The following is a 60,948-nucleotide window of genomic DNA, read 5'->3' on the forward strand; positions in this document are numbered from 1 at the left end:
GTGCAGCCATTGGCTGGCGCTGCTGTCAATCACATCCAATGACACAGTGTGCCGGGGGGCGGGGCCAAGTGATACAGCGAGCGGCTATAGCCGCTTGCTGTATCACAGGAGCACCCCCGCAAGACTACACACCATGCGAACTCACTCGCATGAATGTGTGAAGTTCTTGCGGGGAGGGCCAGAGACAGCCGCCGAGGGACCCCAGAAGACGTGGATTGGGGCCACTCTATGCAAAACGAGCTGCACAGTGGAGGTAAGTATAACGTGTGTGTGTTTAGGTGCGTTTTTGATGCCTTTTACCATATTCTAGTACTGTTCGAAACTGACTGCACTGGAGTGAACTATGTCATTGAAAATCATATAATCTACTATTTATTCGTTTTTGATGCAGAAAAAAAACACACTGCACTGCATGAGGTGTGAACTGGTCATTAGCTTTTTCCTTGTTTTATAAACAAAAATCTAGTTTGTTTAATGGAACCCCTTATCCTACAAGCAGGGCCACCATCAGGGAGGTACAGGGATTACACCTGCAAGGGGCTTGATGGTTCCCAGGGGCCCGGCTGGCCCCCCTCCCATTTTTTTTCCGCATTACACCTGTAAGGGGCCCGATGGTCCCCAGGGCCCCCACCCCCTGCTTATTATCTCGCATCAGGAGAGAAGAGATTACACTTGTTTTTCATCAGCTCACCCCCCCCCCCCTGGTTCTCTGCTCCAGGGGGGCCCTGCCTAAAGCTGTGTAAGGGGCCCCAAAATGTTTGATGGCTGCCTTGCCTACAAGTCAATGTTTTCCCCAGGGGTAATAGGACTCATGAGGTACTGGATATTAAGTAATGCAGACTTGCAGTATTTGTTGTTGTTGTTTTGTTTTTTTTCAAATATATGTGAATCATTGTACATTAATAGAGTTGTGTATTTCAGTTCTAAATATTAAAAAAATGTGAATTGTGGTTTAAGCACCTTCCATAGATGCCTCTGGGAAGTCACTTCTGAATGCTATAACCTCAGCACAAGATGTACCTGACTAGGTGACAAGCCGTCACTCAATTTTTCATTACAGCTGTAGAGAAGATGGTAGAATATTACAAGTTAATTTCCTTCATTTACCTGACTGGTCCTTTCTGGTTAATATACTGATATGCTGTTCTATTTAATCTTTATATATTGTATTACATGTCACGAGATATAGAAATTTTGTTTCAGTGGTAATTTATAATTACATGGTCTCTTTCTGTTCCTTACTGGGCACACTTTAAATGTACGATCTCTACAGTGGGGATCAAAAGTTTGGGCACCCCAGGTAAAAATTTGAATAATAATGTGCATAACAAAGCCAAGGAAAGATGGAAAAATCTCCAAAAGGCATCAAATTACAGATTAGACATTCTTATAATATGTCAAAAAAAGTTAGATTTTATTTCCATCATTTACACTTTCAAAATTACAGAAAACAAAAAAATGGCGTCTGCAAAAGTTTGGGCACCTTGCAGAATTTATAGCATGCACTGCCCCCTTTGCAAAGCTGAGACCTGCCAGTGTCATGGATTGTTTATCAATCATCATCTGGGAAGACCAGGTGATGTCAATCTCATAAGTTTTAAATGCCCAGACTCATCTGACCTTGCCCAACAATCAGCACCATGGGTTCTTCTAAGCAGTTGTCTAGAAAACTGAAACTGAAAACAGTTGACGCTCAAAAAGCTGGAGAAGGCTATAAGAAGATAGCAAAGCGTTTTCAGATGTCAATATCCTCCGTTCGGGAATGTAATTAAGAAATGGCAGTCATCAGGAACAGTGAAAGTTAAAGCAAGATCTGGAAGACCAAGAAAAATATCAGACAGAACAGCTCGCAGGATTGTCAGAAAAGCAATTCAAAACCCACGTTTGACTGCACGATCCCTCCAGAAAGATCTGGCAGACACTGGAGTTGTGGTACACTATTCCACTATAAAGAGATACTTGTACAAATATGTCTTCATGGAAGAGTCATCAGAAGAAAACCTCTTCTACGTCCTCACCACAAAAATCAGCGTTTGAACTTTGCAAATGAACATATAGACAAGCCTGATGCATTTTGGAAACAAGTTCTGTGGACCGATGAGGTTAAAATATAACTTTTTGGCCGGAATGAGCAAAGGTACATTTGGAGAGTAAAGGGCACAGAATTTAATGAAAAGAACCTCTGTCCAACTGTTAAGCATGGGGGTGGATCAATCATGCTTTGGGGTTGTATTGCAGCCAGTGGCACAGGGCCCCTGACAGCGGCCCTGCTCACAAGGCTCCCTTCATATACTTGTAAAACATTTTGTTTCTACTCACATTACACTTGGTGGAGATAAGAAGGCAGCATCTTTGGGGCAGTGTTTTTTTGCTTTTAATCCACATGGAATGTGTGCTTATATACAACTGAAGTGACTAGAATTGATATCTTCCCTACTCCTGAGGAAGGCGCTAAAACAGACCCTGATGTATCTGCTGTGACAGGTCAAGACCATGAAATAGCAGTCTAGGCCAGATTTTGGAGAAAACAGGAACACTAATGGCACAGGTATGTACTAGTATTTTTATTAGAGACATGATTAGAGCTCAGTGTCCCAACCTCCTGGGAGACAGTGTGTGATGTAAAGGAACAGACAGGTGCATGTCTGCACCATGCTGTCCAGGATAGGACAGGCCAAGGCCCAAGCCTGAGAGAGAGTCTATAAGAGACAGAGCAGCAGAAAGCTGCAAGGAAAAACACAGAGCTGAAAGAGGTACAGCATTGGTGAACGAGCACAGGGAAGTGTGTTAAATGATCTGGAGGACCAAGGCATGAGGCCTGAGCAGTAGAGCTGCATAGAGAGCCACGAGGCAGAATGTTGGTATTTTGTTGTATTGATGGTGAGAACCCCCTGCATGGGAAGATATTTATTTGTGAATGTTTACTTACTTTTTTTAAAAGTGGGCAGGAAAAGCCCTGAAACATACTTCTGGCGTGGAGTAAACCCTCTGTTTTGCACTACCACTGCAAAACCCCCAACTTGTCAAAGTGCCCTAAAACAATACTTCTTTCAACCAAAAAAGATTATTCAGATATTCATATGATATCATAAAAATTGCTATTAATCAGTTACTGTATAATAATCAATAGTCATATAAGTCGATTATAACCATAATCTAATAAAATATTTATTTTGCTAAACTGGTTTATTTTGGAATCAGTTTATAGTTCTAGCTGCTAATATTGGTTCAAGTTGCTCCTTGAACGATCATTTGATCTTTGGGACATTTAAGCATGTGTGGGAACAAGAAGATCCATTGATGGTTTCCACAGAGAAAAGGGACCACACCATATACTGCACATTTATCACATCCACATGCCACCCAAAGCAATCAGAGGATTCTAGTGAGTCTTGGTGCTCCAGCACATTAGAAGCTTTCCTTACTGAAATGAAAATGGACTCCTTTGGGATCGGATGATGTATGTAAACGACACATACTATTGAGGATTTTGGAAAGAGACCTTGGGCCACAGAAGAACACTCCAATGTTGTCACTGATAGAGAAAAAAAAAGTGTGGATTTAATTGTATAATTACTGTTACTAAAAAGTTAGCTACAGATAAATTGTACTGTTGTTTTGTCAATTAACTAATAAGGACAAAGTTGAGAAACGTGCATATTAACTGTATATTACTGTCATTTTTGTAATTCTTTGCTTAAAACAAATTATTTCAATCCCGAATTTGGCCAAAACAATTAAACGATTCAAATCATGTTTTGTTTATCACAGATGCCTTTTACTGCCAATAATATAACTATTGAATCCTAATTATTCACAAATACATGCCTATAAATTCCATTATTTTCCTGAATTTGAAAGAAACCTGGCTCAAAAAAAATAATAATTATTTTTTTACTTGTGTTCTGAATATATCCATATCTATGCCCCACAGTATGTGTGGAAGATCCCGTACTCTTCAGCATCGGGTCACTGTAGGTTTGATTTTCCTAAAAACAAGAGAGTGCAACATCTGGTACAGCTCTGCATAGAAAACAATCAGCTTACAGGTTGTTTTTTTGTCAAACTTAATTAAACAAGTTGAAATTAGAAGCTAATTGGCTTCCATGCACCAGATTTTACACTTGCCAGTTTTTATAAATCTCCCCCTCTGTGTACTATATGTACTTGTTTTATGTTCACCTTTGCAAGCACACATACATACGGTATTTCATAATATGTATAGGTAATAGTATGGTAATAATATATATATCAAACATCTTTCCAATGCTGTTAGAACCTTAAATTACCTCCAAAGGTTTATGCCCTTTGTGTTTCAACTTTGGAAAAATGTAAAAAGCAGTTCATCTGTTAAATATATCAGAAATTGTTACAGTTGTGTTACATGAGCATGTAGATACTAAATTATACCCTGTGCATGTGCCATAACTATAGAGGATAGTGCAAAATGGGCTATTAGGTGAAAACATATTGTATTTTAAAACTAGTTAGTTTCACATCAAGAATGAGTAACATTGAATGTTTTAATTTCTCCCAAATTTCAATCTAAAAAATTTGAATATCAGGAGACACTAGACAAAAGTTGTCTTGGTGGCTTCAAGAATGCTGTACCAAAATCTTTTGTTTAGTCTTGGATAGAACGGTGAAGGGTTAGACCCTCTGTCCAGTTTGTATTGCTGTCTCCCCATTGGGGAGATTTAACACCCATTGCCCACACTCTGATCGAAATTTGGTCAATCGGTGTATGTTCAGCTTAACCTCCCTGGCGGTCTTCCCGAGACTGACACGGGGTTAGATTTTCTTGCTACTATCGGTAACCCCGTGTCAGTCACGGGCTTGCCTCGCTAGATCCACAGGCACTTTTTACTTACCTTGTCCCTGGATCCAGCGATGCCACCGCGCTGTGTGAGCGAGCGGGACCTCGCTCGATTCACATAGTGCCTCCGTGTGACGCCGATCTCCGTTCCCTGCGACGTTACGACGCACGGGGACGGAGAACGGCGCCAAATTCAAAAACGTAAACAAACACTATACACACAGTATACTGTAATCTTATAGATTACAGTACTGTATGTAAAAAAAACACACCCCCCCTGTCCCTAGTGGTCTGCCCAGTGTCCTGCATGTCATTTTATATAATAAAAACCTTTTTTTCTCCCTGCAAACTGTAGATTGTCCATAGCAACCAAAAGTGTCCCTTTATGTCAAAAATAGTTTTAGATCAGCTAAAAAACAGCGATAATAAATTATAATCACTTGCAGAATTGTGCGATAGCGATTTGTGGGGAAATTCGTCATAAAAAAATAAAAGTAATGACAGCGACAATTCTGCAACTGAGCAAATTTCAGTGATTTTGATTTGATTACATTATTGAATAATTTTTATTATAATTATATTATTATTTGTTATAATTATTTATAATTATTTATTATATTATAATTTATAATTTTGTTTTTAAAAAAATGTAATACACGGGATGCCTATTAGAATCTTGTTTGGTCAGATTTAAGTGAGTTATTTCTAAAAATTACAGACCTACAATATAAAACGCCAAATTTCCTTGCAAATAATGGTACCGCTTTTAGCATGTTTTTTCTGAAAGAATCATACCGCCAGGGAGGTTAAGAGAAGAATTCCCCTTACTTTGGGATTTCCATTAACTTCCTGTTGTGTTTCTGGGGCAGAAAGTGAGGAAAATCTCCCCAATGTTAAAGACAATGTTAAAGACAGCAACACACATTCTGGCAGGAGTTCTAAATGTTCTCTAATCTATCCAAAACAAAAAAAAAATGGCTATACATACACTTTAAAGTGGTTGTAAACCCAAAAAAAAAAAAAACCTGCAAGACAAAGGCTAGCTAGCTAGACTAGCTCATTATGTATTACTTACCGTATATACTCGAGTATAAGCCGATGACTTTGGCACATGCAGGGGAATATCTCCTAAATCGTGCAGGTTTAGGAGATATCCAGGATAGCTACAGGTAAGCCTTAATGTAGGCTTACCTGTAGCATAAAGTGTGTTGTAAGGGTTTACAAGTGACTTTTTTCCCTGTACAGTGGAACCTCAGTTTAAGAGTAACTTGGTTTGAGAGCGTTTTGATTTGCGAGCAACGTTTTTTTTTAATTCTGACTCGGTTTGCAAGTGTTGACTCGCAAGACGAGCAGAATTCAAGCTAAATAGGCCTGCAGTACCTCATTTGGCCTGAGGTACGGGGGCGCAGGAGCCGAGAAAAGCCTAACATTGGCCTGCAGTACCTCATTTAGCCTAAGGTACGGGAGCGCAGGAAACAAGCCGAAGTGTCTTTGGGCCTTTTCGCTCCCCCACCTCTGGCCACATTCGGCATTGCATCCCATTGAAGTCAATGCAGAACAAATTATTTTTGTTTCTATTGACTTCAATGGGAAAACTTGCTTTGATATGCGAGTACTTTGGATTATGAGCATACTCCTGGAATGGATTATGCTCGTAATCCAAGGTTCAACTGTATTTTCTTAAACTACACATCTAGTTACATTTATTTGTTTTGTTACATTTTGTGTCCTCTAAATGTATGCAAAGTACTACACTGTGACAATGATCGTGCCAATGAAAAAATAATTATATACAGTATGTACATAAAAATGTATATTTGTATACAGTAAGTATATAAAAATTAGATATATGGTTTACCTTGGATGCTTGTCTGCTATAGACCTGAATTCTTTATGCCAGTTGGGCCTTCCATAATTAGTTTTATGTCTTAAGCCAGTAATCACATCTAGTTCACTATCATAGTGAAGAGCTATATGCTTAACCTAAAATAGATATATGATAACAACAGAACTTTCAATTCAAAATACTTTAATAAGGAACTAAAATATTGTGTGCACACATTGCAGAAAATGAAACTTTCCAATTGCTGACCATATACAGAAATATAATAGATGGTAAAGACTAGTAATTAATGTATGTTACAAGGGCAAGGGAATGCAGGAGGTACAAACATAACATTTAGAAATGTGGTATACAGATTCATGCCAGGGCCATAGGGAATTCTTGTTCTAATAACTCAATTTTATTTTTTATTTTATTTTTTTCTTAATAGGTCAGTTTTTTGCCAGTTAAACATGAGCATGTACAATATAAAATGTCTGCTTGAGGCACATGTCCTATGTTCTTGCAGACTGCATGCAAACAAAGAATGGTCTCCTAGGTTGGCAGGCTGGCCAAAAGATGGGTAGTCTTGTGGGGAGGTGCAGGCGTGCAGCATGGTGCAGGCGGCAGTAAAGAGTCCAGTTGCAGTAACAGTAAAGTCCGATAAAGCACAACTGCTCAGCGGGAAGAGAACTCAACTTGGTGCACTCACAGAATGTTTCATTGAAGAGTATACAAATAGGTCGCAGGTGCACTGACAGGATCTGTCTTGAGGGGTGGAATGCATCCTGGCTGGTCCGTACCCAAACGGAGGGGCTTTAACGAAGGATAGCCTTCCCTGCTTTTTCCGTCTGGAACCTCTCCCTCCTACTAATTACTGTCCCTGACAGACAGATGACCTGTCCCTACACTGCCCATATGCAAAATGCGTCCCAAGCCTGAAAACTAGGATCTTAAATAAACTCTGCTTGACCCAAAATGTCCGCCAGAGTCACATGGGTGCCATAATCCTCTTGCCTTCCTCTCCCTCTGCAATGCCACTGTAGTTAAGTGCCACTGGCAGTGGAAAATGTAGAATGCACCTGCCTACAGTGTAATGAGTGAGAAAGCAGTAGACTAGTAAGATCACCTGTGGTTTTTGCCAGAGTGAAAGAAGTCAAAATTTAAGTAGTGTCAGCTTTGTTGACAAGTTACAAAATTGAAGGATGTGCCAATTCTGCAAATAGACTGGAAGCATTGATTCAAAAAAAGGAGGGGAAGGAAAAGGATGAGGAAAAGAGGAAAAGGTAGAAAAAAGAAGAAAAAAGGAAAGGGAAAAGGGAAGAAGGAGAAAGAGTGAAAAAAAGAAAAAGGGGAGGAAAGAAAAATAGAAGAAATGGGAAAGAAACGTAAGGAGAGCACTCACATGGGCCACATCTGTAAGGTATAAAAGAAGGGAAACAATATCTAACGAGTGGACCATCAATGTCCACTCGTTAGATATTGTTTCCCTTCTTTTAGACTGGAAGCATGGTACAGGAGTGCAAGATGCAGAATGCTATCATTACTTCTCATGCTGCGTTGCGTACACACGATCATTTTTCGGGTTGTAAAAAAACAAGTTTGTTAAAAATGTAATTTAAAACAATCGTGTGTGGGCTTCAGAGCATTTTTCGAGTTCTGAAAAACAGTCAAAACTTTTTTCGAACATGCTCTATTTTTTCACGTCGTTTTAAACGTTGTCGTTTTTCGGGTTGTAAAAAATGGTCGTGCGTGGGTTTTAACGACGTGAAAAATCCGCGCATGCTCAGAAGCAAGTTATGAGATGGGAGCGCTTGTTCTGGTAAAACTACCGTTCGTAATGGAGCAAGCACATTCATCACGCTGTAACAGACAGGAAAGCGCGAATCGTCTTTTACTAACACAAAATCAGCAAAAGCAGCCCCAAGGGTGGCGCCATCCGCATGGAACTTCCCCTTTATAGTGCCGTCGTACGTTTTGTACGTCACCGCGCTTTGCTAGAGCAATTTTGGTCACAATCTGGAAATTGTATTTTGTAAAATGCATTAATTGTTTTTTGGTAAGTTTTAAAGGTTTGAATTGGGCTTTAAAGGGCTCATAAAGGTTGTTGTTTTTTTGTGTGTTATTTTTTCTCTTTTGTTGTAATTTGTGTTATGTTGCTTTAAATTTTTTATCTTTTTAATGTATGCACAATAAAGGTAAATAACATTACACTATATAGAAAAAAAGAAAAATACAAAAAAATTATTTCTGCCCTTTTCTTTTATTATTTGATTCCATTTTGTGTATTTTTTTAATTCATTTTTTTCCACAAAAAGAAATTGACAATGACACAAATGTTTTACCTGATTATCATCCCAGCCTGTGAGAAAAAGATGATAACTAAGGAAATTTAATTTGCCTTGTTCTGACATTTGCTCCTCTAAAGACTGAAGTAGGTCAGCAAACCATTCAAAAGCATGAGTATCACGACAAAGCCAATAAAAATACACCTAAAAATTAAAGAACAAGTATCATTCACAATTATACCTGGAAAAATAAATAAAAAGAAACACAAAGGTGAACATACACTTAGTGTATTTGTAAAAAAAAAAAAAACACACAATTTAAAACCAGAACACACACTATCTCAGCACCCATTCACACCACTGTGCATCTATACTGAAGTTTTTTTCATGCACATTTTCATGTATTTATTATGCATTTTTATGCACATTTACATGCAGTTGATGTGTGGTTATATGCAGCCGATGCGCATTTTTACATCCTCATTTGTCCTTTGATTTACATGCATTTGCGCATATTGTTGAACGCTTGTGGTGTGGAAAAATGCAGCCTTCTGTACTTTTTTCACTGCACTGTGTCAGGTCACCCGTAGCCAGGTGACAAGTGCACCCCGTAGGGGTCAGGGATGCACCACAGGGTGGTGAATCCTATGGCCGACTACTGCTAGCAGAGACGAAGCGTGAACCTAAGATCACCCAGGGCGCGGAGTCTAAGACCCAGTTTTGTATTCACCAGAGCCTTTGATGGTAAGGATGGTCTTGGCCGCAACTGGGTCCAGGTCGTATCCCCGAGATTCCTCAAGTCACACTCCGCAGGGAGAAAGGGGAAGCAGTCAGCAGGACAAACAGTGGTGATGGGCAAGCCGAGGTCAGGGCAACAGGCAGACAAGGATAACCGTGGGACATGCAAATAGTCAGGGGCACAGGCAGACAAGGAAGTCGGGAACAAGCCAAAACGGTACACGGAAGATGAACAAAGCACTCTGCAAACAGGAACTAGCAACTATACTGCAGACAGGAACTAAGCATAGGAACACTGTTGAACAGCACTGCAGACCTGTAGAGCAACGGTTAATATAGGCTTCCTGGGATGGACTAGGGTGGAGCCATACAGGAAGAGGAAGTGATAAAAAGGGGAACCAGAGCAGGGTCAGCCTCTAATGAACACATGGAGATCAAGTAAGCAGACAGACTTGTTGCATATTCATGACACACTGTAATGCTGTGGACCCCCAGCTTATGGTTCATTGAGGCTTTTTAAAAATTAGTTGTTTTATTTAACAGTTTCCCCTAACTACTTAAGGTGGCACCTGTGTGCCAGATCACTTTGGCTGTGATTACACACAGCGGAAGCAGATCGATGGGTGCACAGTACCAATGTCCTCTGGCACCCGCCGATCATTAGACAGAGAGACAGAACTGCGATCTGCCTATTTGATTAAGGCAGATCGCCGTTCTGACAGGAGGGAAGGGATGGAGTTTGTGTCCCTGCAAAGAAGGGAATCAATTCCATCTCTTCCCCTAGTAAAAGCACCTCACACAGTATAGCAAAAAAATGGCTAGGCACACAGTTATCCCTTTGATCGCCCCTGATGTTAAACTGCTTCCCAGCCAGTGTCATTAGTATAGTGATATTGAATATTATTTAGCCCTGATCACTGTATCGGTGTCACTGGTCTCCAAAAAGTGTCAAAAGTTTTAGTTAGTGTCAGAATGTCCACAATATCGCAGTTCCGCTATAAGTCACTGATCACCGCTATTACTAGTAAAAAAAAAAATTTAATAATTAAAAATATCCCATAGTTTGTAGACGCTATAACTTTTGGAAAATCAATCAATATACACTTATTCAGATTTTTTACTAAAAATATGTAGCTGAATATATAGGTCTAAATTTATGAGTGTGTTTTTTTAGCAGAAAAGTAAAAAAATATGTATTATTTTTATTGTTTCAAAATTGTCTGTCTTTTTTGTTTCTTAGCGCAAAAAATAAAAAACCTAGAGGCGATCAAATACCACCAAAAGAAAGCTCTATTTGTGTGAAAAAAAAACATACATTTTTTTGGGTACAGTGTTGCATGACCGCGCAATTGTCAGTTAAAGTAGCACAGTGCCGTATCGCAAAAAAAAGGCCTGGTCATAGGGAGGAAAAAATTTCCGGAGGTCAAGTTATTAAAGTATAACTAAAGCCTCGTACACACGATCAGTCCATCCGATTAGAACGATGGTTTTCCATACTAACGATCGGTTTTGACCTATCGGTTACCAGTCCATCGGTTCAATTTTAAAGCAAGTTCTCATTTTTTTGACCGAAGGCTAAATAACCTATGGGGCCTATACACGATCGGTTTGGACTGATGAAAACGGTCCTTCAGACCGTTCTCCTCTGGCGATCCTATGGTGTGTACGCGGCCTAATGGTGAATTCACACAGGTATGACAGGTATTTTATTGCACTGTAAAAAAACTTTCACTGTAAGGACACACAGGTAACAATTGTTTCCTATGTGTCCCATTCACACTGCAGCGCAGCCTAGAGCTTCTGCCAGGTTTTTATCTTTGTCTGTGCCCCATAAGGGAGATTCATCCTCTCTAGTCCTATTTAACGTTTATCATTGAAATTGAAAGTAAAAAAAAATCACAAATTTTTGTTTTTTCCTCAGAACAGTGATAGGGCAGAAATCTTCCAATAAGGACACTAGTTCTGGTGACCTGGGGGGGCGGCCTAAAGGGTTAAAGTGGTTCTACAGGTAGAAGTTTTTTTAGCTTAATGCATTCTCTGCATTACAAAAAAAACTTCTATATGTAGCCCCCCCCCTCCAAACTCAAACAATGCAGTTGCTTGGGTGAACTTGTCAGCATTTTTTATACCTTTTCTAGTTTCATTGCTCTGTTTGGATCACATGAATCATACCAAATAGATTTCAGCACTGATGCAAATGGTGTCACTCCAATCCCAGCTGCAATGCATACACTGACTTTAAAGTTAAACACATTAGTTGTTGCTGATCCATAGGGTCCATCAACAGCCAGTCTGTAATGAAAAAAAGGTCAGCATAATTTCGTGAATATGAAGATTTACACTGCAAAAATAAATGAAATGTAAAATATATACCTAAAAATAATGAATATTTACCAGTCTGTTTACATTTAATAGGCTGGAAATAAGCAAACTGATCTGCTCTAGTTCAAGTTTGATCCAGACTTTGCAGATTTAAAGAACCCAGGTTAATTCACTGAGCTACACTGTGATGTCACTATAAATTTTTCAGGTAGAGCTAGATCATATGATCCATACCTGCAGTATTGTTGATCTTCCTTATTAAAATCTGACTAGGTTTAAGGTTTCCTTTAGACCTTTGTATTACCACAAGCATGTTAATTTGCAGTATTTTGCGCATTAACTTACCTTAAGGCAGCCCATTAATTTGCATTGGGCTACCATGCTGCCAATGCACCTCAATGGCCAAAATAATGGACATGACGCCTTTTTTGTAATACAGCGCACTATAGTGCACAGAACTTACACATTTTACTGCATAGACCCTCTCTGGACTCCATCAGTCACTGCTGGCCTTGCAATTGTGACCTGGCCCCATGCTCCAGGGCTCCCGTATGGACCCCTGTACACCTGGATGGGTGGGGCAGTGGGGACGGCATATAGATGAACTGACCTCCTCCATTGAGCAACTCCACTGTGCCCCTCCATAGAACAACCATTTCCCTTAACTTCCCTCCTGCCGCCACTGGAAGGCTGCAGAAGGGAAATTAAGGAGTATGGTTGCTCTACATGCCACCTAGCTACCTTCTGCTGTGATCGGGCTTCTGCTGACTCCTCTATTCACAAACCGAAGCATAGTAAACACAGTTCACTATGTCACAGTTATGAATGAACGGAATCAGTGATCGGTACAGATCACTGGCTCTTTTCATTAAAGGGGTTGCAAAGGTTTGTTTTTTATTTTCTAAATGGGTTCATTTATACTAGTGCATTGTTGGTTCACTTACCTTTTCCGTCGTTTTCCCTTCTAAATGTTTTTTTTCTTTGTCTGAATTTCTCACTTCCTGTTCCTCCTCAGTAAGCTTGCCCCCATCATCTGAGCCTTTCCAGCTGGGGGTTAGTCAGGGTGCTCACCCCCCCCTTGGGACTACATCCCGTCTCCCCGCAGGGATGTAGTCCCAAGGGAGGGGGCAAGCACGCTGACTACCCCCAGCCAGAATGGCTCGGATGATGGGGGCAAGCTTACCGAGGAGGAACAGGAAGTGAGAAATTCAGACAAAGAAAAAAAACATTTGGAAGGGAAATCGAGGGAAAAGGTAAGTGAACCAACAATGCACTAGTTTAAATGAACCTATTTAGAAAAAAAAAAAAAACCTTTACAACCCCTTTAATGAAAAGAGCCAGCGATCTGTACCGATCACTGATTCCGTTCATTCATAACTGAGGCATAGTGAACTGTGTTTACTATGCTTCAGTTTGTGAATATATGGGAAGCTCTGTACAGAGTTATTCCTGTCCATTCATTCTGGGCAGCTGATGCTGCAGAGAAGGAGATTGAGGCTGTGCACTTAACCTCCCTGGCGGTATGATTATTTCAGAAAAAAGATGCTGAAAGCGGTACCATTATTTGCAAGGAAGTTTGGCGTTTTATACTGTAGGCCTTTAATTCTTAGGAATAACTCACTTAAATCTGACCAAACAAGAGTCTAGTAGGCACCCCGGGTATGAATTTTTTTTAAAAACAAAATTATAAATTATAATATAATAAATAATTATAAATAATTATAACAAATAATAATATAATAAAAATAAAAATTATTCAATAATGTAATTAACTCAAAATCACTGGAATTTGCTCAGTTGCAGAATTGTCGCTGTCATTACTTTTATTTTTTTATGACGAATTTCCCCACAAATCGCTATCGTACAATTCTGCAAGTGATTATAATTTATTATCGCTGTTTTCTAGCAGCTCTAAAACCATTTTTGACATAAAGGGACACTTTTGGTTGCTATGGACAATCTACAGTTTGCAGGCAGAAAGAACAGTTTTTATTATATAAAAGTACATGTAGGGCACTGGCAGACCACTAGGGACAAGGGGGGTGTGTATTTTTTACATACAGTACTGTAAGTATATACTATAAGTTTACAGTATACTGTATGTATTGTGTTTGTTTACCTTTTTGAATTTGGCGCCGTTCTCCGCCCCCGTGCGTTGTAACGTCACAGGGAACGGAGATCGGCGGCACACAGAGGCACTGTGTTAATCGAGCGAGGTCCCGCTCGCTCACACAGCGCGGTGGCATCGCTGGATCCAGGGACAAGGTAAGTAAACCAAGCCTATGGATGCTGCGAGGCAAGCCCGAGTCTGACTCGGGGTTACCGATCGTAGCCCAAAAATCTCACCCCGAGTCAGACTCGGGAATACCGCTCAGAGGGTTAATATCCTTTTTCTGTCTCAAAGGTAAAACATCAGAGATCTGTTTCGACCCCTGATACTTCACCAAAGACACCCAACGGGGCTCCTAAAAAATTGTAAAAAAAAAAAAATTGTAAAACATAAATTAATTAAATGGTAAAAAAAAATGTAAAAAAATCAAATAACCAAAAATAATACTGCCCCCAGTGGTGGAAATACCAGGGTTGCAAATGTCTTGCCTGCGACAAGGCCCTGGCGTTTCTCCACTGTGTGGGGGGCCCAGTCATGGAGGCTTTTTATGGTTTCTTGCACCGGAGCCCTGAAGGTTCTAGTTGTGTCTCTGCCTAGAAGTTTTTCTACTTCAGTGTCTAATTTATTCTCTGTTCTCCTGGGTTTCTCTTTCTTATTACAGATTTTGCTACCCTTGCTTACTAGCTTGAGATACAGAAAGGGGCCTATTTAGCATTAGAGTACACCAGTCATTAGAAAAATGTGGAGGCTACCATTGCTCTAAACATTAGTTGTCTGGCTGTGTCTGGTTTCAGTACTTCTTCATCATCAATCATGGATTTGGAACAGTAATGCAGCAAATTGAAGTAATAGAAAAGACAGAATTATTTATTTCTTTACTGTCTTCAGATCAGTGACCTAAAACATTAAAGCCAAAGAATAAACATGATAGCCAGAAAACTAGGATTTTCAAAAGAGGAGGTTAGCAGTTAGAGCTTTGATATTCCCCTCTTAAAAAGTTTACATCCTGGGGACAACCATGTATAGAGAGAATACGTTAACCTGGGTTACCTATGATTCTTGGCTGGTTTCCAGGTCTGTCTATTGTCTTCCTGTTTCTATCACATCTGTTAGCTCAGTAGAAAGCTGTGAATTACAGATCAGGTACAGACAAAGAATATTTGACAGGAACGAAGGGCCTGATGTATTAATTAAACAAACAATAAAATATAACCAAGGGCAAAACTTTTTTTTTTAAGTTTTGTCAGGTTTTTACTGCTGTCTTTGCCCCGTTAGAGGGATTCACCAGCCTGTAAAGTTCCCAAAAAAACGGCTACCCTGCTGTCTAAAGTCTCGTACAAACAAGAGCTTTTGGCTGGGAAAACCGGCCGTGTGTATACTCCATCACAGTTTTCCCGACAGGAAAACTACCGGGAAAAAAAAGAGAACCAGCCGGATTCCCAGCCTTTTTTTTTTTCGGGCAGTTTTCCTATGTGAAAAAAATACACAACAACAATACACACGGCCAGGATTCCCGACCAAAGCTCCATCACAGTTTTCCTGTCGGGAAAACCTCTCGTGTGTAGGGGGGAAAACTTATCGAGCAGGGTCTTGGTTTTCCCCCTTTTTACCACTGGGAATCCCATACAAACTGAGGTGATGCGCTGGCACGACGTTAAAACAACTCCTGCAAGCAAAATCTTTGGAGCGGTGAAGGAGCGATGTATACACCGCTCCTCCACCCCTCCTAAAGCGCCCTTGTCCATTGCTCATGCACGGCGCCATTCGGCTGCTAGCGGGGCAGTTTTACCCCCCCGCTAGTGGCCGAGAAAGGGTTAAAAAACACCGCAAATCGCCTCGGCGCTTTGCTGGCGGTATAGCTGCAGTGCCCCATTGTTTTCAATGGGCAGGAGCGGTGGAGGAGCGGTATACACACTGGAGAGACAGCAGCGGCTGTTTCAGGTAGGTTTGCAGGCACTATTTCTAGCGTTATAGCGCCTGCAAACCGTCCCAATGTGAAAGGGTTCTTAGAATTGATCAAAGAGATATACTGCGTAGCCAGATTATAAATTATGAGAAAGTAACAAACCTAGGAGGATGCCAAATATTCTGAAGGAGATTTCTGTTTGCTACGCACTCCGTGATAATCTTTTGGGTCCAGTCTCCAACAGATCTCACATGTACGCTGAAAAATGGCTCTTCAGGAGCTGATGTTAGTGTAAATGGATGCCACTCTAGATGTGATACAGAAGGACACTGAAGGAAAATATATTGTCCTGGCTGCATAGTAAAACCTTGTTTCTTCATTTGAATCTCCAAAACTCCAGAAGGATGCGTGACAACCTAAGAAATAAATTGCAGATATCAGCTTCATATATAAATCACCAATGGTCTTCATTACTATCAGAGACTTAAGCAGGCCATACATTGTCGAATTTCGAAGATTTTTTTTTTTCAAAATCAGAAAGTTCGTTTTTTTTTTGTGATCCGATGACGCCACCATTAATTTTCGAAATTCGGCCAACAGAGCCTTCAATTTCACCTCATGTTGCTACATAATTTTTTTTTCGTGGCCAGGAGACTTCTTTTCTTTCCGGGAGTTTTCTTTTCTTGCACATGTGCATTCCTTTTTCTATTACATTTCTCTCACAATTCTCCCATCGTTGATTAGAAAATCCTTAGTTTTACAACATGTCCGATTACTCAAATTTGATTCCTGCACGAAAATTGGCTGTTGCTGCAGCCCACTAATGGTGCGAAAATTCTTAGATAAGATTTTCAAACGAAAATTATTTCAAAATTCGACCCGTGTATATCCGGATTTAGTTCTTAAAACATTGTTATAATGTTTACAGGGGCTCCATTACTACCCTTGTTTCAGACAAGCATATGAATTGTATGCACTGAATTCAAACTATGATACCTACAGTATAGAAGTCTAGACTTTCCTGTCTACAATAAGTCCTTTAACATTTTTCCAATTTTTTTTAGCACATTTTGTTAAAATGCTTATTTTAGGCCTGGTGATTGTTTAAAAAAACAAAAAAACACCCAATGTGCACGTTTGAATTTGCATGTGTGTACATAGTGTAAATAGTAGCAACGAGCATTTAAAAATTTTTTTTTATTTTTTTTTACTTAACTGGCCTATGTGATAGCATAGTGCAGATGATAGGTTATTTTTATGAAGACATCAAGGGTTTATTAGACCCCCTCATACCACCTGTGCTCATTTGTCTTGTTTCCTGGCCAGAGAGGCCATGGATTGACAAAGACTGACTATTCTTGTTTTCTAGTTGCTCTGACCTTTTGCCTGTCCCTTTTTCTTATATGGCCTGTAGACTGTGTACCATGGTCTTGTAATGTTTCTGTTCAGCTGCTTTCTAAGCAGGTGGGCCTGAAAGTTGCAACCTGGTACACCCACCAATAAAGTCCATCACTAAGCTGGTGCTCTGGTGAAGATCTGGTATGTGTGCCTAAACTTTAGCTTTCTGCACTACAAAAATGGCCTTTTACCCATTCCTCTCTTTACTGTCAACTAAAAGGTGGTATTCCTTGAAGACATTTAAGCCTGGTACACAACCCGCTGAGCTAAATGAAAAAAAGCTGACAGCTCCAGTCAGAGCTGCTGTTCTAATAATCCGAAATTAGTACAGCGATCTCTCCTGCTGTTATTTTGTGCTTTGACAAGGGGCCCCCCCACGCCCCCGCCAGAACACTCCTGTGCAGGGACCGCCCTGTCAGATCTCCGCTCTCCTCTATGGGGGGATCGGATGAACACGGACCGTCTGTCCATGTTCGTCTGATCCGATCTGCAAACGAATGGAAAAATAGGATTTTCCTCCGTCTGCAAAAACGGAGCATAGCAGAGACCGATGAGATCGGATGTTCATGCGCTGACATCTGCAATCCCATAGGGATACATGTATGTCCGTTTTTCATCCGAAAATGGATGGATGAAAAATGGATATACGGTCCGCATTTGTGTAAAAGGGCCCTTACGGTCATGGAAGTGGACAAATCACTTGTTTAACGATATATTTGTAGTTTACATGTTTACTTAGTTACCTTTGTTATTATAACATCTTGTTTAGACCTCCAAAAACGTATTATCCTCTCACACACATATAACGCTAAAGGACAAATGACCCATTTCCATGCCTGTTAGGAAGAAAGGCAGTTTGTTATACATATTCAGCTGGCAGACTTTGCAATCCATATTAATAAAAAGAGGTTGGGCAAGTTGGGAATGAAAGGGTAGGTAAAATGTATAAATTATATAGCATAATCCCATTACTAAAATTCTTATGATTACACATTTCCGAAAAAAAAACACTTAAATCACAGATATAACAGGTATTTGTCTAAATTCTTGCTTTAATGCAAAAAAATAATAATAATAAATAAAAATGTATATAAAAGACACAAAATATTACAGCTCTGTTCTCATTAATGCACCACTAAATGTATTTTAGAAATTCAAGTGTAAGTGCCTGAATTTGATCTTGTATCAGCCTATCGTACTCTACTATACAGCAGAGGTCAGATGGGGAGAAGAAGAAGCAAGGAGCCAGCAAGCTGTGCTTCAGTGGTCATGTGCTAACAAGTAAATGCTGATAGGAGGAATAGGAAAAGTGACAGACGTGAGCTCATTAGTCTGCTGCTTCGCCTGTTATACCGTATATTCTGATACACGCAAGCAATGGGGAGATTTACTAAAACTGGAGCACTCAGAATCTGGTGAAGCTGTGTATGTTAGCCAATCAGCTTCTAAATTCAGCTTGTTCAATTAAAGTGTTTTTAAAGAAATAGAGGTAACGCTCCAGATGGGTGTATGAAAACAATCCGTGTCCTCTCAGAAAAGCCCAGGTGCCCGCAATGCACGAAGCAAAATTGGAAAGAATGTCTGGACAGCCGCACTCTGAAAAAACCTTTTGGTTGCCTTTTATTGGTAAATAAAGCTTTAAACACCACACATCACAGCAAAAAAAGGGGATGCAGCTGACGCGTTTCACACTATTGATTAGTGCTTAGTCATGACTGGTACCATACCACCTCAGCCTGCCTTATGCCACTTCAAACTGCCCTATGCCACTCCAGCCTGCCCTATATCACCTCAGCCTGCCATATAGCACCCCAGCCTGCCATATAGCACCCCAGCCTGCCCTATACCACCACAAACTGCCCTATACCACCTCAGCCTGCCCTATACCACTGCAACCTGCCCTATACTACCCCAGCCTGCCCTATACCACTGCAACCTGCCTCATGCCACCCCAGCCTGCCCTATGCCACTCCAGCCTGCCCTATGCCACTCCAGCCTGCCGTATATCACCCCAGACTGCCCTATACCACCACAAACTGCCCTATACCACCTCAGCCTGCCCTATGCCACTGCAACCTGCCCTATACCACCCCAGCCTGCCCTATACCACTGCAACCTTTCCTATACCACCCCAGCCTGCCCTATATCCCTGCAACCTTCCCTATGCCACCGCAACCTGCTCTATACCACCCCAACCCGCCCTATGCCACCGCAACTTGTCCTATGCCACCTCAGCCTGCCCTATGCCACCTCAGCCTGCCCTATGCCACTACAACCTGCCCTATGCCACTGCAACCTGCCCTATGCCACTACAGCCTGCCCTATATCACCCCAACCTGCCCTATGCCTCCGCAACCTGCCCTATTCCACCCCAGCCTGACCTATACCACCACAACCTGCCCTATGCCACCACAACCTGCCCTATACCACCCCAACCTGCCCTATACCACCCCAAACTGGCCTATACCACCCAGCCTGCCCTATACCACCCAGCCTGCTCTATGCCACCACAACCTGCCCTATACCACCCCAGCCTGCCCTATATCACCACAAACTGCCCTATACCACCCAGCCTGCCCTATACCACCCAGCCTGCTCTATGCCACCACAACCTGCCCTATATCACCCCAGCCTGCCCTATATCACCACAAACTGCCCTATGCCACCACAACCTGCCCTATGCCACCAAAACCTGCCCTATGCCACCTCAGCCTGCCCTATACCACCCCAACCTGCCCTCTGCCACCGCAACCTGCTCTATACCACCCCAACCTGCCCTATGCCACCACACCCTGCCCTATATCACCCCATCCTGCCCTTTGCCACCCAACCTGCCCTTTACCACTGCAAACTGCCCTATACCACCCAAACGTGCTCTATACCACCCCATCCCGCCCTATGCCACCCCGGCCTGCCCTATATCACCCCAATCTGCCCTACACCACCGCAACCTGCCTTATATTACCCCAACCTGCCCTATATCCCCCCAGCCGGCCCAATACCACTTTAATTTACAGGGGCCATTTGTGGGTGCGCCTCTTGACCGTGCGCTGCCTGCAGGGCGCTGGGCAGGATAGACAGGAGGGGGGTGACACCATGTTTTGCCGCACCAGGTGACACCAAACCTAGTGACGCCACTGACCTTCCTTATCTTCTTACCTTGTCATGAGTTACTAAACTCGGACAGCATTCACTTTGCAAAGTGAACAGCCTCTACTCCTTTATGCTGGTCAAGTAGAAAAATAAAAGAAAAGCATTGAGGAAACCTCTCAAACTTATCATACTTGATGATAAATTGATTGGTTTAAAAGTACATATATCACATTACAGTATCTTACAACATATCTTACCCCTGGTTTGTTGCCAGAAAATTGCGGAAAAGGGCATTGTTCCGTTTCTCCCCACTCATTGTAGTGATCTTTACAATATGAAAGATTATGTTGTAACAAACTTTGCGGAGTCTGTCCACGGACTATCTGCCTAGAGAAATAATAATAAATACTGAATTGGGCATATGGTAACTGACAAATAACTAAAAGCTAAAATTATGCCATGAAAAAACATTTCCTCTGGTTATACAGCATTTTGGTGTTCATTAAAGCGGAGTTCCACCCAAAAATGGAACTTCCGCTTATCCCACTCCTTGCCCCCTTACATGCCACATTTGGCATGTAATTTTTTTTGGGGGGGAGTGGGGGCTTCAGGAGAAGGGGACTTCCTGTCCCACTTCCTCCTTCCGCCGAGGGGCTGCAAAGGCGATTAAGCTTAATCGCCTTTTGGCAGCGCCTCCCTGTAGGCGATCGCCTAGGACACGTGACAGGTCCTAGGCGATCACCTGTCCAATCAAACAGCGCAGCGCCGGGCCGCGCCACGCGCGCATGCGCAGTGCCGCTCGCACATGCGCAGTGGGTGCCCGGCGTGAAGCCGAAAGCTGTCACGGCCGGGTGCCCACAGTGACAATGAAGACGCCGGCCGGGGAGGGGGGGAGAGGAGCGGAGCCCCGGCCGGCGCGTCGCTGGAACGCTGGAGCAGGTAAGTGTCTGTTTATTAAAAGCCAGCAGCTACACTTTTTGTAGCTGCTAACTTTTAATAAACATAAATATTGGCTGGAACTCCCCTTTAAGTTGAAAGCTTTATTTTTTAGTGAAACGTTAGCCTTGAAACCTCTCAGTAAATACAATGCTATGAATAATCTTGTGTATATATACAGAATATTATTCTTTAAAATTTTTATTTACCTGGCAAGATGAATAAATAATATAACATGCATATTAATTTTCAGTTTTACTGAATTCTGCAAAAGATAAACACATAGGGCCGGATTCAGATAGATTCGTCTATCTATCTGCGGGCCTAACATTTCTGCGATATGTTACGCCGCCGTAATTTAGGGCTCAAGTTCCGTATTCAGAAAGGACTTGCGCCCTTAGTTACGGTGGCATAACGTATGTTGTCCGGCGTAAGCCCGCCTAATTCAAATGGGGATGATGTGGGCGTGTTTTATTTAAATGGATGGTGACCCCGCGTATTTGAAGTATTTTATGAACGGCGCATGCGGCGTTCGTGAAAAAATCCCAGTGCGCATGCTCGAAATTACGCCGCAAATCGTCATTGCTTTAGACGTGAACGTAACTTACGTACAGCCATATTCGCGAACGACTTACGCAAACGACGTAAAATTTTAAAAACTCGACGCGGGAACGATGTCCATACTTAACATTGGCTACGCCTCATATAGCAGGGGTAACTTTACGCCGGAAAAAGCCTAACGCAAACGACGTAAAAAAAATGCGCCGGCCGGACGTACGCTTCGCTCGTGCTCACCCAACACATTGTTCAAAAGTACATAATTTGGGCCAGTATAACGTTACGAGATCATTAATTATTCACATTTCAGGCAGCACCTTGTAATAATATAAGCAAAATTCTAGAATTTGTATGCTTACCCTGCACCATGTATAACAAGTCCAATGAAGAAAACAATGGATAGGTTGTGGGTATACCAGAAAACTTCATAGAATGACCTTTTTATGGTCTCTGTGGATGAGGTTATAATTAACACAAGCGCCAACGTGATTATAAAGCCAGTGATCCCAGCCAATGTAACAATTGTTTCTTTTGTTATGCTCTAGAATACAAAAAAATACATACAATAAAAAGACATTAGTATGTCATCGGCAAGATTTACAAAGCCTAAGTGTTAAGAAAACCAAAGTAACAAATGCATCATAATGATCACGGTGCTTATTTTTTGCTGCTGCTGGTTTATAAAAACTGGAAAGAAAAACTGAATTAATTATCACAAGTATTCTGTAAAACTTGTACAATTGTCATCATTGACTTATGTGAAAATCTCTATTACCTTGCTCTTCTTTACAAGTAAATGATTCTTAAAATTTGTCCTGAAAGTTTAAATAAAAGAGCCCTTTTACACTGAGTCGCTTTTTAATCGTTTTGGCCCTTAAAAAAAAGGGCCTGAAAAGCTTGCAAAAGCCTATTTCTCTTAAAATCTAAGAATGCTTTCACACTTGGGTGGTGCACTGGTGGGGGGGTGAAATCTTTGGAGCTTGTTTGAAGCGCTAAAAAAGGCACCTCAAAAGTGCCCCTCTACATTGAAATGAATGGGAAGCACCTCAAAAGCGATTTAAAAGCACCTCAAATTGGTTCTTGAAGCAGTTTTTGAGTCGCGATTCAAAAGCGATTGAAAAACGCTGCAAAAGCGCTCATTGTTTTATGGCCAGTTTTCAAACGCCTCAGTGTGAAAGGGCTCTAAGGCCTCGTACACACGATCAGTCCATCAGATGAGAATGGTCCAAAGAACCAGAACTTCGGCAGGCAACAGCGGAGCAGCGATAGGAGATGCCAACAGTGAGGCAGGCATGCACATCGGACGGTACAGCAAGACATTGTTTTGACCGTTGAATGGTTTCTCTATGCCGAAGGAATGGTGGATTGACCACCTGGTTTACATCTACTTTATACAGAGTGGACTGACAACAAGCTGTGATGGGTGGGATATGTATATGCCACAATCCATGTGAAACAATTCCACTTGAATGCTGGTGCGGTCAGTATGTATACACTGGATGGAAGGGAACTTCTTTGTTACGTAACTGCAAGACAGTATGCACAACGGGCAGGTATAATTATGTTAGCATAATTACATTCTATTTCTTCTTTAAACATAAACCATTTTTTAGACTCTTTTTGTGGCTAGCCCTTTATTGCAGATTTCTGCCCTTCCGTGAGGTGGTATACACTATTTGGTGTTGATGAGTCGATGGTTAAGGAGTTGGTTCTATTCTCGACTTACCCACCCACTTGGTGTTGCTACTATTTCATGTCTTTGAGGGGGTGGTTTTGTGGAAAGATAACATTATCTTTTTTAAATGGTGGCTCTTCAAAGGTGTTGAGACCTTCATTTAGAATAATTAATTGAGACAACTGTTGTTTTAACTGTTGTTAATGTTAAAAATTTATTTTAAACAATAAATTCATTAAAATGTTTAAATTGGGGAAAACATCGCCTAAAAAGCATGTGTGAAAAGTTATATACATCCTCATAGTTAATGCAAGGAGGTTTTTGTATCATTCTTTATTCATAGCTGTGTTCAAGCCCACTCCCTTGTCTAAGAAACAATCCCACACATGAATGGTCTTAAGATTTATGCCGCGTACACACGATCATTTTTCGGCATGAAAAAAAACAGTTTTTAAAAACGTAATTTAAAATTATCGTGTGTGGGCTTCACATCGTTTTCGGCTTCTGAAAAAAAATCGAACATGTTGCATTTTTTAACGTTGTTTTAAAAAATTTATTTTTTCGGGTTGTAAAAAATTATCGTGTGTGGGCTAAAACTAAGTTTTAAACCCGCGCATGCTCAGAAGTAAGTTATGAGATGGGAGCGCTCGTTCAGGTAAAACTACCGTTCATAAAGGAATAAGTACATTCATCACGCTGTAACAGACAGAAAAGCGTGAATCGTCTTTTACTAACACAAAATCAGCTAAAACAGCCCAAAGGCGAACTTCCCCTTTAGAGTGCCATCGTACGTTGTAAGTCACCACGCTTTGTTCATCATTTTTTTTAAACGATGGTGTGTGGGCAACGTCGTTTTTAATGATGAAGTTGGAAAAACATTGTTTTTTAGACATGCTGAAAAACTACGTTTTTTTTCATGCCGAAAAATGATCGTGTGTACGCGGCATAACTGTTGGCATGACACAGGACTTCTCCGGGCAAGGTTTTTTCCGAATGCCCCAAACAATCGGAAAGGTGATTCATCAGAGAAAATTACTTTACCCCAGTCCTCAGCAGTCCAATCCCTGTACATTTTGCAGAATATCAGTCTGTCCCTGATGTTTTTCCTGTCTTTTTTGCTACCCTTCTTGACACCAGGTCATCCTTCAAAAGTCTTCTCCTCACAGTGCATGCAGATGCACTCACACTTGCCTGCTGCAATTCCTGAGCAAGCTCAACACTGGTGGTGCCCCGATCCTGGCGCTTGCTGGACTTTTTTGGGCGCCCTGAAGCCTTCTTCCCAAATACAGTGGAATTTTTTTTTTATGGGATTAAGTTAATTTTCATGGCAAAGAGGGGCCTTGCAATTAATTTCAATTCATCTGATCACTCTTTATAACATTCTGGAGTATATGCAAATTGCCATTACAAAAACTGAGGCAGCAGACAATGTGAAAATTAATATTTGTTTTGGCCACGGTTGTAAAGGGTCCTATCCGACTAGCCAAGCCATAAAGCACCACTAGGAAAGGGGCTCTAGAGGTGATTACTTAGCTCTAGAGGTGATTACTTAGTAATTACTTAGTGATTACTTAGCTCTAGAGGTGATTACTTAGTAATCACCTGCATTAACACAGATTACAAGTCGTGCAGCAGCAAAGAGCCATCAGGACTCTCACTGGATTAGGGCTTGGATCCTCTTTGAACCTCTAGAGCCCCTTTCCTAGTGGTGCTCTATGGCTTATCTAGCCAGATAGGACATTTTACTTGCACTTTCTGGATATGAGGCATTGAAACTAATACTATCCCCCTCCTGTGGGTGGTTTCTGAAGCACCCCCCCCCCCTTTGTGTGGGTGCAGTGGGGGGGGCTGCATATTTTTTTATGGCAATCTTCACATCTGCTATCATCCTATACCACTGCCATCTGTGATCATTTTGTGAGAGATAACTAATTAATATGACTCTCTAGCACTGAACATAGCTTAATGCCCTGGATATTTCATTAATCATCCTTAACTGTACCCCCTTGAACCCCTGAGGAAGCTAAAGCTAAATGCGTTCAGATGAGGCACCCCTCCCCTTTTCTTCTATGATATGTGCGATAGTATATTTGACTCACATTTTGTATATAGGAATGTTGAGGGGAAAACCTCTAATCTGGATTTGCATTAGCCATGAGGATATATATAACTTTTTGCACATGTTTTAAGGGATGTTTACCCAATTTAAACATTTTAATGAATAATTTATTATTAAGGCTAATTTTTAACATACAGTTTTTTCAATGAATTATTTTGAATGAAGGTCTCAACACCTTTGAAAGTCCCACCCTCTTTTTCAAAAGTTCCTTAAAAGTCTTATGGGATGTGGGTTGAACTTACAACTATAACTCATTCCTCTTGCTATACTTTTTTATTTATTTATTTATAACAGAGAGGCCGGCCCACAGGGGCCTCAGTCAGGGCCAGATTAAGAACATCATGGGCCTGGTGCTGAGGATTTTGGTGGGCCTTTTATAAATAATAAATAAATATGCAAACACTTTTTTGTTATAAATTAAATTAAAGAGAGAGAGGGAGGATGAGAGAGAGAGAGAGAGAGAGAGAGAGAGGATTGGTGAGGGGTAAGGGAGGAGGAGAGAGAAAAGGGGATGAGAGACAGAGGATGCGCATGAGCATGCGTGGGAATGACATCAACGCAGGCAAGGCAAGTGACCGAAGGCACGGAACCCAGAAGGAAGACCGAGTTAAGATGGAAGCGCCCGAGCCCAGCCGGATTGATCACAGCGCAGCACTAGAGGGCTCAGTCTGACAATTTAAGTGTACCCTAATGTGCTAATATGCTGTGCATACTTGTACATTGTGGCATAACCTACCTCAGGGCCTCTTAAAGGTAGTAATGTTAGCGAAGTTTACTACCACTTTATTATCACAGGATCCCAGGAGCCTCTCATGGGGCCTCTACTGACCCGGTGGCCCATGGCCAGTGCCTAAGTGCATAGTTGCCAACATTTCAAAAATATTTTCAGGGACACTTTTTGTGTTATATGTGCTATATTTAGAGTAGCTGAGATCCCCTATGTCCCTTTATACATCATAGTAGTAATCACAAAAAGAAATGAGTACTAATAATGGGCAGAAAGAATATGAGGACTGAGAAGATTTCCTTTAGTTGAACTGACAAGTGTGCCCATTCTAGAGCTGGTAACATTGAGGATATTCAGTATAATTTTAAAGAACTATTTTTGAGGGTAAGAGGCATAGGGGAGGAGTATGGACGGTATAAAAGTGGGAAGTATGTGCAGGTGATGGAAAGAAATGTGGAGGGTCTAACAGTGGGCACAATGTACAGGAGAGGAGTGTGGATGGTATGGCAGAAGGCACTATGTACAGGAGAGGAGCATGGAGGGTATGGCAGAAGGCACTATGTACAGGAGTGGAGTTTGACGGGTATGAAAGTGGGTAATATGCATAGGAAAGGAGTGTGGGGGATATGACAGAGGGTAGTATGTACCGGAGAGGAGTTTAGAGGGTATAGAAGTGGGCAGTATGTACAGGAGAGGAGTGTGGAGATGACAGTGGGCAGTATGTACAGGAGAGGAGAGTGGAGGGTATGATGGGGCAGTATGTACAGGAGAGGAATGTGGAGAGAAAGATAGTTGGCAGTATGTACAGGAGAGGAGTGTGAAGGGTAGGGTTGGGTTACAGTATGTACAGGAGAGGAGTGTGGAGGGTAAGGTTGGGTTACAGGATGTACAGGAGAGGAGTGTGCAGGGTATGACAGTGAGCAGTATGTACAGGAGAGCAGTGTGGAGGGTATCACAGTGGGCGGTATGTACAGGAGAGGAGTGTGGAAGGTATGATAGTGGGCAGTATGTACAGGAGAGGAGTGTGGATGGTATGATAGTGGGTAGTATGTACAGGAGAGGAGTGTGGAGGGTATGATGGGGGCAGTATGTACAGGAGAGGAGTGTGGAGGGTATGACAGCCGGCACTACAGTATGTACATTAGAGGAGTTTATGAATGTAGGCAGTATGTACAGGAGAGGAGTGGGGGGGTATGACAGTGTGCAGTATGTACAGAAGAGGAGTGTAGACGATATGATACTGAGCAGTATGTACATTAAATGAGTGTGGAGGGTAAGATGGCAAGCGGTATGTACAGGAGAAGAGTGTGGAGGGTGTGACAGTGGGCAGTATGTACAGAAGAGAAGTGTGGAGCGTATGACAATAGGCAGTATGTACAGGAGAGAAATGTAGAGGGTATGAGAGCGATCAGTATGTACAGGAGAGCAGTGTGGAGGGTATGACAGCCGGCACTTTGTACAATAGAGGAGTTTATGAAAGTGGGCAGTAGGAGAGAAGTGTGGAGAGTATGTACAGGTGAGGTGGATGAAGGAATCTGGGAAGGAAAATTGTAAATGTTTGTGGAAAGATGTTTAGGGACTGCGTAGTGGTTAGGCAGGCCATACTGTACATGGATTACAATTACCCCAATTAAGCAGAGACCAGCCATGGTCGTTCTATGTATGAGGTAGCTGGTTTTACACAAGTCAATTTTTTATCGGACTTGAGTACAACCAGCCTGTCAGATTTTTCCCAAAACAATCAGTGCTGCCAGCTATGGTTAGCAATACTGATCATTGTATTCACAGACAGAACACAATAACACTAGCACTAGACCTCCTCTGTAATTCTAAACATGTAACCTGTAAAAAACATTGCTTAGTATACAAAAAATCGTGCTAACTTTAGTGTTTTTCTTTTACGGTGTAACATAAAAAGTTGCAAAGACCACCATTTTATTCCATAGGGCAGGGATATGCAATTAGCGGACCTCCAGCTGTTGCAAAACTACAAGTTCCATCATGCCTCTGCCTCTGGGTGTCATGCTTGTGGCTGTCAGTCTTGCTATGCCTCATGGGACTTGTAGTTCTGCAACAGCTGGAGGTCCGCTAATTGCATATCCCTGCCATAGGGTGTCTGCTAAAACAATATATATAATGTTTGAGGGTTCTGAGCAGTTTTCTAGCAAAAAAAAACAAATGATGATTATTACATATAGGATAGAAGTGTCAGAATTGGCCTGGGTGGCAAGGGGTTATTATACAAATAATTATTATAAGCCCTGTGAGCTCATCCTCTCAGTCTGCTGCAGAGTGTGTCAGCTTGTATTTAAACTGGCCGCTCTGTATACAGCTTCTGACAGGATGCGCAGGGAGCCCCGTTATCTCTGAAACCATAAATGATAGCTGCCCCATATTTTGTCCAATGGTGGGGTGGGTCTTCAGGTACATGCCCCCCAAATGTGTGAGCCCTGGTTGCTGAGCTGCAATCCTCAAAGTCTATCTTTTTTTTTTTTTTTTGGGCAAATGGGCCGATCTTGAGGAAGGGGCCTGGAGCTGCAGCTCCAATAGCCCCTATGTTAATCCAGGCCCTGGCCTCAGTAACAAAGATATTACATTGACAGTAATACAGTTGATGACATTGAAATACAGATTTCGCACTAATGACAGACAGTTAAGTAGGGCCTTTAAATGGGCTTTCATGTGAAGGTGGGTTCAATTCGGGACTGTGGTATTCACATCTGTGTATTATGTGGTTTGGTGTGATTGGAAATACATAGGTGATAGTGTTTCGTAGCCCTGCGGGTTCAGCCTCCCATCTAGTTTTCCTTTATAACATAAAAAAGAGTACAGTAAAGGTAAAGTATAACAAAGATAAAGAATCTAGGTAAGGTCCAAGTGTGGGGATGAAAGCAGAGAATTGTGAAAGAGGAGGGGTGAGGGGAATGGGAGGGGGAAGGTAGGGGTGATAGGGGCTTGCTATATTTTTTCAATGGTGATGGATGGAATTTTTTACTAAAGTGATTTATATTTGATATATCTTTAAAAAAAATGTTGATATATTCTGGTTTATGCTGCTTAGTCTCTGAAAGTAAGAGTCGGTTCACTCTGGGGCGACTTGGGATCCGACTTGAGGTTGCCTCAAGTCGTCCCAAGTCACGCTGTAGAGAAAAACAATGTAAGTGAATGGGAGCGGTGTTAATACACACTACTCAAGTCGCTCCGACTTCAGAAGAGGTTCCTGTACTACTTCAATCCGACTTGTAGGCGATTTGTACCCATTGATTTCAATGGAAGTTGCCTCCAAGTCTGATCACTTATTTAACTGAAGCGACTCTCCAGGAAGATAACATACATTTCTCAGGCAAACCTCTCCCTCCCCCTCCCTCCCACAGAGCGGATTGTTGTTTGATTGGCCACTGGAAAGTCTCCTGTCCTGGGGATGACTTCAAGTCGTGTTGTAAATCGCCCCAGATCGCCTGTGGTTCATGCTCAAGTCGTGTCGGAGTCGCCTCTGAAAGTCGCGCTGGAAGTCGTGTCGCCCTAGTGTGAACCGACTCTAACCACTGCTGTAGAAGGTGGACACTCTTATTCACCAACAAGACATTTTTTTTCCATTGTATATAGGGTTACATGAGACTACACACATTGGGGTTGATTTATAAAAACTGAAAAGTGCAAAATCTGGTGCAGCCCTACATAGAAACCAATCACCTTTCAGTTTTTTTTGTCAAAGCTTAATTGAACAAGCTGAAATTAGAAGCTGATTGGCTACCATGCACAGCTGCACCAGATTTTGCACTCTCCAGTTTTAGTAAATCAACCTCATTGTATGAAGTTCAGACACCAGTTACCAGGCTGCTCCCATATGCTTTTTTCAATTTAATTTATTCAAGTCCTTTAGCTGCCCTGCCAGCGGTTTTGGAAATGTCACACAGTCCAATTGGCAGCCTTATTTGAGGTAGAATAAATGTAAAAGTGCATGGCATAGTGCTTTAGAATGGACAGCCTTTAAATAAGGGCCACAAAGCGAATTAAAAATAAAAAAATACGAAACCTTCCGAAAAATTGGAGGTATTGTGCTTTATCAAAGTCAGTTCAAAACAACTTACTGTTTCATATCTTCTGACGGGATTCAAATAACTCTCATTAGGATGATTGCCAATATATGACAATGTGTTACATAATCCTCCGGCGTCCAATGACTGACTTCTGTGGTATCGTTCTATATTAATTAAATGGGCTACAATATGGATAGCTGGAAAAAAATAAATGTTAATAAAAACTATGCAAATTCAGAACTTAGACATTCAATGAATTTTAAAGGTTTTACAGAGAACTGTATAAATTGTTTTTTTTAGACTCATATCTACCAGCAGTCACAGAATTCCCAGACCAATCTCAGATTCTAGAGTATGTGAGCAATCTAATATTTCACATAAATGTACATTTGTTTAATTAAATGTAATTTGCCATTTTAAACCAGGCAGAAAAATCAGATGGTGTTGTCTACTATTCAGTTTAAAATTAATACTTTAGTTTAAACTGTTATTTTTCTGTTATTTCAGGCATACTATTAAGTTTAAAAAGTATACCTGCATTCCTTCATATCATTTTATATATATTTCCCACTGGGAGTCTATAATGGACTCTCAGAGCATGGTCTACTTACAGAGCTCCTTCAACAATTCCAAAATCTTTTCTTCTAAGTTAAAATTAAAGTCACCATGTACAGAAGGTGGCAGTTTTTCTACTCTCTCCAGAGGAAGGTAACATTAATAAGAATATAGGCAACATATAATGGATTTCTAGCCAGTACTTTTTATATTATTATAACAAATTTTCTTTACATTTAATCTGTCATTCACCAGACATTTTCTGAAGATAAAGCTTCCTGGTGCATGTGTTTTAAGTGACAGGATTGATTCACCGCCAGTGAATAAATATTACAAGTGACCTTCACTGCTTTATAAATATGGCCCTTAAAGCATTTTAATATGGCTTTCACATTATAAATCCCTGCTCTTCCATATAATTCTTCCATATAATAATTTCTGGGGAGTGTATACATGGATGGGGGGAGGGGTGTCAGAGTTTAATTTTTTATTTGATTTAATTAGCAAAAAGCATCAGTGATTAATGTTTTATTACTAGCTACAACAGAAGGCCCAAAAAAGACAAACAAGGCTTGGACTGCACACACTGAATATCAGTATGTGATCAGTTAAGTGTAGCACTCTACCTCTTATGCCCCGTACACACCATCACTTTATGTGATGAAAAAAAACGACACTTTCTGTGAAGTAAAAAATGAAGTTTTTGAAATTTCGATTTTCAAAGACGAAGTTGCCTACACACCATCGTTTTCTCACAATGATCTTGCAAAGTGAGGTTACGTTCCACCACGTTTTACCATTGAAGCTCGCTTCATAAGTAGCTTCTGGGCATGCGTGGATGAAAAAACGTCTTAGAAAACGACGTTTTTTGCTACACACGGTCAATTTCTGTGAAGTAAAAAGTGCACTTTTGAAAAACGACACATAAAATTGAAGCATGCTTCAATTTTTTTTGGTCGTTTTTTACAAGACATAAAACGACGTTTTCCCCCACACACAGTCAATTAAAGTGACGTTTTTAAAAACATCATTTTTTTTCATCACATAAAGTGATGGTGTGTACGCGGCATTAGGGTGGTGCAGAATTACCCCCTACGTCATTTAGAAGGCTAATATTTCCATGTCAGGGTCTGGTTCTTGTATTTCAATCCATGTATGCCCGGCTTTAGTCTTTTAACTTTTATAGATTTACTCAATTAGCTAGATTCAGAAAGCCCGTCGCATCTTTGCGGCGGCGTAGAGTATCGTATTTACACTACGCCACTGTAAGTTAGCAAGGCAAGTACTGTATTCACAAAGTACTTGCCTGCTAAGTTACGGCGGCGTAGCGTAAATGGGGCCGGTGTTAGCGCGCCTAATTCAAATGAGGATATGGGGGGCGTGTTTTATGTATATGAAGTGTGACCTGACGTGATTGACGTTTTCTAAGTACGGCTCATGCGCCGTCTGTGTACATATCCCAGTGTGCATTGCGGCTAAGTACGCCGCACGGACGTATTGGTTTCGACGTGGACGTAAATTACGTCCAGCCCTATTCACGGACGACTTACGCAAACAACGTCAAATTTTCAGATTTCGACGCGGGAACGACGGCCATACTTAACATTACTAGTCCAGCTATTTGATGGAATAACTATATGCCTGAAAATGCCTTACGTAAACGGCATATCTGTACTGCGTCGGCCGGGCGTACGTTCGTGAATCGGCGTATCTAGTAATTTACATATTCTACGCCGAACGCAATGGAAGCGCCACCTAGCGGCCAGCCTAAAAATTACACTTTAAGATACGACGGTGTAAGACACTTACGCCGCTCGTATCTTAGCCTAATTTAAGCGTATCTGGTTTCCAGAATACGCTTAAATTTGCGTCGGCGCAGGTTCTGAGTTAGGTCGGCGTATCTACTGATACGCCGGCCTAACTCTTTCTGAATCACCCCCAATGTGTTCAGGATACGCAAAATGAGCTAAAAAAAATAGAAAAGGTATTCTGAAAGTGGTAGTAGTAGTTGGCCCGGTAAGAGCAGCCTATTGGTAATTGCTGGCTTGTTAGAGCAGACAGAGAGATCTATGACCCTGTAAGAACAGTCATAGTCTTTCTTGAGTAGCAGTAGATCTCTCCCCTTGTAGAACAGTCACATACCTTGATTGATGGGTAGTAAATCATTCTCACAATGTCCAAGAGGTCATTTCTACCCAGCCTCTCTGCAACACTCTTTAGCATAAAGAGTCTTTGAAAATCCTGATACCTCTAGAAACCTACCACAGCAGGCAACTAAAGTCCTTGGTCCTCCAGCACATTCCCAAGTTTGAGACAAGTCCCATTTAGAGATACTTCTTGACACACATAATTTCCAGGCAGAAATTCAGGAGATTGAGAACACTCTAGAAAGGTGACCAAAATATTTAACATCTTCCCAATCCATACCACTGAACAAGAACCACAGGGTTTGGTTGGGTTAGATATACTGTATAATTGAAACTTGGTGATCACCCTTCCCTCACTGATTACTGGAACCTATGTCACAGTAATGGACAGAAGCATGCCACCCTTTGAGCTTAAGGAAGGCCTGAAAAGCCTAGAAATAGATAAACAGATGCAGAGGCTGGATACGGCCTAGCAGGGCTGGGGGAATGGGTGGAGGGAACAGATGCCCTGAATACAGTGTGGCTGAAACTTGCTGACACTTGGTCCTCTAACTGCTTGATTGACGAGAGTGAAAGCAGTGGTAGGTTTCTGCTTTCTCCTACTTCCAATGGCAGCCTAATGTGGGTTGAGGAGACCAAGGACAGAGGGTGCACAATGAGAACAGGCCTCCTTTTCAGTAAGACAGAGTGCCCTTCTTCCCATCTCACCTTGTCATGTGACATATCAAATGACCGTCAATGGGAAGAATTAGAAATTGCCTTCATTCCCAGGTGGGTGACAGGCTAAAAAGGAAATCTGAACTGTCAAAACACAGGGGTGGCAGGAGCAACTCAGGCCCAGAGTTCTGCTTTCAAAGACCCAAAGAAACTCATAGCCACCCTACCACCCTCAGAGCCCTTCAGCTCTCCTCCCTTCCCTAGGTCTCCCAGATACATGCACCCCACTGAGCCCCCTTTCCCCAGCTCCTCTCCCCTTTCAACACACTGACTGATGCCAAAGCAGCCCTCCTGGGCATTTCTTCCTCTCACTGACACCGACACAGTCACATTATTTTCCCCCACTGACACTGATGCAGCAGAATTTTTTTTAATTAGTAACACAACCTACGCAGGGGCATTTTTCTTTTCAATTATACCACCAATGCAATGGCATTTTTTTTCTTCAAGTGATACTACCGATGCAGGGGCATTTCTTTCCTTTCAGTGATACCACCAACGCAGGTACATTTGTTTAATTTGCCCCTGTTAGCCACTGCGTGAATTTGCTGTGGTGTACCACAACCATTGGTGCAATTTCAATGCATGTCGCAACTATTACATACAATTCAGCGCTATTAGCCCCACTCCCTGCTCAACCTGGGGAGGGTGGTGCAGTTTGGTATCTTTGCCCTGATGACCTTGCCCCTGCATAGAAACCTAGCAACAAATCACACTAAATGTAATTTGTAAACACAATAGGATAAGGCAACAGGACCCAACAAGTAAATTCAGGGATTTGTCTTTATGGCCTCGTACACACGACCGAGAAACTCGTCGTAAAAGAAACATTGTTTTCCTCGACGAGTTCCATTTCAGGCTTGTCGAGAATCTTGTCAAGATTTCTTTGCGTACACACTGTCAAGACAAAATCTTGTCGTTCTCAAACGCGGTGACGTACAACACATACGATGGCACTATAAAGGTGAAGTTTGATTCCACTGGCGCCACCCTTGGGGCTGCTTTTACTAATCTCATGTTACTGCGTGTTAAGTAAAAGTTTGGTAAGAGACGATTTGCGCTTTTCAGTCTGTTAAAGCATGACGAATGTGCTATCTCCATTACGAACGCTCCCGTCTCATACTTTATTCTGAGCATGTGCGGGTTTCTAAGCATACACACGAACGTGTTTCTCATCGTAAACCAGCCCGACGAGAAACACGACGAGGAAATTGAGACTCTCGACGAGAAAAAAAAAAGAACATGTTCTCTTTTTTTCTCGTCGAGATCCACAACAGTTTTCTCAACGAAAAACATACACACGACCGTTTTCCTCGGCAAAAAAGCTCTGCCACCAAGTTTCTTGATGGATTTTGTGGAGGAAAACGGTCGTGTGTACGAGGCCTAAGTGTATAAACATCTGAGTTCACTATCCAGAGTACTGTAACAATTTAGTCCTGCTTTTGTTAATTTGCTTTAGTATATCAGGCCCAGAATCTAAAGGGAACTAACAGTAATGAATCCAGGCAAGTGTGAAAATGAAAAATGTTTGTGTTCTCCTTCTTTATTAATGGGATACTGACAGCATAGCTTCATTATTGTACAAAGATGTGTGAAGATTAAAAGCCAGGATAAGCACAGATCCCTTGAGTGGCATTTTTAGTTTGGCTCTTGATTACAGATAACAGTGTTGTGTATTCCTCTTTGAAAATGCACTGGCTCTAACAGGCCCTAATTACATCCTTTCCAATTTTAGCAATTAAAGCTTGCATTTGAAGTAGCTGAGAACCAATGAGAAATTAAAGGTTAGCACGTAAACACAGATCTAAATGCACTTCTTTCAAGGTTGCTCACCTCTATTAGAAAAACCTGTTATTGATGCGGCAAGATAATGGCAGATGCTAATAAAGTAGGCTTTGTATATTTTTAAATGCAGAAGAAGCCAATTATGTGAAACACTGCTTGAAAAGCATCAGTGGATACTTTTAGTAGGATATGATCATTTTGAGATCTCTCTAATAAGCTGAAGAAATGTACCAATTCAATATAATTAAAATTATTCTCCATGTTCCATTTTATTTAACAAATCAGAGATAAAGTAAAATGTGTTATATGCATTGAACCTGATTCCATGAAATACTGTGACTGCTTTAGCGTAGAATCACCATTTTTGTCAACACCTATATTCAATTAAAAAAAGGTGTTCAATATTATTTTCTTTCCTTGTATAGGTTTTAAGATATTTTAAGTTTTTTTTTTTGTGATAGCTCTTTTTTTTAGTATACCATTGTAGCGCCATGCTCCTATTGAGTAGGCACTATATGTTAAATTCTAGTTGTCTGAGCTATAGTTTAGCTCAGAATAATTATGCTAAGGGCTGGACTGGGACAAAAATTTTGCCCTGGACTTCATCCAGACTGGCCCACTTTGACAGGTCTCTCCCATGGTGGCCGGACAACCCCCCCCCCCCCCCCCCCCCCCAGCCACCCAAGCCCCCTCTCCCCCTTCACTAGCTGTTCTACTTTATTAGAGTAGAACGGCTGGTACTGGTACTCTTATAGGCAGTACCAGTGGGGAAGCTAGACATTATTTCACCAGGGGCAAAGAATCAGTTTGGTGCCCCCCCTTATGGGACAAGATTAGGCAGAAGTGAGAAACTCCCAGGCCATAGCTGTTGAGTTAGCTGTCTGTCCCCTCCCCCATGCTCCTTTGTCGTCCCCCCTGCTCCTCTGGTCCTCCCTCTGCTTCTTTGTTCCCCCAGGGGAGCGCTGCAGGGAGGGAGAGGAGGTGAGCGCTGCAGGAAGGGAGAGACAAAGGAGAGGATGGGGGCGCCGGTCCACTGTCACTGAAGCCGGCCCACTGACCCATCGGCCCACCGGGAAACTCCCTGTAGTCCCAATGGCCAGTCCATCCCTGGGCCCAGGAGTTTCTGGGGCCTACTAATCCAGGGATGTTCCTTCGCTACCTTATTTATGGAAGGAAGCTGATCCAGTGGGATTCAATTGAAGGACGTACCCTGGCAAATTTACCTAACTGTGCTGCCGGCCTGGCTGAAAGATTCTTGGCACCGTTGTGTACTTTATTGGAACTATACAAAGTGTGCGAGTGGTTACGCGATCTTGTGGCAGAAGATCGTGGGATGGCCTGACAACACTTATCAAGTCTGTGGCAGAGAATTTGATGAGCTTTGCACCAGCTGCTAGGCTAGTGAGAGTAGGCCTATCTGGTGGTTGCTGAAATCTAGTGTGGAACTGAGTTAATCCTCTGGATCTAAGTTGTACCCGTGATCCGCAAAGCAAAGGTACCTGAGTTTTTCCCCATCCCTCTACCCCTGTTGGAGAACTTTGTTTAATAAAAACCTTGAAAGAGACTTCGTGTTTGGTGCAGACATTCTTGTGGACAATAGAGCACCTTTGGGATGTGGTGGAATGTTTCCAACACCTTGTTAAATCTATGTCCCAAAGAATTAAGGCAGTTCCGAAGGCAAAAGGGAATCCAACCCGGTACTAGCATGGTGTACCTAATAAAGTGGCCAATAAGTTTATATATCTATACATTTGGCAGATATTTCTGGAACCACAATAGCTTGTTAAATCCAAAGTGACTGCCTTTATCACTGAGAACATTTGCTGCAAATGTCTGCTGCAGTCTAGAAGAGTGGTTACCTGTCTGTTACAATAAAATTAAAGTGCATGTTGTCCAAATACAAATTAAAAAAAAAAAAATTCTGGTGCATAGAAAGATGACAAATAAATGTTACATAAAAAGCAAAAAGCTAATTTACCTGAATGAAGGGCAATCATGTATCCAACAAGTCGGTGAAATGTAATGTTTTTGTCAAGCAGTCTTCTCATATTTCCAGTACAGCACTAAACAAAAACAAACTCAAACAATAACAGTGCAGAAACCACTAATGGTATAATCATAGCAAATGTGCACCATAGTGGAGCATAAAATAGAAACATGCAAAACATATGTTATCAACACAACAGACAGCAAACCCTTATGTTTATAACAATAATAATAAATAACAATAAATACAATAATAACTCACCAAACTTCCTCTCAGAAAGGAAACAAAATTTCGACTAACTGGAATCAAAATCAGCATGCTGTTAAAGTTCAGACACATTGCAGAAGCTCTAGCCCAAGCCAAGGAGGACTGTGAAGAAATATTAAAGATCATGAGATTTTTGGGGCATTTAATCATGTCCTTTATACTTTGCCTTTGTTTGTGTATTTTAGTATTCAAATAAGTTCACCTTCACACCCATAATTCAATTAGTATGTGGACATATGAAGAATGGCTATTTATTATTTATACATTTTTAAATAAAAGTAATTTGCTTTTCCATCACAAGATCCTACCTTAGGCATGTCCAAAGTCAGGCCCGGGGGCCAAATGCGGCCTCCCTGTTGATTTAATATGGCCCCCCTGGGGATTTGGATAAAAATATTGTTTGTGGCCCCCAGGGCCACAAAAGATATATACTGTATTTATTGGCGCTGCCTTGGAGGGGACAATGAGGGGGCAGGACGAGCACCGTCAGATTACATGAAGAGAATCTCCTGTTTACTCAGCAGCGTCTCTATTGGAAGTCCTGTCTCCTGGGATGCCATTGGACGCCTGTTCTGTCTATCATAGGAGGCAGGACTTTGTATTAAAGAGGCCACAGGGTAAACAAGACATTCTCCTGTTTGTAATCTGTCGGCACTCGTCCCGCCCCCTCCCTCTGCCCTCCGAGGCTGCAGATGGGCATCGTTCAGGCTGCACTAATGGCAAGGGTAAAGCTGCATTTATGGCACATGTGAGGCTGCATTTATGGCACATGTGAGGCTGCATTTATGGCACATGTGAGGCTGCATTGGTTCCAATGGTGAGGTTGCAATGGTAAGGCTGCATTGGTTGCAATGGTAAGGCTGCATTCATGGCAATTGTAAGGCTGCATTCATGGCAATAGTGAGGCTGCATTCATGTCAATGGTAAGCCTGTGCGTGTTATACGCCGATAAATACGGTATATCCAAATAACACGCCCAAGCTCATCCTTAGTCCTAAGCAGCGCTCTGGGATTCGTTGGGGCCACAAATAAAATATATACAGTATATCCAAATAACACGCCCAAGCTCATCTCTTCACCACACAAGGCAAGAGAATTCTTGTTGGGCCATGTATTAGTGCGCAGACGAACACACTTAGACAGAATTTTACTGGTTCAAAGAATGTCAGGCAAAATAGTCGGCCCTCACGCATGTTCACTTAATCAAATCTGACCCTCTTTGAAAAAAGTTTGGACACCCCTGTCCTACCTTGATTCAGAATACATTGCTATGGCGATAGAATCTTTAATTGTTAAAAGTGTAGCATTGTTTTATTTTTTTCTTATTCCTCCCACTTAGTAAGAACTTATTTGCAATTTAGAGGGTTTAACACTTTTCATACACCTTTCACACTGCTCAAGGGCATAAGGAACCGCCACATTCCTTTCACCTCTTAGTAGCAGCCATCTATCCTTCCTCTCCTCACTTCAATTGCAGGCTTCTCTGTGCTCTGACTGGGTGCACCGTTCTTAGATGGGCCCATATGACCTGATCCTGTGAGTCCTCTGCGGAACTGAGGAGTACATATTTTTTTGTACAACCTATGCCTTGATTGCAGTAAGATGGACAAGGGAGATGGACAGGGGATCCCCTAGCCCAGTGGTAGGCAACCTGTGGCCCTCCAGCTGTTGTGAAACTAGATTTTCCATGAGGCATTGCAAGGCTGGCAGTTACAATTACTCCCAGAAACATAATGGGACTTGTAGTTCTGCAACAGCTGGAGGGCCCCAGGTTGCCTACCCCTGCCCTAACCCATGCTACTTCCTTTCTACCAATAAATAATTTTGTAATGACTTTGAAAATGTTTATTGTTTCAAGTACAATGCATTATTAATAGAATCATTATTCAACTTCAGTACCCCAAAACATATCATCAATCAGACTTTGCCTCATTGACATAAAAAAAAAAATCATATATATTGTATTAGTGGATCGTGATTCCATGATATTACTTAATCTTTACCACGTGCATGAAAATTCTTCATGTAGAATCTATGGGATCAATTTACAAAAAGGAGTAAAGACTGTTAAAGGGGTTGTAAAGGTTCGTTTTTTATTTTCTAAAAAGGTTCCTTTAAGCTAGTGCATTGTTGGTTCACTTACCTTTTCCTTCGATTTCCCTTCTAAATGTTTTTTTTCTTTGTCTGAATTTCTTACTTCCTGTTCCTCCTCAGTAAGCTTGCCCCCATCATCCGAGCCGTTCTGGCTGGGGGTTAGTAACAGCACTAGCTGACTGGCAGGGAGAGGGGTGAGCAGGGCTGCAGGAAGATGGAGGCACGCAAACTGACCAAGTTGTTAGTGCTCATCAGCCATAATAAACCGTGGTCAGTTTACAGAGGGGAGGATATAGCCAGGCAGGATCAGCCAGGTATTTCACATGATACAGAATACCAAATTACATAGCACAAGCACTGTGCTGTATAACATGCTTTAATGTCTTCCCACCCGGTGACTGCATATAAACAGCCAGGTGGGTGCTTCCTCCTTCTGAGTGGACATTCCTGAACATCCCTCAGAAGGAGTGTAATCGATCGGCCCTGTGCCCAAGCAGCCGTGCGATCCCTATGCGCTCGTGTCCCCTTGACACGGCACATCTCAAATCGGCAGAAAGGCTATTTGATTGGCCCTCCTGATCACATGATGGCTGTGTCCAATGACAGCCATTATGTAATGTTAACAGAGAGCCATTGCCAAGCGATCAGCTCTCCTTCTCCTCACCTGTCAGTGAGGAGAAGGAGAGCGGATCTGTGCTGCGAGTTAGGGATCAGTGTGTATGAGCTGTTTTTTACAGCTTTTTACACACCGATCACCCAGCTAGTGTCCCCAAACAGTGTCCTGTCACAGATTCCCCACACAGTAAAAAAAACCACCTGTCACACATCTGACCCACATCTGTCCCTGTAAAATGTTCTGTTCCAGTGAACATCTGTGCACATCTGTCCGTGATTATCTGTCACGTCTGTCCCAGTGATCATCTGCTACACCTGTCTGTGATTATCTGCCACATCTCTGTGATCATCTGCCGCATCTATGCGTGATCATCTGCGCACATCTGTCCATGATCATCTGCCACATCTGTCTGTGATCATCTGCGCACATCTGTCCATGATCATCTGCGCATATCTGGCACACATCTGTCCATGATCATCTGCCACATCTTTCCGTGATCATCTGCACACATCTGTCCATAATCATCTGCCACATCTGTCCTTGATTATCTGCGCACATCTGGCGCACATCTGTCCGTGATCATCTGCGCACATCTGTCCGTGATCATCTGCCACATCTTCCCCAGTAAACATCTGCCACATCTGTCCCAGTAAACATCTGTCCATGATCATCTGTCACAGTGCACATCTGCACACATCTGTCCATGATCATCTACTACATCTGTCCCAGTGCATATCTGTCAGTGATCATCTGCCACATCTGTCTCAGTGCAAATCTGCACACATCTGTCCTTGATCATCTGTCACATCTGTCTCAGTAATCTGTCAACATGGCTAAAAAATTATTCAGCAGTGAGAAGGCTTTCCATATAGTCCAGAGTATGTCGGACAAGAGTAGCAGGGAACTCTCTCCATCAGTATCGGATAGCGAGTATGAGCCAGTAGAAAGCAGTGGCACTAAAATGGAAGGCTCAGGAGCCTTCAAAAATGTGATAGGTAGTCAGGAAATAAAATGTGTAATTGTTGTCTTTGGAACACCTGACGGTACTACTTGCATGCTGGGCTTCTGTATGTGGCCAGGCTGTAGAAAGGTCTCACAAATGTGGTATAGCCATACTCAGGAGTAGTAGAATGTATTTTGGGGTGTAATTTTTGCTATGTACATGCTATGTTTTAGAAATATCTTATAATTTGACAACTTTGTGTAAAAAAAAATATGTTTTTCTTTTTTTTTCTTTTTTTTCCATAAACTTGACATGTTCAAAAGACTCAATATGCCTCATAGAATATACATTGGGGTGTTTGCTTTGCAAAATTGGGACGTTTTCTGGGTAATTCCATTGTCCTGGTGCTCCAGGGCCTTCAAAAATGTGATAGATACTCAGGAAATGAAATGTGTAATTTATGCTCCTAGAACGCCTGCTGTTGCTCCCTGCTTGTTGGGCCTCTGTATGTGGCCAGGCTGTGGCCACCATACTCAGGATGAGTAGCAGAATATATTTTGGGGTGTAATTGCACTTTTATCTATGCCATGCGTGAGAAATAACTTTTTAATATGACAATTTTGTGGAGAAAAAAAATCACTATGCCTCTTACTAAATACCTTGAACTGTCATCTTTACAAAAAAGGGTAATTTGGGGGTTATTTGTACTACTCTGACATTTTAGGGCCTCAAGAACAGTTGGTACATAAGGATTGATAACTTTTCAGTGATACGTAGCATATAAACACTATAACTTTCACACAAACCAATTATCATACATTTAGGATTTAGCATTTAGAATGTAGCAGAATACATTCTGGCCTAAATTTATGATGACATTTGATTTTATTGGACTTCTTTTAAAACAGAAAGTAGAATTTTTTTTTTTTTCATAATGTTTGATTATATTGCAAAAAAAAAATTGTGGTGAATAAATACCATCAAAAGAAAGCTCTATTTGTGTAAACAAAATGATAAAAATTTCATCTGGGTCTAATGTAGCATGACTGAGTAATTGTCACTCAAAGTGCGAGAGCACGGAAAGCTGAAAATTGGTCTGGGAAGGAAGGGGAGAAAGTGCCCTGTATTGAGGTGGTTAAAGGGACGGGATACATTTTTTTTTTTTTTTTTAGATTAACAAACACTTTAATGGCTGACTGCAGGATTTTTACACAGTTTCAGAGTAAATCTGTCCTAAGGACACGATGAGTCTCCTCTCATTAACATACAATGCAAGACGCCTGACTACTTATTCTTTAACCCTTTGTTAGGATGGACACTAGTTTAAAAACACTAGTTTAAATTACAACCGATAATGAAGATCTGCCAGCATAAAACAGGCAGTGTTAATTATAACAAACATAGCTGCCCAGTCCCCCTCATAAACAAAGAGAACTAGTAGGATTTTTCCTTGCTCGAGTTTCCAGAGCAGAACATTTAAAAATGATAAACTGCTATTTTTAAATAACTTAAAAGTTATGCTATGTGAATGAGAGCCTGTAGCAAATATAAAGTAGATATTATCCCAATTTGGCTGCAAAAGTGGAAATCCATTTTTAAGTTTGCATGTGTTTGGATTGCACTTGATGTGCTTTGCACTTTTGTTTCTTTGCTTATATATATTTATATGATTCACATATGTTAAGGGATTTATTTTCATTGAAGGAACAAGGGTTGAATAAAGAATGATCCATTCTTTTGTGTTAAATCTGTTGTTGCACAGAGTTTTATATATGAAAAGTTCCAATTTAAAATGGAGCTTTATTTAGAAATAAAATACAGACAAGTTTTTTTTAACCCCAGGTTAACACATATGGGACTTGTAGTTTCACAACACCTGGAGGGGGAGGACAGAGGGAGGAGTCTAGAGATGGCGCGGTCAGTGTGGAGGAGCAGCTAGACGGGATGCCTGCTCTCCAGCCATGCTCCGAACCCACGCTGAATTGAGTGAGAGCCGGATCCCCCGCTCCCTCCGCTCCCTCCACTAGGGCGCTGGTGCCCCCCTCCCTCCCTCTCCGGAACATAGCTCCTGGCCGGCTGGAGCGGACCTGCACGGGTCTCCCCCGAACTGTCTACCTGACACGCGGGCTGTCACGTGGGCGGCTTCCCCGGTTCCCTTGACTCTCCCGGCTGATTGGTTGGTGGCGGTGCTGCGTCTCCCTCGTCTCCCCTGGTTCTCCTGGCTGACAGGCAGCGGTGCTGCGTCTCCCTGGTCTGCCCGGATCCCTGGAGCGTGCGAGTGGATGCGCTGTGGAGGCGTGCCGCGCGGCTCCGGGAGGGGGGCTCGGGGGGGGGGGCGTCACGCAGTGCTAGGTGGCTCTGTGGCTCTGTAGCCTTGCAGCCTTGCAGCCCAGCGAAGTGGAGCACCAGTCCTAGACTAAGAGGACCTAGTCTGCGGCTGGCTTTACCATCACAGCCACAATAGTAGGTAGGGAAGCATCCTGGAACCTATTACAGCAGCTGGTAAGCTCCTCTTATTTAGACAGCCATTGGACTGGTGAGTACATACTACGAGTGCACTTCAACCATCGAAGTGGTGAGTACAAACGTCCTTTTTAAAAAAAAAATAAGAATTAAGAAAAATAAATATACAAATGGGACACCTCTCCCTGAGGAGACTGATAAAAGGTTGGGACTGATATGAAAGCATGAAACAATGTGACATAAGAGACATGAGTTCAGCACTGTCCTTTTGGGTTCCTGTAAGGAGGTCGGTAACCTCATAGTTTCTCCTGTGGCCCCCTTTTGATACTTTTTTTCTTTCTATGGGGATTAATTGGTGTACAAGACATACGGAACTCTTCTTGCACTATATTTGATAGACGGACACTGGAGTCGGATAGAAGAGGGGGGCCAGTATACATGCCTATGGTTCTGAATACCTTTATCTAAAGCTAAAGACAAAGAACAGAAATATTACAGCAACCTTAAACTGTGATAAATGAAACATCAAAAGACATAACGGTAAAAGCATTGGTAAAAGCACTATACACACTGCAGGTAATCAGACTACAGAGCCAGGAAAACCCGTAGGAGGAGGTCCTTGAGATATACGGGCGCTGGAGATGGGCAGGAGAGGGGAGGTCAGTACTCGAGCCGGGTGCCCCGAATAGCTCCAAGTCAAAGCTAAAGAGTAGAAATACTATAACAACTCTAGATTGTGATATAAGAAACATCAAAAAGTTTTGTCTTTTGCAGTACACACCTATCACAAGTGCAAACGGTTTTCCCTCGGAACCTCTCTAAAGTGACGTAGTTACAACTCAGGCGCAAGGATGACCACAAGGGGAAAAATAGTGAAAGGCGGGGCAATCCCAAAGGTACCCCGTTTAAGTCAAAGCCCAGGCCCGATGTGTAAATTTGTGACCCATGGGACAAATGGTGATAACCAGCACATAGAAAAACCATCGACTGGTAGAGCAGGCCAAGCAGAAAAAGATAAGAAAAAAGGGCCAGCTAATACCTTGGCGGACTCAGAAATACTCTCAGAATCACTCCTAGAGAGCAGAACAGACCAAGATAGGGAAACAGACAAAGAAACAGATCTAGAACAGAGAAATAAGGAAGAAACGCAGGATATGACACTTTTGCCAACAAAAAGGGAAATGGAAGGAATGTTCGCTGCTTTAGAAAGATCTCTCAAAACGCAAATGGAAAAAATGGAGAGAAATATGGGGCATATATTGGAAAGAGTGGAAGAAGTGGAGAAAAAAGTTGACTACAATGTAACCTCACTTAAAAAACTAGAAGATGAAATAAAAGCATTAAAAATAAACCAACGAGAACAGGCGTATAAATTAGAAGATCAAGAGAACAGAGACAGAAGGAAGAATATAAGAATACGCGGAGTCCCAGAAACGACACAGGCTGAGGACCTCCCAGAAATAATAAGAAAAATCTGTAATCCAATATTAGAGAGAGAAACAACTTCCCCGCTCAGAATAGAACGAGCACACACGATAAGACGTCCTAGGGAGAGAGCACAGGACTACCCAAGGGACATAATTGTGCGTTTTGAAAGTTGGGAAGAGAAAAACCAGCTATGGAGAAAATTGAGAGGGAAGTCGCCGTTAGAATATGATCAACATAATATTCAAATTTATCAAGATCTGTCACAAGAGACGTTAAAACGAAGAAGAAGCTTAAAACCATTGCTAGGTGTTCTGCAGGAGCATGATATTCAGTATAATTGGGGATTTCCAGCGTGCCTAATAGGCAGGAAAAATGGTGTTTCGGCAAGACTGAGGTTTATGGAGGAAACACCAGAATTTTGTCATAGTTTAGGCATCCCAATACCAAAAAATTATTAGTGTTGACCGGCCGGGGAGGGGGGGAATGGTGGGGGGGGGGGTTGTGGGCGGGAGGGAGATGGGGAGGGTCAATATAGTAAGCTATCGGAGTGGGACCAGGGAGAGGGGAGACCCAGAGAGTGCTTCTTCACCAGTTCCCCAGTATAGGGGGATAGGAGACCGGGCTAAAATAGAACTCCACCTCAGCCGGAGGAGCAAAAGAGCGCCAGGAGCGCCAAATAGAAAAAGCTCTAAAAATGACCAGAAGGTCAGGGATCGATTGGGGGGGAGGGGGAGGGGAGGAGAAAGCCCCAAATGAAGAACAAGGGGGCAAGGTACAAGTGGAGGGGAGGGGGAGGGAGAAGTGAGGGGGAGGAGGAGTTTGGGCGGGAAGGGAGAGGGGAGGATTAGGGAGGGGGGGGGGAAAGGGATTCAGATCTGTGTGTCATGCAGCAGGAAAGAACATATATACCCAAGAAAGTGGGAAAAAAAATAAAAAAAAAATATGACAAACATAAATTTCTTAACATACAATGTAAGAGGTCTCAGTTGTCCTGAAAAAAGGCATATGGTACTAAGAGAAGTTGAAAGGTATTCCGCTGAAATAGTTTTCCTGCAAGAGACACACATAACGTTGGATTCTAATGTTAGATTGTATTCTCGGGCAGTTCCCATTTGGTACTATGGGGACTCCCCAAAGAAGAGAGCTAAGGGGGTCGCCATAGGAATAGGGAAGAATATCTCTTTTACAGTAGAAGATAGGAAGGTAGACCCGGATGGTCGTTATTTGTTCCTAAAAGGAGTACTCCAAGGGAAAAAATACATGTTAGCAAATATATACTGCCCAAACAGTCAACCACATAAATATCTGAGGGGGATTTTGAATGCTTTAATGGACTTTAAATTAGGACATGTAATACTAGCAGGAGACTTCAATCTCTCAATGGACTATCAACTGGATAGCACATCCGGGGCTCAGAGGCGAAATATTAAACAGCTTAGAATATTAAGAAAAAAAATGCATAGCTACTGTTTAATAGATCCTTGGAGGATTACATATCCAAATAAAAGAGACTATACCTATTATTCTTCCGTGCACGGAACATACTCAAGACTGGACTATATAATGGTAGACCACGAGTTATTGGAAGAGGTAGTTAAAACTTCAATAGGTGTATCTACAATCTCAGATCACGCTCCTGTAATAGTGGAAATTAGATTCAAAGAAATAGAGCAAAGAAAAGGATCATGGAACTTAAATGAAGAACTTATAGAGGATATAGAGGTAAACAACACAGTGAGAACGGATTTGGATCAATATTTCACCCTTAATAATACACCTGAAGTAAGGGTAGCTACCGTATGGGAGGCCCATAAGGCATACATCAGAGGGAAACTAATCTCAATAGGAGCAGGGAAAAAAAAGATAAGGAAATTAAACATGAAAAAATTAACAACTGAGCTATTTGAACTGGAGCAAATGCATAAAGAGCGAGGAGAAAATGAAATATATCAAGAAATTATTGTAAAGAGGACCCAGCTTAGAGATCTGATGAAGGTTGAAACAAGAGACATATTCAAAAATGTTAGAAAGGAGAGGTACAAATGGGGGAACAAACCAGGGAAACATTTAGCCAGAATATCTAGGGAAAAAAAAAAAAAAACTACATCGAAAAAATAAAAAATCAAGACGGCCTTATGAAATATAAGACGTCTGAAATAGCGGAATCCTTCCGGACTTTTTATAGTTCATTATATTCAATAAGAACCAAGGAAACCCAAGAGCAAGAAAAGATGAGAAAAAGGAAAATCAGGGAATACTTAGAAGAAGTGAAACTACCTAAAATTTCCCAAAATGACATTGAATCCTTAGAGGCCCCAATAACTCAAGAAGAGGTATACAGAGCCTTCCGGGAAACACCGTGTGGGAAGAGCCCAGGCCCCGATGGCTTGCCGATCAAATATTACAAAACATTTATATTCAAATAGTTTTTATTGTGGTTTTCAGATTACAATATATTCGTACAATAACAAGAGTAGAACATGTCATAGAGAAGAATGACAGCATATCTATGATGAATATTAGGCAAGTACTATGAGCATGCTAAGGTGCATCAAATTTGATTTAGTATAACTCTAGTATTATAGTAACATCGGAAAGAACAAAAGGCCACTCCAAGAGGGAGGGTCTTGGTGTTAACACAATATGCATAACTTTAAAAGCATAATACAGAGGGGGAGGGGGGTAGGGGAAATAGGGGGTAGGTGCGATCATGGCAAGGGGTGCGGGGAGGAAGGGGGGGGAAGGGGAGGAAGAGCACCAGTGAGGATTGTATTTTAGATCAAAGGTGTATTACTTAGCGTATGTGTTTGTGTACCAGATATTCCAAGGCTTCCATAGGGCGAGCAATTTAGAGTAAGTGGGTTTCCCCCGAGCTAGAACTGTTTCGTATGTGTAGTGTGTCTGTACTAGGTTAATGACTTCCGTGAGTGTGGGGGTATCGTTTGTTTTCCATTTCCTAGCAATCAGTAGTTTCGTCGCTAAGAAAACGTGCGTGGTCACTAGTCGGTGTGTCGGTGGTAGGTCTTCGATAGTCAGATTGAGGACAGCTAGGTGTGGAGATAGAAGTATGGGGAAGCGAAAGATGTCCTGCAAGGTCGTCTCAACTGCTGACCAGAGTGGCCGTATGAGTGGACATGTCCAAAAGATGTGTAGGAGAGTACCCGGTATGCCACACTCTCTCCAGCACATGTCAGAGGCATGTGTGTAACATTTGGCTATCCTATGTGGTGTCATGTACCATCTCATTACTATTTTTTGGGTTAGTTCCCACAGGGAGGTGCAAGATGTGTATTTATAAACGGACTTAATTGCTATTTGCCACTGCTCCTCAGTAAAAAGAGATTGGACATCAGTTTCCCAATCATCCAGGGGTTTAGTTTTTTGGAACAAGGTCTTATCTTGGAAGGTGGAGTATAGTATGGAGGTACCCCTCGGTTTACTAACGTCGTTGAGGAAGTAGTTCCAGATGTGAATCGGTAACGAGCCTTCTATGGAGGGGTTTGCCGCTAGGCACTTTTGTATTCTATAATATGTGAAATAGTCCCTGGTGGGAGCGAGGAACCTTTGTTGTAGTTGTAGAAAGGAAGTGGTAGCCACAAGGGAGCGTAAGTCAGATGTAGAGTTTACTTGGTCTGCAAGCCAAGTCGGGATAGTCAGGTCAGGTGATAGCAGTTCTAATGTTTCTAGTGGGACCGGTATTGGCTTGGTCGGACGGTTCGTCCATCGGGTGTTGTGAAGGATTCTCCATGCCTTAACAGAGGCTTGAACGGTGGGCGAATAGAGTGTCAATGGTGTATTTTTTGTGGTCATGCTAAACATCCATCTGGCTAGGTTGGGTCCCGGTGTCGCGGTGTTTTCTATATCTCCCCATAGTGTAGATGGCGAAGAGGAGAACCAGTCCCTCATTTGGGAGAGGATCGAGGCTAGATAGTAGTCTCTGATATCTACGTGGCCCATTCCTCCCACTGACCTGTGTTTGATGAGTTTAGAATGGCCACATCGGGATTTTTTCCCTTGCCATACAAATTGTGTTAAGATGGACTGCAAAGAGTTGAGATATGAGCGTGTGAGAGGCACGGGCAACGTGCGGAAGATGTACAACAACCTGGGGAGCAGCATCATTTTGAATGCCGCAAGGCGGCCTGTCTATGAGACTTCGTATTTTGAGAGGTTGTTAGTTTCTTTGATCAACATTTGTTTAATGGAAGTGTAGTTATGCTTTGTGGTATCTTTTAGTGACTTGTAAAGTGTTACACCCAGGTATGTTATGCCATCCTCCGCCCAGGAGTAAGGATATTTGTGTCTGAGTATGTTACTAGTAATTGCGTCCAAGCCCAGGTCTAGAATATGAGATTTTTGTTCATTTACCTTGTAATACGAAACAGCACTAAATTTCTGCAGCAGCAGTTGTACCGAAGCCAGGGAGGATATTGGGTCTGTGATCATTAGTATCACGTCGTCCGCGAATAAATTGATTTTGTGGTCTTTGACGCCGAACCGGAAGCCTGCTATACCGGGGTGGGATCTGACATGTTCCGCGAGCGGTTCCATGATCAGGTTGAAAATGAGCGGGGATAAAGGGCAGCCTTGGCGGGTGCCATTGGTTATGGAGAATGGTTGTGAAAGCATCTCCGAGGTATATACTTGGGCCGAGGGGGAAGAGTATAGTGCCAATATGGCCGACAGTATGTGGCCCCGAAATCCGAATTTAATGAGAGTCGCTTTCATATAGTCCCAATGGACTCTGTCGAACGCCTTCTCTGCATCCAAAGAAAGGAGCAGAGAAGGCGTTCGGGTGGATCCAGCACCATGTATGATGTTGAGAATCCTGCGGGTAGCGTCATATGTTTGCCTCCCCTTCGTGAAACCCGATTGGTCCTTATGAATGAGCAGGGGCATCAAGTTAATCAGCCGGTTGGCTATGAGTTTGGCATAAATCTTGGTATCTATATTGAGCAATGATATCGGGCGAAAGTTCTGCGCTTGGGTGGGTTCCTTGCCTGGCTTCGGTAGTGTAATAATCAAGGCGGATAGCATTTCAGGAGGGAGAGAGGAGGACGAGGCAGCGTCGTTGCAGACATTCGAGAGGAAGGGTGCTAGTGTTTGTCCAAAGAGTTTGTAGTACTCACTAGTGAGTCCATCTGGGCCCGGGGACTTGTTAGAGGGTAGTTTCGAAATGGTTTCCAGAAGTTCTGGAGGAGTAAACGGGGTATTCAATGTCGAGAGCTGGTCGCTGGATAATCTGGGAAGGTTAATGTGTTCTAGGAATGTTGAAATGTCTTGGGGGGAGGGCTGCGGTGCAGAGGAATCTTCTTTCAGGTTATAGAGGGTATTATAATAGTGGCGGAAAGCCTCGGCGATGGCCGAGGGGTCTACTAGTTTTTGTTTGGAGGCAGGGTGATATAAGTGGGCGATTTTGGTTTTGGCATAATGCCCTTTGATCCTAGCAGCCATGGCTTTACCGGCTTTGTTGCCCGTGGAGTAGTGTTTAGCCCCGAAACGTGTGTGGGCTTTCTCATAGGAGTCTAAGAGATGGGACCTCAGCTCCTGTCTAAGGAGACCTAATTTATGTTTGAGGGCCCTGTCAGGTTGGGTTTGGTTTAAGTTTTCTAGTGATTTGATTTCTGCTGTCAGGGAATTTAGACGCTGTGTTCTCCTCCTCCTCTCTCTAGCTCCAATCTGGATGAGAATCCCTCGTATGAATGCCTTATGGGCATTCCATAATACAGAATTATCGGTAACAGAACCAGTATTCAATTCAAAAAATTCTTCTAAACTCGTCTTGATATAATCTGAATAAAGCGGAGAGTTCATGAGAGCTGAATTAGCCCTCCAGATTCTCGTTGCAGAGGCAGATGGAGAGTCATTTGTAGTCAGGGTTATAGGTGCGTGGTCTGACCACGTGATGGTACCTATCTCAGATGCTGAGACCGTGGGCAGGGTCCACTTGTCAACTAAAAAGTAGTCAATTCGAGTGTAGGAGTTATGGCAGGGAGAGAAAAAAGAATAGTCTCTTTCGGTGGTGTGGTGGCAACGCCATACATCGTACAGGTCATGTGAGCGTATGAAAGTGCCCATAGGCGATGCCGTTCTGTTAAGCCTGGAAGAGGCGTCGATTGAATTGTCTGGTACGATGTTGAAGTCGCCGCATATGACCATGCGGCCTTGTTTAAAGCGGTCTATTTTTTTCATCAGCTTGGTTAAGAAGCGAATTTGGCCTTTGTTTGGTGCGTACACCGACACAATGGTGTGCCTGGCGCCATTCAGAGAGCAGTCTAGTGCTAAGAATCTACCATTGGGATCGGTGAGAGTATTGTGCATGACTAGAGATACCGTGGACCTGAAGGCCATCAGTATGCCATTTTTTTTGTCAGGTCCCGAGGCTTTGAGTATGGTGGGAAAGTTCTTGTTCGTGCATTTTGGTTCAGCAGTGAGTTGAAAGTGCGTTTCCTGTACACAGAGAATATCACATTTGGAGTCTTGGGCTGTTTTCCATAGAGATGCCCTTTTGGCCGGGTGGTTCAGGCCTTTTACATTTAGGGATAGGAATTTCGGCATCGTGGAGGCAAAAGGGTGTGGTGCGTAGATGAAAGAGGTAGTACTCACAGTTCGTGTGGCTCTGGATCAGTGCCTGGAATGAGCTCGCGAGTCCTGAGGTTCTGGAGGGTACGACGGTAGGTTCTTCAGTGGAGGCTATGTAGTGGTAGAGAGGTGCTCTTCCGGAACGGGATAGGTGGGGGGAAGAAGAGGATAACAGTTAATGCAATAAAACGGATATGCAATGGAATCAGGTAAGGAAATGAGGGGAAGGAGCAGTAAGTACCAAGAAGGATCAGTGGTATATCAGCAGAACCACTGAGCGGAGCTGGAGGGTAAAAGTTTGTAACTAGGTGCAACGAGCAGGCACCGGACCGGAGTGCTTAGTGAAAGTAAAGACATAGCATCCCTGTAACATGGTCATTTGATCCCACCGGAGTGCGGGCCTTTCATGGGAGGCAGTTGGTTTCCTGCAGTGAGTGCGTGGGGTGGTGGTATCCCGTCCGGGATAACCTTCCATTTTGTAAGCAAGCGTATTCCCTCCTCCACTGTGTGTATGGCATGTTTCACTCCATTTTTGGTCACTAGTAGTTTGGTCGGGAACCCCCATTGGTAGGGTATTTTATGATTGATAAGCGGCTTGGTGATGGTCTGTAGCTGCCGGCGTTGTTGCCTAGTGTATTGGGAAATGTCCGCATAGAGTTGCAGTTTGGAGTATGGTGGCGGTAGGCGGTCCAGACGTCTGTTTTTGGATAGGAGCATGTCCTTGGTATGGAAAAAATGTATTTTCATTAGTGTATCGCGGGGGACTTCTGCCGGTAGGTGGGGGGGTTTTGGCAGGCGGTGTATGCGGTCTATTATTGTTTCCACAGGTGGAAGGTCAGGCAATAAGGTGGAAATCATTTCCCTAGCATAGGTATTTAGATCTGCCGGGGTGACCGATTCGGGTATACCGCGAATTTTGACGTTATTACGTCTCGACCTGTCTTCGAGGTCTGCCATTTTGGCCCGTACCCACTGTTGCTCATCTCTGACATGGTCGTGGGCATCCACTAGGTCGTTTACTGTGCCTGTCATGGCGCTCATCTGACTTTCAATATGCCCCATCCTGTTGCCTATGTATCCCATCTCCAGCTTAAAGGCAGCAAACATAGAGGAAATGTCACTGTGCAGTGAACTATGCAGGGAGGTAAGCATTTCTTTCAGCTGTGTGTCCACGACAGGCTGGCCTGACGTGGGGAAGGCCGCAATAGGGGATGGTGCGGGGAGTAGTGAGGGGAGCGAGTCCTGGGCAGGCCTTACCTCAGAGGCCTGTATGCCTGAGTCGAGCCGCATCCGCGCCTTCGCCGGGCTGTTGGAGTTGGACGGAGGTCCAAGAGCAGTGGAGGGATCCGGGGATGCGTTGTGTGGCTGGGTGAACACGTCCTCCTCATCAGGCAGGTCAGTATATGCCCGCTCGCCGCGCGGAGAGCGGTCGCGGGCGCCATCTTGGATATGGCCGCCGGGCGCTGAGGAGAAGAAGTCGGTCAGCTTCCTAGGGGCCCGGTACTCCTTTCTCTTGCGGGAGGTTCCTGGTTGGTTCCCCCCCGTGTGGGGGTCTTGGTGGTGCATTTCTGTGCTCGGGACAGTGCCGTTAGCGGGTCAAATCTCCGGTCCGTGCGGGAGCTGAGGGATCAGCCGTCCATTCAGCTCGCTGGCTAGCCACGCCCTCCATATTACAAAACATTTAGAGAACTCTTGGTCCCAGAGATGTGTAACTATTTTAACAAAATAGGAGAGGAAGAGGAAATAAGAAAAGAATCTCTATTGGCAAATATTTCTATTATCCCTAAAACGGGAAAAGATGGAACGTTGTGTTCCAGCTATCGTCCAATAGCATTGTTAAACGCAGACCTGAAAGTATACGCGAAAATATTAGCAACTAGGATAAAAAGTTTAATGCCGCAATTAATAAACTCAGATCAGGCGGGCTTTGTAGCAGGCAGAGAAGGAAGAGATAATAGTATAAGGACCCTGTTACTGTTACAACGAGATCCAAAAAAGAAACCCCCAGTCGTACTCATGTCCTTAGATGCCGAAAAAGCATTTGACAGAGTCGACTGGGGGTTTATGATGGAAACTTTACAAAATATAGGCCTGGGACCAAGGTTCATGAAATGGGTAAAGAACCTGTATAGCCACCCGACGGCAAGGGTGAAGGTCAATGGGAGTGTGTCATCTGTGTTCAACATGGAAAACGGAACCAGACAGGGGTGCCCGCTCTCACCTCTCCTATATGTAATAGCTTTGGAACCGTTGTTAGCAAAAATCCGGGAAAACCCGGGGATAGGAGGGGTGAGAGTGGGAGATGAAAAATACAAGGTGGCGGCGTATGCGGATGACATACTCCTATATCTGACCAAACCTAGAGTCTCTCTCCCTAATGTCATAAAGGAAATAAAAAGATATGGTGAACTTTCAAACTTTAAAATAAACCCGATAAAAACAGTAATCTTGAATCTGGGGATAGAAAAAAAAGAAGCAGAAGAACTACAGAAAGAGTTTCCATTTACATGGGAAAAAGAAGCTATTACGTACTTGGGTATAAAAATTACACCTACAGTTGAAAAACTCTACTCGGCCAACTTTGTCCCCTTAATTAACGACATTAACCAAGACCTGAAAAACCTAGCAAAAAAACATATTTCCTAGATAGGTAAGATTAATGCGTTTAAAATGATGATATTACCGAAGATAACATACAAACTTCAAATGCTCCCAATAAAAATACCGCAAAGCTTCTTTAACCTGCCTGGCGGTCTTCCCGAGTCTGACTCGGGGTTAGATTTTCCTGCTGCGAGCGGAAACCCCGAGTCAGACTCGGGCTTGCCTCGCTAGATCCACAGGCACAAGTTACTTACCTTGTCCCTGGATCCAGCGATGCCACCGCGCTGTGTGAGCGAGTGGGACCTCGCTCGATTCACACAGTGCCTCCGTGTGACGCCGATCTCCGTTCCCTGCGACGTTACGACGCACGGGGACGGAGAACGGCGCCAAATTCAAAAAAGTAAACAAACACATTACATACAGTATACTGTAATCTTATAGATTACAGTACTGTATGTAAAAAAAACACACACCCCTTGTCCCTAGTGGTCTGTCCTGTGTCATGCATGTCATTTTATAATAAAAACGTTTCTTTCTCCCTGCAAACTGTAGATTGTCCATAGCAACCAAAAGTGTCCCTTTATGTCAAAAATAGTTTTAGATCAGCTAAAAAACAGCGATAATAAATTATAATCACTTGCAGAATTGTGCGATAGCGATTTGTGGGGAAATTCGTCATAAAAAAAAAAAAATAATGACAGCAACAATTCTGCAACTGAGCAAATTTCAGTGATTTTGATTTGATTACATTATTGAATAATTTTTATTATAATTATATTATTATTTGTTATAATTATTTATAATTATTTATTATATTATAATTTATAATTTTGTTTTTAAAAAAATGTCATACCTGGGATGCCTATTAGAATCTTGTTTGGTCAGATTTAAGTGAGTTATTTCTAAAAATTACAGACCTACAATATAAAACGCCAAATTTCCTTGCAAATAATGGTACCGCTTTTAGCATGTTTTTTCTGACAGAATCATACCACCAGGGAGGTTAAAGTAATTAAAACAGTAATTTTTAAATATATATGGGCAGGCAAAAAGGCTAGATTAAGCTATTCATTGTTGAGCATGAAAAAAAAAGGAGGGGGGTTGGGGCTCCCCGATATAAAAAGATATTATTTTGCTGTAAACTTAGCCAGGTTGGTAGAATGGACAAATGCACACACAAAAAAAAAATGGGTACGTATGGAAGAAATATTAAGTAGGACACTATTAAATAGAAATGTATGGATACCACCGAAAATGAGGGAATTGAGCACGAACACACATAACATAACAAGGAACGTATTTAGGATATGGGACACAATATTTAGACGGGAAAAATGGGAGTATAACTCTCCATTAATCCCATTAGCAGGCACAAATTTTTTTCCACCAGGTAATGGAACACGTTTTGGAAAGCACCTAGGGGAGAAAAAATTAAAAGATATTGTTACACGGGGAAAAATTAAACTAAGACAAGAGATAAAAATAGGGGAATGGGAACAAAGCATGAGCGAATGGGAGTATTTGCAGTTAAAACACTTTGTGAGCACACTACCACAACCAATTAGGGAAGATAAGATACTATACCCAATAGAAAAAATATGCAGCATGGACAAGCCCCTGATACACGGTATATCAAAGGTATACGGGATATTAACAGAACTCGAGACCCAGGAAGCATTGCCCTTTTTAGAAAAATGGGAAAGCGATATTGGTAAAAAAATTGATAAAACACAAATGATAGGTGCAGTATATAACCATGCCGCGGACATTACCACCATAGAAGCAAACTATAAATGTATGGTGCGATGGCACCTGACCCCATCAAGAATGAGTAAGATTCACCCAAGAAACTCAGAGCTATGTTGGAGAAACTGTAAATAAAAAGGAACAACGCTACATATATGGTGGGACTGCCCGAGAATGCAGGAATATTGGAAAGAAATCCTGAAATATATTGTAGAAATAACAGGGGAGACGATTCTATGTAGCCCGCTGCCCTGTTTGTTTCACGGAACTGAAAAAACAAAAAAACAATATGGAACAACTCTGGTCCCAGTGTTGTTAAATGCAGCTAAGGCTCTGATCCCCAAAAATTGGCTACACCCAAAGAGGCCATCAATTAAAGAGTGGATAGAAAGGGTGGAATATATAGAAGAGATGGAGTATCTTGCCTGCAGAGAGATAGGAGAAGAGGACAAATACAGGGTGGTTTGGGAAAATGGAAGGTGTTTGAATCCTCAGAAAAGTTCGCCCAGGGAATGACAGAAGCAGATAGCTGAGAAACCATAAAGAAGATTGCATGGCACACAGATCTGGGGGGGGGGGGAGGAGGGGGGGGGGAAGGAAAAAAAAAAAAAAAAAAGGGGGGGGATTAATTATGCTATGCTAGCAAGGAATGCAGTTAGACTTGTTAAGCGGGAAAAGATTAACTTAATAGTTTAAAAATGTTAAATCCGTAATGTTAAAAAAAAAAAAAAAAGAGCTTAAACATATAAAAAGGAAAAAAAAAATCCACGAATGATGCGAAGCCGCAAGAGAGACGCTAAGGGCGGGCGAACCGTGTGCTAGCCTCTCGGCTATATGTGAGCAGAGTCTGACGTGAACAAAAAAAAAATAACAAAAAAAAAAAAAAACACCTGGAGGGCCACCAGTTTAAGACCCCTGCTTTATACAAAGCCCATGAACAGGGGAAGACAGACAGAGCATCAAAGCGGAAGGCAGATATTAACCACTTCCCATCCAGTGACGTACCCATACGTCGCTGGACTTTTGGTGGTTGTACCGGGAAGATGCCTGCAGCTGTAGGCATCAACCGGTATCATTTTTTAGAGTCACTGATCGGCTCTCTTGTAATAGCAATCGTATCGGTTTATTAGAAGTCCTCACCCTCCCGCACACATTCCCCAGCTCTCTCTGGCTCTTCCGTCCCAATGGGAGACCTGAGCGACCAGCCGGTGGGATCGGCTTTGATTGGTTGTTTGTATTAGTAAAAGTTTACTCGGAAACTAGCTGCTCCAGTTTTAAAAAATCGAAAGCATTAAAAAACACAGATCTTGGTGCAGAGGAGGGATTTGGGGTCTTATGCCCCATACACACGGCCGGGATTTCCGACGGGAAAACTGCGATGAGAGCTTTTGCCCGGGAATTCCAGCCGTGTATGTTCCCTCGCAGTTTTTCCGACGGGAAAACTGCCAAAAACCACCGGCAAAAAAAAACTGGCTTTCCTTTTCCCCGTCGGGATTCCAGACTGACCTTTTCCCGTCAGAAATCCCGAGCATGTGTACGAGGCATTATAGACTCCAGATCTCTGAGTAACTGTCACATGCCTATTGCTGTCACAAGGATGTTTACCTTCCTTGTGACAGCAATAAAAGTGATAAAAAAAAATAATTAAATAAATTAATAATTAAAAAAAATATATATTATTCTCTAGGGCCTCTGCTTTAAAAAAATATATAATATTTGAGCGTTCTAACAAATTTTCTAGCAAAAAATACTGATTGTTACATGTGAACAAAAAGTGCCAGAAAAGGCCCGTACCGGAGGTGGTTAAAACATTAGGAACCTAGGGCACATGCCAGCACAATAACCAGAATAGCAGTAAGGATTCACTGAGTGGGATACCAAAGCGCTTTCAAGGACTAACGTTTTCTCATACACCTTCCCAATGCACTAAACCAAATGTTTTATTTGTCAGTTGATGATGTCCAATACCTGTGAGTATGCCTGCACTGTAGTTCCCTATAATATTCAGCAGCTGGCACAGGTGAGATTATAACAAACTCAAGACCTTATGGAATGAGTTGCCAGCAGAGTAGAAAGCATCCACATAGCAGTGGTCTATTACAATTCTTTGCTTCAGTAAGTCATGATTATTAAGCACATTAAACAGAAATAAAATAATTCTCCTATACAATTCCTAGTTCTTCTATTCAGGAAGATAATAATTTTCCTAATATTTTCATATCACATACATTGTAACAATTCATTACAAAACATTGGGATCAAAATTATATTTTTTTTCATGGGAGATATCAGTTTGTAGCTGTTTTATAACAATTCAATTGTTCCTTTCATTTTTTTTATATGCAGACAATGATGAAAATAGCCAAGCACATTCTATTTTATAGAAAGATTGTGCCAAATCATAATGTATTTCCTTTGAAAGATGTTTCAAGTATTCATAACAAAGAGAACAAAATAATAGTGTATCTTCCCCCCCCCCCCCCCACAGATGTCTATAAAATATCCCATGACCTGAAAAAAGTCTGCTTTAAGAACTGAAAACGAATGGAATTTAGTGAAAGAATTTTCTACCCAACTGTTTTAAGAATATTTTGTTTCGCCACTGGAAGTTTGCACTGTTAGGAGGGGAATCTATGAAGATGGTATTTCCCATCTACTGAAATGTTTTTCTGTGGACTGCAGTGGGATGGCTACACTTGCATGCTATACTGGGAGACATGCCAGCCAAACAATATTTTATCACTAACAACATATTTCTAGAAAAAAGTCTTCATACTTACACCCAAGATGATTCGAGTATAGTAGTAGGAATCAGCATTTTCATACCATATTAAGGTGTCTGTAAACAGGTATATATTTAATCCCAGCCAAATTACCTGCAACCATAATCAAGAATGTGCCCTGTGTTTAACATTATGTAATACATTGGAATACAAATTATATATAAAATATACAGTTAAATAATAAAATAAAAAAACACAACCCACATCAAAATGCCAACGAATTGTCTTTCTGTTTTGGTTGAGACACATTTGCACATTAACAGAGTCTATAAAGGGCAAAAAATGCATACATTCTAAAAAAAGACAATATACTTATAAAATGTAATCAAAATGTATGCTATTATGCAAAACTGCACTACTACACCAAGCAAAGCCCTGCAGTGTGCATAGTTCCATTACTAAAAAACTCATCACAGAGAAACCGATAATGAACTATACCATGGCTGCACATTTAAATCTCTTTGAAATGTAACTTTGTAGCTTATGATCATCTGCTGGTGCTTATGTAACAAGACAAAGTTTCACACCAAGAAGAACATAATAAGGCTAGCACATTTTATGCGCACTATGAAATATTTAAAGTTTCTTCTAGTCTCTTAATTCAGCAGCAGCTACTTGATGGTGAAATGATTTGTTGTTTGTAGAAGTCAAAGAATATGACAGCACCACCCAGCGTGAATAAAGAGCTTAATAAATTTAGGACTGCAATAATATAAATCCCTTGTCACCATAAACAATACAGCTTCTTTAGCAAAAAAAAAATCACAGTTTTAACTGTAATAAATACCAGCAGCTAGAAATTGCTAATGTATGAGTGCATGCAAATTTTCTGTTGCCAGGTTTCTATAATTACCAAATCAATAAATTCTCAGCCTTGGCAAGAAAATAGATAAATATGACAATTACTATTACGTTTACTTACAATAGTCACAAAAGTTGTGGTTTCACTGAAAATCCAATAGCCCATCTCAGGATATAATATAAGGAGGTAATATAAAGGTGAAAGACCTTTTAGCACCTAGTGTCTACTCTGGCTCAGTTCCGCTGCTCTGAACTCAAACATTTCTCCTTGGAATTTTCTAATTAAAACTTATCTGCCAAAAGGCCATCACCAGCCTGTCAGAATCACGTGACTAACGCACTCATAAAGGTAGTCTATGTCATTCTCTTGAGTAAATAAGATGTTATGTTTTGTTCACTCAAGCAATATTGGCTTGTTTTTAATTAGCTCCACATGCACATGATCAATTTAAAATCTACCCAGGAATAAGCAATTACCTGGTTACCTTTGCAGTACATTTTGTCTGCATTTCTTGTAAATTATTGCAAAAAAATAAAAAATATGTTTAAATATTATTTAATAAAATATAATAATGAATACATTTGAAGTAAAAACATATTCATCTGAAATTATTTTAGTATGTAGAGACATGTAAATGTACACTTGTATAGCACCTCTGAGTGCTGGTAGAGCTACCACCATCATATATCCTATGTTCCATGTACCCATAAGGCACCTCCCAGCACCACCCAGAGCTGGGTCAGGCAGCTACTATTGTATTGAGTTTGTCGATGGTGCCGCCAACAAGCTATGGGAAACAAAGGTATGTGCAGACTTTAGATATTCTTATCATAGATGGTAAAGTATATGCAAACGTGACAACTACAATTTCATGTTAAGTCAAT

General features: G+C 42.0%; 1 protein-coding gene across 1 annotated transcript; it reads right to left on the minus strand.

Moving 5' to 3' along the window:
* Nucleotides 1-3,139: 3,139 nt before the first annotated feature.
* On the minus strand, nt 3,140-60,439 carry NOX3 (NADPH oxidase 3). Its single transcript, XM_040350970.1, has 13 exons — nt 60,185-60,439; nt 59,260-59,355; nt 38,001-38,108; nt 37,731-37,815; nt 30,600-30,745; nt 22,347-22,528; nt 20,751-20,880; nt 18,144-18,236; nt 16,165-16,418; nt 11,794-11,956; nt 8,984-9,130; nt 6,675-6,799; nt 3,140-3,535 (listed from the first exon to the last, which is right to left on the minus strand). Exons 1-13 carry the CDS (start codon nt 60,227-60,229, stop codon nt 3,409-3,411), a joined length of 1,701 nt encoding a protein of 566 aa, XP_040206904.1. The 5' UTR covers nt 60,230-60,439; the 3' UTR covers nt 3,140-3,408.
* Between the last annotated feature and the right edge of the window lie 509 nt (nt 60,440-60,948).

Source organism: Rana temporaria, chromosome 4 (assembly GCF_905171775.1).
Source record: "Rana temporaria chromosome 4, aRanTem1.1, whole genome shotgun sequence".
NCBI classification, from domain to species: Eukaryota; Metazoa; Chordata; class Amphibia; order Anura; family Ranidae; genus Rana; species Rana temporaria.

What these genes read in the sequence shown, in the direction of transcription:
- NOX3 (XM_040350970.1), bottom strand. Translation starts at nt 60,229, where the DNA reads ATGGGCTATTGGATTTTCAGTGAAACCACAACTTTTGTGACTATT. An exon ending in ATACTCGAATCATCTTGGGT is followed by an intron (nt 38,109 to 59,259) that starts GTAAGTATGAAG and finishes ATTTCTTCACAG; the next exon opens with TCCTCCTTGGCTTGGGCTAG. An exon ending in TTTCTGGCAACAAACCAGGG is followed by an intron (nt 18,237 to 20,750) that starts GTAAGATATGTT and finishes TCTTCCTAACAG; the next exon opens with GCATGGAAATGGGTCATTTG.